The following is a 72,089-nucleotide window of genomic DNA, read 5'->3' as shown; positions in this document are numbered from 1 at the left end:
TGCAGACAGCAGAGCAGATCATTACAGTACCCCCCCCCCCCCCCTCTAGGGACGGCTTCCAGACGTCCCTCAAAACTGATATTTTCAACAAAACAGACTGAATGAACACTCATGAAGGTCGGGTCAGCCCGACAAGGCCCATATCCAGAGTCAATCCTCCCAAAACTGAACTTATCAGAAGCAGAAGCCACCGAAACATGCCCATCAGTACTACAAGCCTCAGTGTAACACCCATCAGAACTGCAAGTGCCAGAGAAGAACCCATCGAAACTCTCCGAGCAATACCCACCACCTTCCAGGGACCGTCCAAAAATACCAAACCTCCCACAATACCTATTCGAAGTGTCCTTATCAAGACAGAAGCCACTGTTGATCCCATCCAAAGTACCAAAAAAAATTTCTCCCAGAATCTCCCAGAACACTTTGAAGCTCCGTAGAGATCTCAAAAGGCCAGAATGCTCATTAGCCTCACATGGAGAACTATCAAGAACCCCTATGGAACCCATGACAATTCCGGATTCAAGATTACCTGGACAAACATCAAGATCAGGGCTTTCAGGGGCCACTTCTGGGCATGCAGGCAGGCACTATCAGAACATGTCTCCACCAAGGAAGCATCTGAGCATGCTGGTAACAGAGACACACTTGGGCATTCTGGCTCACAGAGCGCATCGGGGTACACTAGCACAAGAGAAACCTCAGGACATGTCGAGGAACTGCAAACGTCATAGTCCGTCACTACAAGACCAAAACCAGGACCGGGCAGAAGATCATCACGAGTAGTGGTCACAAGTACTGGTCTTTCAAAAGAAGACTTGGACTCACACTCAGAAGTCTCTGTGAATGTAATTGTATCTACCAAACACTCATCATTGACTACGCATGACTGAAGCTCCACAAGAGCTGCAAAGGTAGTCAGCACAACAGCAATACCCACTGAAGTGGGCAATACCCCAGAAAGACCTGGGGGGCAGTAGGCCTCTCCTAAAAGTTCTGCACCCTTTGGGAGGAACCTGAAAACCTCCAAAACATCAAACAAAACCTCAGGAGCATCATTTCCCAAGTTTTCCGACAAAGTCATCGAGGATTCTGAACTATCCATGTTACAGGGCAAAACTTCAAATACATCTTGCGAACAGGGCAAATGTCCTAGGGATGGTTCTATAATATGCTGAGACTGAATTTCATCTTCAAGAACAGGATGCACAGGAATATCTACTGGAACGAACACTGACTCCCTGGCTCTAATCTCACTGCACGCAGAATCCTGCATAGCAGTCAAACTAGACTGCAATTCCAAACTGGCAGAAGGACAGGTGAGAGTGGTTGCAATACCTGAACGAGCCTCTAGGTTTACTGCAGGCGATTTTATGCAAGGCAACATTAACTCATCCAGAGTACAGGGTGGAGAGTCCGTACTTTCTTCAGAGCAAGAAAGGGACTCACAAATGTCAGTGTGAGTGGACATCATTGTTTCATTCATGATACAGGGTGGACTCACAGAAAAATTCTCTGGGCTAGGCAAAGATCCTTCAGAATCAGAGTGAGACATAGATTTATTTGAAGACGAAGTTGTGACAACAACATGAGGAACTTTATTAGTCATGTTAACATTACTCTTGAGGTGGCATAGTTTAGGAATTTTCCCCAGAGCAGGATCATAGATGGAAGATCTTAAAGAATCACTGGGAGAAAAAATCTGTTTTTAAATGACAAGGGATCCCACACATTTTTGACAAACCTGACACATTCATGTTGATCATAATCTGCAGGAACACCTGAGAAACAGGCATTAGATCGCACAGTGTTTAAACTCACTTGCTTTACCCCAGAAAGGCAGGAACAATCATCCAATAATGGTGTCTCTTTATTGGAGTCAATTGGTTGGTGTGTGTGCAATTCATCCAAAATCGTCTGCCACACACAAATCACTGGATCCACAAAACACTCGTCACACACATCAGATTCAATCAAAGTGTACACAGAATCAACACAAGCATTAAGAATCTCTTCGCTTTCTGCGATGTAAAAATCGCAAAACGCCTTCCAATCAATCTCGATATTCTAGAACTCCTCAATCAAAGCCCCAATCTCCCATAGAGCAAATGGAGGCTCAAACAACCCTGTATCAAGGTAACACTCATACGGGTTGGGATCAGGAACATGCATAGATTTTCTTACTCCTTTAATATACTGAATGGCTTTGCATGAAAGGGAGAGAACAGCTGACTGATTAGCAGATACATACTCATCAAGAATGGGTGGTAAACAAGGAAGTTTAAACCAGTGGGAAAAAATCAATGTAAGAAACTGATAAGGATTATCATTCCAGGATTGTTTTTCAAAATCTCATAAGCCCACAAAAACAGATCTCCTTGCAATAGAGTATAAGCTAATTGGAGAGCCGACGTGGACGGATCAGTAATTTGAAAGGTAGGATTCAGAAAAAATCTTACACATTCAGAAAGGAAGTCCTCTTTGGTTTCAGAGTCTAGTCTTTTAAAGCTCTTAAAGGTATAAGAACCATATTTAACAAAAACGTACAAATCGGAAATTCCCTCTACACTGGGAATTTTGGTTTGGCTGGTCATACTTTAACGATTGGGGAATTATTTCCGTGGTCAGCGCACAAGATGCGCGCTGACACTGTGGAAATCCTCCACAAGCGTATAAAATAACAGAACCCAGCTATGGTGCTATGCACCTGTAGAGGGAAATTCCCACCAGCAGATGGAGCTGTGGAGTGCAGAGGAATAAACCCTCTGCCCTGCCACAGATGCCAGATGGGAATTGTACGAGGTGACGCAATATAGGGCAAGATAGCCCTTGGAGAGAGAGAGAGAGCACAGAGACAGAATGTATGTGTGTCCACCAATCTAGTCGCCACACGGCGATGGTGAGCACACAACAATGAAAACCAAGTGGAAATGCAATCGCAAGAATGGCGATTGCTAATAGCGACACCAGACTGAGTAATACAGAGCAAAGGAACAGAATAAAGACAGAACTGATAACAAACAGAAATCCAACACACAGGAGCAGACAGGACTAACTACAGGGTCACCACACGTTAGGCACAATAGCGACAAAGCGCGTGCGTGGCACGGTCGCCACACGAGAAGCGCAATAGCGACAAAGCGTACCAACCCTAACTAACCAAAGAAGCACGAAAACAAAAGAGAACGCGAACGCTTGCTAAACGGTTACCTCACCGAGATGACAGCAAGCGTTCGTTCCAGACAGACAGACAGATGGAGCAGCCAGTAGCAACCGCTGCTCTGGCTACACTCCTAAGGCAGAATACAGAAGGAACCACCGCCTCTACCACTAGGGCAACTGCGATCCAAACAGACAAACAGATGGAGCAACCAGTAGCAACCGCTGCTCTGGCTACACTCCCAGACAGAGTACAGAAGGAACCACCGCCTCTACCGCTAGGGCGAATGCGATCCCAACAGACAGAACGATTTCCTGTCGATGGCCGCTGGCGACAAGACAATCACAACAGATAGACAGTACAAAGCAATACAGGTAACAAACAACCTGACTAAGCTAACAGGAATGCTAGGGCACTTCCAAGGAACTACTCTAAGATAGCAATATTAGCAAACAGTAAGCAAAGGACTGGGACTCCAGGTAAGTAAGCAGGAACAAACCATCATGACCAGCAAGGAATTCTGGGAGGTAATGGTTTTTATACTGCAAGCCATCAGAGGAAGCAGCTAAGCAATTTGCATGACAAGTGGATGCAAATTCCTCCCCAGAACAGCAACTCTGCAGCTTGCAGATTGGAGACAGGTCTCTTTTCCAGGGACCTGCAGCACTCAGACCTAACAAATGGTCAAAAAGCTGTCTGCCTGTGCAGACAGCAGAGCAGATCATTACAATGGCACAGTGATCAGTGTAGTCTCACTCAGCTGCAACAGGCTCCACTGATGTGTCTCTCCATGCTTAGCTCCAGCCGTCTGCTCTCTGCCTGCCGACCTCCTGAACCTCAAATAAGGCAAGGTGCAGAAGAAACATAAGTAATGAGTAGGTAGCCAGCTGGTGTGGAGCATGGAGGAACCTGTTGCAAGAGGTGAGTGAGACTACGCTGGCCGCTGTGCATAATCTGTTTACGGGGAAGGTCAGGAGTGGGAGCAGAGAATGCAGAGAGCTGAGCCAGCACTATAGTAATGCACGGTTACCAGTGCCATTAAGATTCGGGGAAAACTGCTATGTGACTGGACATTTGGAGTAAAGTGGGAGGAGATTTGAGTCTCAAGAATATTCTGCCCTAAGTATGTTCCTGCTTTATAACATTTCTGATGTTCCTAAAACATTGTTCCAGTAGATATAATACTAACCAACTCAGATCTTTTCCAGAACAGAGAATTTATATGGCAAGTACATACTGTATGTACAGTAATTGCATGTCATGTGTACACATCCGTGGTTCATCATGCCAAGTAGTTGTTGTAGCATTACCTCTTAAAAAAATAATGCTTTTATGTGATTTTTTGTTAATTTATAGTATAATAGTAACATAATTAGTTTGGTTGAAAAAGACATCCAGAAGAAAACAAACAAACAAACCAACCATCCTGAATCCGTACATATCCCAGTTGATCTGAAAACCTTACAAGGCCTAGACCAACTAGCCTTAAAAGGGAAAAATTCCTCCCAACTTCAGATGGGATGGTGGTCAGATGAATCCCTGGATCAACCCTCCCAGGAATTGCCTAGTAATTATAGCTGTGGGTGCCCTTCAATACACCGAAAGTATCTAATCCTCTTTAAATTATTATTATTATTATTTAGTATTTATATAGCGCCGACATATTACGCAGCGCTGTACAGTGTATATTAATATATATCTTGTCACTAACTGTCCCTCAAAGGAGCTGACAATCTAATCCCTACCATTACCATATGTCTAGATTATGTAGTGTAAGTGCTGTAGTCTAGGGCCAATTTTTTTTAGGGAGAGCCAATTAACTTATCCATATGTTTTTGGAATGTGGGAGGAAACCGGAGTGCCCGGAGGAAACCCACACAGACACGGAGAGAACATACAAACTCTTTGCAGATAGTGCCCTGGCTGGGATTCGAACCAGGGACCCAGTGCTGCAAGGCGAGAGAGCTAACCACTACGCCACCGTGCTGCCCATGCAGATATAAATGCAGATATAGAGTTTGCCATACTATTCAAAAAAATGTTGATGGCATGATCTAAAGCAATTAATAGGAGGCTCTGTGAGCGGAGCTGTAGCTCTTTTTTAGATCTGCGTCATTATGCTTTCCACAAAGCAAAGAGATAGGGAACAGATCAAGCAGTCTAAGAAAAATTCAGCTCTGATAACTGAGCTAAAGTAAATGGTGGGGAAATACCTAAAAATGGACTTCAAGAATAAATCCATACAATGTATAGACTGGTTAATAGCAGTTCTAGGTACAGTGAGATATTTTATTAAGAACCCTTCACAATAGCCAATATTTCAGTGGAGCCTGCAAACCAAGGTCAGTATCCATAATCCAGGGAATGCATTTTAGCTGAGAGTCTGTTAAACTATTTAGATTGTTTTGGACTGTAAGTGGAATGTAGGCCACTGGGAGCAAACAAACAGTCCAGTCAAACATAAAAAAAAATGTAATCAAATGCATGCAGATGTTGCCTTAGTAAGAGCAGAACTGCAATCCCCAGAGAAATATTACTTACTACTGCAACCAAGCTGATCATTGATTTGGCTGGCTACCAGATTGAGTTCCTTCAACAAAAAATGAGAACATGTACAGCTGTATTGTGACAATAGTAAAAGTCTAACACTCTACGTGCCATGAGCGGTGAGTAGGAGCATGTGACACTCATGTCTCATTCATACTGAAATCTAAACTTACTTTTTTTGTTAATTTTAGATAATATGTCAGAAAATCAAAATCTGCTCCACATGTGCTTTCAAAATTAGACTTCTGCCAAGAATTAAGGATTTTGAACAAGGTAATTTGTTTACCAGCAGCATGTGTTTTATGGATTAAACTTTAAGCTGCCCCAATCATTAGCCAACTAGTTTTATATACAGAATGCTGACAAACATGTTTGTTGTGACCATATCCTGTTCAGAAAATGGGAAGTAACTCAATTGCAATTAGGGAGCTCCACTGGGATGCTGAGAGCAAATCAAACATGTGACGGGGCCAAAATGTCGGAAAGAAACAATATATTACAAACCAGAGGACTGGAAAAAGGAACTGAGCACACAAGGGCATGTGTATAACTGTATAGCTGAGGTGCTCATAAATTGGGCAGCATATTCATAGGGACCTAAGTATTATTAGTGAACATTCCTTCTGATACCTACTTACCGGTATATAATTTCCCATGATCATATGGACCCTATTCAGAAAAGTAATTAGAAAAAAAAGCAATAAAATATTTTAATAAAAAATAACCAAATGTATTATAAATTTAAGTCTAGTAAGACTAGTTCTACAGTAATTTCAGACTTTTTCTCCCTCTCCGAATAAGTACCCCTGTTATGCCCCTTAGTCTTGAAAATAAAAAATAAAAACTTTGGGGTGCTTAACCATTTCCATTTCAAGGCTTCTTACCCCTAAGATTACTGGCAATTTTAGCATATCAGCCTCATCACTTTTTATTACCTATGCCATCAAAGTTTTTTTAAAGACAATCTAGGCTTTCTCCGGGTAATATATTTTTTTTTCCTAATATTGCTTCCTTTCACAGGCATTTTGTCAAGGAAAATTAGGCGTAAACACAAACATTTTAATTTTGTGTATGTTTCACCCTTTCTAAACTTTACATTGACAAGTACCACAATTTTAACCACTTGAGGACCCACCCTTTACCCCCCCTTAAGGACCAGCGCTGTTTGTTGTGATCTGTGCTGGGTGGGCTCTGCAGCCCCCAGCACAGATCAGGGTGCACGCAGAGCGATCAGATCACCCCCCTTTTTTCCCCCCTATGGGGATGATGTGCAGGGGGGGGTCTGATCGCTCCTGCGTGCAGGCATGTTGCGGGGGGGGCACCTCAAAGCCCCCCTCCGCGGCGACATTCTCCCCCTCCCTCTCCTACCTTTCCCCCCCCCGGTGATCCGGGCTGCACAGGACGCTATCCGTCCTGTGCAGCCAGTGACAGGACGTCCCCTGTCACATGGCGGCGATCCCCGGCCGCTGATTGGCCGGGGATCGCCGATCTGCCTTACGGCGCTGCTGTGCAGCAGCGCCGTACAATGTAAACAAAGCGGATTATTTCCGCTTGTGTTTACATTTAGCCTGCGAGCCGCCATCGGCGGCCCGCAGGCTATTCACGGAGCCCCCCGCCGTGAATTGACAGGAAGCAGCCGCTCGCACAAGCGGCTGCTTCCTGATTAATCAGCCTGCAGCTGGCGACGCAGTACTGCGTCGCTGGTCCTGCAGCTGCCACTTTGCCGACGGTATAAGCGTGCGGTCGGCAAGTGGTTAATACACCTCAAAATACATAAATTGATTTGTCCCAGTTAAAACGATAACATATATGTCATATTTCATAACTAGTTAGGCCTGTAGTGTACCATTATGGATAAATATGAACAATGAATCAGCGCCAAAGTCAAACAGTACTAATAAGCCACGGCCAGAAACAAAACAAGTTCCTATATCCAGAATAACATACTGTATATGAACATATATTTCAGCACAGGCTTCTCACCCTCATTCTCAAAACAATTTGTTACTGCAGGTGAAACCGTAAGGTTGGAGTATGCACGGCACCATCATATTCTATGAAAAATGTTCAAGAAATCATAAATTCTGCCAGGTGAACACAACTGTATGTCATACTAAGCCCAACAGCTCTAGAGATTACACACTTTGGCTTTTTTTTAATTGCCTCAAAACCTCTTCTCTTGGTCTTATTATTCTGATTGTTCTGATCTTATTTTAGTTATTTTTAAGTAGTTTAACCACTTGAGGACCGCCCCCAGCCGATAGGCAGCGGCAAAGACTGGGCCTAAACGACCGCAATACGCCCATCGGCGGGGGCGGCGGCGGGCGTGGTTATGCGGCGATCGCGTCATTCGTGATGCTAGCACCCGGATCACCGCACGCAATGTGTATCATAGGCTTTGTAATGTATATGTTACGGCCAGAACCCGAAGTTTGGCCAGAACTAGAAGTGGCCGGCCACTTCGGGTTCTGGCCGGCCAATGTGCGAACTGGCCGCTGCGCTGCGGCCAATGTGAGAAATGCAACAATTCCTGTAAAGTTAATGGGATGTTGTGGCCGCAGCGCAGCGGGCAAATGTATCACACATCTTTACTTTATTCAATGACATTAAGCCGACCGGCTTTTTCCCCGCTTTCTCTCTTCCCCTCGCCTCTCTCTCCTCCCCTCGCCTCTCTCTCTTCCTTCTCTTATGGGCAGCCGGGCGGGGGACACGCGTGTCCAGGAGAGTCGTTCGTCGCGGCAGGAGAGCAGAGCGGGGAGGCTGCAGACATCGCTTCTGCCAGCACCCGCTCTGCAAGAACGGCAGGATTCCCCTGCCGCGACGAACGACTCCGGAGGGACACGCGTGTCCCCCGCCCGGCTGCCCATAAGAGAAGAGAGAGAGAGAGGCGGGGGGAGGAGGAGAGAGAGGCGGGGGGGGAGGAGAGAGGCAGAGAAAAAGCCGGGCGGCTTAATGTCATTGAATAAAGTAAAGATGTGTGATACATTTTGCCCGCTGCGCTGCGGCCACAACATCCCATTAACCTTACAGGAATTGTTGCATTTCTCACATTGGCCGCAGCGCAGCGGCCAGTTCGCACATTGGCCGGCCAGAACCCGAAGTGGCCGGCCACTTCTAGTTCTGGCCAAACTTCGGGTTCTGGCCGTAACATATACAAAGCCTATTATACAGGCTGCCTCCTGCCCTGACGGTCCCAGTGTCCGAGGGACCACCAGGGCAGGCTGCAGCCACCCTAGTCTGCACCCAAGCACACTGATTTCCCCACCCCTGCCCCCTGATCGCCCACAGCACCCCTCAGACCCCCCCCCCTGCCCACCCCCCATACCACTGTTTACACCCAGTCACCCCCCTAATCAACCATCAATCACTCCCTGTCACTATCTGTCAACGCTATTTTTTTTAACCCTAAACTGCCCCCTGCTCCCTCCTGATTACCCCCCCCCACCCCTCAGATTCTCCCCAGACCCATCCCCCCCCCCCAGACCTCCCCTCCTATGCACTGTATGCCTCTATCCCCCCTGTAATAACCCACTGATCACCTGTCAATCACCTGTCAATCACCTGTCAATCACCCATCAATCACCCCCTGTCTCTGCCACCCATCAATCAGCCCCTAACCTGCCCCTTGCGGGCAATCTGATCACCCACCCACACCAAAAGGTCGCCTGCAGATCCGACATCAGATCACCTCCCAAGTGCAGTGTTTACATCTGCTCTCTCCTTTAAACACCCACTAATTACCCATCAATCACCCATCAATCACCCCCTATCACCACCTGTCACTGTTACCCATCAGATTAGACCCTAATCTGTCCCTTGCGGGCACCCAATCACCCGCCCACAAGCTCAGATTGCCCTCAGACCCCCCCCCCCCCCTTATCAATTCATCAGTGCATTATTTACATCTGTTCTTCCCTGTAATAACCCACTGATCACCTGTCAATCACCTGTCAATCACCTGTCAATCACCCATCAATCACCCCCTGTCACTGCCACCCATCAATCAGCCCCTAACCTGCCCCTTGCGGGCAATCTGATCACCCACCCACACCAATAGATCGCCTGCAGATCCGACATCAGATTACCTCCCAAGTGCAGTGTTTACATCTGTTCTCTCCTCTAAACACCCACTAATTACCCATCAATCACCCATCAATCACCCCCTATCACCACCTGTCACTGTTACCCATCAGATTAGACCCTAATCTGTCCCTTGCGGGCACCCAATCATGCGCCCACACGCTCAGATTGCCCTCAGACCCCGCCCCCCTTATCAATTCATCAGTGCATTATTTACATCTGTTCTCCCCTGTAATAACCCACTGATCACCTGTCAATCACCTATCAATCACCCATCAATCACCCCCTGTCACTGCCACCCATCAATCACCCCCTCTCACTGCCACCCATCAATCAGCCCCTAACCTGCCCCTTGTGGGCAATCTGATCACCCACCTACACCAATAGATCGCCCGCAGATCCGACATCAGACCACCTCCCAAGTGCAGTGTTTACATCGGTTCTCTACCCTAAACACCCACTAATTACCCATCAATCACCCATCAATCATCCCCTATCACCACCTGTCACTGTTACCCATCAGATTAGACCCTAACCTGCCCCTTGCGGGCACCCAATCACCCACCCACACGCTCAGATTGCCCTCAGACCCCCCCTTATCAATTCGCCAGTGCATTATTTACATCTGTTCTTCCCTGTAATAACCCACTGATCACCTGTCAATCACCTATCAATCACCCATCAATCACCCCCTGTCACTGCCACCCATCAATCACCCCCTGTCACTGCCACCCATCAATCAGCCCCTAACCTGCCCCTTGTGGGCAATCTGATCACCCACCCACACCAATAGATCGCCCACAGATCCGACGTCAGATCACCTCCCGAGTGCAGTGTTTACATCTGTTCTCTGCCCTAAACACCCACTAATTACCCATCAATCACCCATCAATCATCCCCTATCACCACCTGTCACTGTTACCCATCAGATTAGACCCTAATCTGCCCCTAGGGCACCCAATCACCCGCCCACACCTTCAGAATGCCCTCAGACCCCAGCCTTGATCACCTCGCCAGTGCATTGCTTGCTTCTATTTCCCCCCTCTAATCACACCTTGAGACACCCATCAATCACCTCCTGTCACCACCTGTCACCCCCTAGCACACCTACCCATCAGATCAGGCCCTAATTTGCCCCATGTGGGCTCCTGATCACTCGGCCAAACCCTCAGATCCCCCTCAGACCCCCTTCCGATCACCTCCCCAGTGCATTGATTGCATCTATTTTCCCCTCTAACCACCCCCTGAGACACCCATCAATCACCTCCTGTCACCCCCCTAGCACTCCTATCCATCAGATCAGGCCCAACACAACCTGTCATCTAAGAGGCCTCCCTGCTTATGATCGGTTCCACAAAATTTGCCCCCTCATAGACCACCTGTCATCAAAATTTGCAGATGCTTATACCCCTGAACAGTCATTTTAAGAAATTTGGTTTCAAGACTACTCACGGTTTTGGGCCCGTAAAATGCCAGGGCAGTACAGGAACCCCACAAGTGACCCCATTTTAGAAAAAAGACACCCCAAGGTATTCTGTTAGGTGTATGACGAGTTCATAGAAGATTTTATTTTTTTGTCAAAAGTTAGCGGAAATTGATTTTTATTGTTTTTTTCACAAAGTGTCATTTTTCACTAACTACCTTGGGGTGTCTTCTTTCTAAAATGGAGTCACTTGTTGGGTTCCTATACTGCCCTGGCATTTTAGTGGCCCTAAACCGTGAGGAGTACTCTAGAAAACAAATGCCTCAAAATTACCTGTGAATAGGACTTTGGGCCCCTTAGCGCACCTAGGTTGCAAAAAAGTGTCACACATGTGGTATCGCCGTACTCAGAAGAAGTAGTGTAATTTGTTTTGGGGTGTATTTTTATACATACCCATGCTGGGTGGGAGAAATCTCTCTGTAAATGGACAATTGTGTGTAAAAAAATCAAATAATTGTCATTTACTGAGATATTTCTCCCACCCAGCATCTGTATGTGTAAAAATACACCACAAAACACATTATACTACTTCTCCTGAGTACGGTGGTACCACATGTGTGGCACTGTTTTGCACCCTAAGTGCACTAAGGGGCCCAAAGTCCAATGACTACCTTTAGGATTTCACAGGTCATTTTGCGACATTTGGTTTCAAGACTACTCCTCACGGTTTAGGGCCCCTAAAATGCCAGGGCAGTATAGGAACCCCACAAATGACCCCATTTTAGAAAGAAGACATCCAAAGGTATTCCGTTAGGAGTATGGCGAGTTCATAGAAGATTTTATTTTTTGTCACAAGTTAGCGAAAAATGACACTTTGTGAAAAAAAACAATTAAAATCAATTTCCGCTAACTTGTGACAAAAAAAATCTTCTATGAACTCACCATACTCCTAACAGAATACCTTGGGGTGTCTTCTTTCTAAAATGGGGTCATTAGTGGGGTTCCTATACTGCCCTGGCATTTTAGGAGCCCTAAACCGTGAGGAGTAGTCTTGAAACCAAATGTCGCAAAATGACCTGTGAAATCCTAAAGGTACTCATTGGACTTTGGGCCCCTTAGCGCAGTTAGGGTGCAAAAAAGTGCAACACATGTGGTATCGCCGTACTCAGGTGAAGTAGTACAATGTGTTTTTGGGTGTATTTTTACACATACCCATGCTGAGTGGGAGAAATCTCTCTGTAAATGGACAATTGTGTGTAAAAAAATCAAATAATTGTCATTTACTGAGATATTTCTCCCACCCAGCATCTGTATGTGTAAAAATACACCACAAAACACATTATACTACTTCTCCTGAGTACGGTGGTACCACATGTGTGGCACTTTTTTGCACCCTAAGTGCACTAAGGGGCCCAAAGTCCAATGACTACCTTTAGGATTTCACAGGTCATTTTGCGACATTTGGTTTCAAGACTACTCCTCACGGTTTAGGGCCCCTAAAATGCCAGGGCAGTATAGGAACCCCACAAATGACCCCATTTTAGAAAGAAGACATCCAAAGGTATTCCGTTAGGAGTATGGCAAGTTCATAGAAGATTTTATTTTTTGTCACAAGTTAGCGAAAAATGACACTTTGTGAAGAAAAAAAAACAATTAAAATCAATTTCCGCTAACTTGTGACAAAAAAAATCTTCTATGAACTCACCATACTCCTAACAGAATACCTTGGGGTGTCTTCTTTCTAAAATGGGGTCATTAGTGGGGTTCCTATACTGCCCTGGCATTTTAGGAGCCCTAAACCGTGAGGAGTAGTCTTGAAACCAAATGTCGCAAAATGACCTGTGAAATCCTAAAGGTACTCATTGGACTTTGGGCCCCTTAGCGCAGTTAGGGTGCAAAAAAGTGCAACACAAGTGGTATCGCCGTACTCAGGAGAAGTAGTACAATGTGTTTTTGGGTGTATTTTTACACATACCCATGCTGAGTGGGAGAAATATCTCTGTAAATGGACAATTGTGTGTAAAAAAAATCAAAAAATTGTCATTTACGGAGATATTTCTCCCACCCAGCATGGGTATGTGTAAAAATACACCACAAAACACATTATACTACTTCTCCTGAGTACGGTGGTACCACATGTGTGGCACTTTTTTGCACCCTAAGTGCACTAAGGGGCCCAAAGTCCAATGACTACCTTTAGGATTTCACAGGTCATTTTGCGACATTTGGTTTCAAGACTACTCCTCACGGTTTAGGGCCCCTAAAATGCCAGGGCAGTATAGGAACCCCACAAATGACCCCATTTTAGAAAGAAGACATCCAAAGGTATTCCGTTAGGAGTATGGCGAGTTCATAGAAGATTTTATTTTTTGTCACAAGTTAGCGAAAAATGACACTTTGTGAAGAAAAAAAAACAATTAAAATCAATTTCCGCTAACTTGTGACAAAAAAAATCTTCTATGAACTCACCATACTCCTAACAGAATACCTTGGGGTGTCTTCTTTCTAAAATGGGGTCATTAGTGGGGTTCCTATACTGCCCTGGCATTTTAGGAGCCCTAAACCGTGAGGAGTAGTCTTGAAACCAAATGTCGCAAAATGACCTGTGAAATCCTAAAGGTACTCATTGGACTTTGGGCCCCTTAGCGCAGTTAGGGTGCAAAAAAGTGCAACACATGTGGTATCGCCGTACTCAGGAGAAGTAGTACAATGTGTTTTTGGGTGTATTTTTACACATACCCATGCTGAGTGGGAGAAATATCTCTGTAAATGGACAATTGTGTGTAAAAAAAATCAAAAAATTGTCATTTACGGAGATATTTCTCCCACCCAGCATGGGTATGTGTAAAAATACACCCCAAAACACATTATACTACTTCTCCTGAGTACGGCAATACCACATGTGTGGCACTTTTTTGCAGCCTAACTGCACTAAGGGGCCCAAAGTCCAATGAGCATCTTTAGGCTTTACAGGGGTGCTTACAATTAGGCACCCCCCAAAATGCCAGGACAGTGAACACACCCCACAAATGACCCCATTTTGGAAAGTAGACACTTCAAGGTATTCAGAGAGGAGCATAGTGAGTCTGTGGCAGATTTCACTTTTTTGGTCGCAAGTTAGAAGAAATGGAAACTTTTTTTTTTTGTCACAAAGTGTCATTTTCCGCTAACTTGTGACAAAAAATTAAATCTTCTATGAACTCACCATGCCTCTCACTGAATACTTTGGGTGTCTTCTTTCCAAAATGGGGTCATTTGGGGGGTATTTATATTATCCTGGAATTTTAGCACCTCAAGAACATGACAGGTGGTCAGAAAAGTCATGCTTCAAAATGGGAAAATTCACTTTTGGCACCATAGTTTGTAAACGCTATAACTTTTACTCAATCCAATAAATATACACTGAATGTTTTTGTTTTTTTAATCAAAGACATGTAGCGGAATAACTTTCGCGCTCAAATGTATAGGAAATTTTACTTTATTTGAAAAATGTCAGCACAGAATGTTAAAAAAGTCATTTTTTTTACAAAATTCATGTCTTTTTTGATGAATATAATAAAAACTAAAACTCACAACAGCAATCAAATAGCACCAAAAGAAAGCTGTATTAGTGACAAGAAAAGGAGGTAAAATTCATTTAGGTGGTAGGTTGTATGACCGAGCAATAAACCGTGAAAGCTGCAGTGGTCTGAATGGAAAAAAAGGCTCTGGTCCTCAACCTCCTTGCCGGTCTAAAAAATCCGGCAAGGAGGCAGCGCCGCACTTTTTCTTTCTTTCTTTTTTTTTTAAATCATGTAGCGAGCCCAGGGCTCGCTACATGATAGCCGCTAAGCGGCGGCATCCCCCCACCCACTCTGATCGCCTTCGGCGATCAAAGTATGCAGGAAATCCCGTTGAGAACGGGATTTCTTGCAGGGCTTCCCCACTCGCCATGGCAACGGGGCGGGATGACGTCACCGACGTCATGGATGTCGGGACGTCACAGGGAATCCCGAACCACCCCTCAGCGCTGCCTGGCACTGATTGGCCAGGCTGCGCAGGGGTCTGGGACGGGGGGGGCGGCTTGGCGCGGCGGGTAGCGGCGAATCAGCGGCGAGCGGCGGCGATCGCGTACTACACGCAGCTAGCAAAGTGTAGGAAAAAAATTATGCAAATTGGCCCAGCGGGGCCTGAGATATCCTCGTGCGCAGGTTACCCCGAGCTGAGCTCAGGATAACCGGCAAGGAGGTTAAGGGGCGAAAAGACTGTGGTCCTCAAGTGGTTAAAATATCTTGTACTACAGTTTTTATTTTGTATACATTCTGACATATTTCTATTTTTTCTATAGTTTCCCTGTAACGAGTGGCAGGGATACAACGGTCACGGAGAGCAGCGTAACCGCCGTTACCCTCCCCGCCGCTCAGACTTCCGGGATGCCGCACGCAGGTCTCTCTGGCACGCATAAACTTCAGGCTACGCGTGCGCGCGCCCAGCGGCAGGACCTTTATGAATTGCGGAGGCGCGTCAGCTAACCTGCAGGTCGGCTGATGTCACGGAGCGCGCTCCTCATTCCCGATTGGTCAGGCTGGCTGGGGCGTTCTGAGGGATTGCCTGCCAGCTTAAAAGGCATGGGCTGTCAGTAGCTCATTGTCTGTTGTTGCAGATACTTTGTGTTAGCGCTCAGACATTTGATAGCTGTAATAATAACTTCATTGTTGTGTTGTTTGTCTGTGTATGGCTCTTTGCCTGCTCTGACTATCCTTTCTGCCTTGTGATTCTGTACCTCTGTCCATCTGATCTTGTTGCCGACTTTTGCTTGAACTTCACTCTGATTCTGCTTTTTGATTCTGTACCTTATCTGACCGTCTGTTGCCTACCTGATCTGTCTGACTATTCTCTCTCACCAGTGGCCCAGTGGCCCCTCGCCACTGGTGAGGTTACCGCTGTGGTTCTATCTGTAACCTCCATCACCACTGGTGAGGCTATCTCTGTATCCTCCCCATTGCGCAGGATGAACCGATGCAGTTCGGCCAGTCCAGATTGTCAGAGCTAGAGAAGAATAGGAGAAGAAAAGAGGGTCTATGTCTATACTGTGCTGAAAAGGGTCATATGGTGCAAAGTTGTCCAAAGAAGGCGAAAAACTCCTCCGCCTAGGTGTAGTTAAAGGTATTAACCTAGGCAAGCCAGTTGTACCTCTACCTGATAAAAGATTATTATTGCCTTGTTCTATAACTTGGGGAGATCAAGTTATATCTACCCAAGAATTTATAGATTCTGGCTCCACAGCTAATTTTATGGATCTTGATTTCACCCGTGAATGGGATATTCCCAACCTTCCATTGGACAGGCAAATTTTTGTCACCACAGTGGACGATTCTCCTTTACAGGGTAGACGACCCCTCTCTCAGACTCCTCTTTTGTCATTCCATGAGGGGGTGTTCCACAAGGAAGAAATTCAGTTTTTTTGTGCTTAAAATGGCCACTTCTACAGTGATTCTGGGAATGCCTTGGTGAAGAAAACACTCTCCTCAGATAGACTGGAGTTCCGGCCAACTGTTAAGCTGGTCTTCATTTTGTCATCATCATTGCATGGAGAGAGTTTCTGTTTGTGCTACCAAGATTTATGTAGAAGGGGTACCACCTCAGTTCTCTGACTTTTCAGATGTCTTCTGTTCCAAATCAGCGGATAAACTCCCTCCACATCGGAGTTTTGATTGCCCTATTGAACTGAGGCCGGGTACCATGCCCCCCAGAGGTCAAATATATAACCTCTCTGGTCCAGAGAAAACTGCAATGAAAGAATATAGTAAAGAGAACCTGGCTAAAGTCTTTATCCGTCCTTCTAAGTCCCCTGCAGGGGCAGGATTCTTTTTGTTCAGAAGAAGGATGGTGGATTATGGCCCTGTATTGATTACAGGGGACTCAATAAAATCACCATAAAAAATCGCTATCCTCTTCCTTTGATTGACAACTTGTTTTCACAAATCACTAATGCCAGTGTAATTGGATCTACGGGGGGCATACAACCTTGTTCGCATCCGAAAGGGTGACGAGTGGAAGACGGCATTCAACACACCCGATGGGCATTACAAATACCTCGTTATGCCCTTCGGGTTGTGTAATGCTCCAGCCGTCTTTCAAGAACTTGTCAATGAAATTTTCAGAGAAGTTTTGGGCCATTTTGTGTTAGTCTATTTAGACGACATTCTGATCTATTCTAAGAATTTGTCGGAACATCGAGAACATGTTAGATTTGTGTTATTAAAGCTCAGGCAGAAAAATCTATATGCTAAACTCGAAAAATGCCTTTTCGAAGTAACTGAGGTACCTTTTCTGAGGTACATAATTTCTACCTCAGGTTTTATCATGGATCCCAAGAAGGTCTCGGCTGTGCTGGAGTGGCCTCAGCCTATCGGGTTGAAGGCACTTCAGAGATTTCTGGGATTCGCCAATTATTACAGAAAATGTTTTAAAGGCTTTTCCTCAGTAGAGATGGGCCGAACGGTTCGCCGGTGAACGGTTCCAGGCGAACTTCGGGTGGTTCGCCTTCGCCGGCAAAGGCGAACTTTCCCGGAAGTTCGATTCGCCCCATAATGCTCTATGAGGGCCAACTTTGACCCTCTGCATCACAGGCAGCAGGCGCATTGTAGCCAATCCGGCTATACTAAGCCCTGGAGCCCCACCCCCCCTTATATAGGGCAGGCTCCGGTGGCCATTAGCCTCACTTGTGAGCCTGCTAGAGACAGAATAGGGACAGCTGCTGCAGACTTGTTCTCCTAGGGACAGATTAGTCAGGCTCTTGCCTTCTTAGCTTGCTTAGCTGAATCTTATTGCTATAATAGCGCCCCAGAAAAGCTCTTTTCAGAGCTCATCCTGCTCGTGTGATCAATTTTTTTTTTCTGTGTTTGAAACTGACACTTATGTTGTTTAGACAGCATTGCTAATTCATACTGTGTGTCCCACTGCCAGCAGCAGCAGCACATTCAGTGACTACTACCTGTGTGTGTGAGACACTTGTGTTACTTAGACAGCATTGCTAATTCATAATGTGTGTGTCCCACTGCCAGCAGCCCACCAGCATTCAGCAACACATTCAGTGACACCTGTGTGTGTGACAGGGAGCTGCACATTGTACTACCTACCCATTACTGCATTTACCTACTACTAGTACCTGTTGTGTTTAGTTAACCCACCTCATCACTGCATACACCTACGTTTGTGTTGGGTGAACCCACCTCTGCTGCGCATAACTACCTTTTGTGTTGAGTGAACTCACCTCACTGCATATAACTACCTTTTAAGTTGAGTGAACTCACCTCACTGCATATCTACCTTTTCTGTAGAGTGAACTCACCTCACTGCATATAACTACCTTTGTGTTGAGTGAACTCAGCTGACTGCATCTAACTACCTGCTGTGTTCAGTGAACTCACCTCACTGCATATAGCTACTTTTTGCATTCAGTGAACTCACCTCATTGCATATCTACCTTTTCTGTTGAGTGAACTCACCTCACTGCATATAACTACGTTTGTGTTGAGTGAACTCAGCTGACTGCATCTAACTACCTGTTGTGTTCAGTGAACTCGCCTCACTGCATATATAACTACCTTTGGGTTTAGTGAACTCACCTCACTGCACATAGCTACCTTTTGTGTTCAGTGAACTCACCTCACTGCATATATAAATACGTTTGTGTTGAGTGAACTCAGCTGACTGCATCTAACTACCTGTTGTGTTCAGTGAACTCACCTCACTGCATATATAACTACCTTTGGGTTGAGTGAACTCACCTCACTGCACATAGCTACCTGTTGTGTTCAGTGAACTCACCTCACTGCATATATAACTACCTTTGTGTTGAGTGAACTCAACTAACTGCATCTAACTACCTGTTGTGTTCAGTGAACTCACCTCACTGCATATATAACTACCTTTGGGTTGAGTCAACTCACCTCACTGCACATAGCTACCTTTTGTGTTCAGTGAACTCACCTCACTGCATATATAACTACCTTTGGGTTGAGTGAACTCACCTCACTGCACATAGCTACCTGTTGTGTTCAGTGAACTCACCTCACTGCATATATAACTACCTTTGGGTTGAGTGAACTCACCTCACTGCATATCTACCTTTTCTGTTGAGTGAACTCACCTCACTGCATATAACTACGTTTGTGTTGAGTGAACTCAGCTGACTGCATCTAACTACCTGTTGTGTTCAGTGAACTCACCTCACTGCATATATAACTACCTTTGGGCTGAGTGATCTCACTTCACTGCATATATAACTACCTTTGGGTTGAGTGAACTCACCTCACTGCATGTCTACCTTTTCTGTTGAGTGAAATCACCTCACTGCATATAACTACGTTTGTGTTGAGTGGACTCAGCTGACTGCATCAAACTACCTGTTGTGTTCAGTGAACTCACCTCACTGCATATATAACTACCTTTGGGCTGAGTGATCTCACTTCACTGCATATATAACTACCTTTGGGTTGAATGAACTCACCTCACTGCATATCTACCTTTTCTGTTGAGTGAAATCACCTCACTGCATATAACAACGTTTGTGTTGAGTGGACTCAGCTGACTGCATCAAACTACCTGTTGTGTTCAGTGAACTCACCTCACTGCATATATAACTACCTTTGGGTTGAGTGAACTCACCTCACTGCACTTAGCTACCTTTTGTGTTTAGTGAACTCACCTCACTGCATATATAACTACGTTTGTGTTGAGTGAACTCAGCTGACTGCATCTAACTACCTGTTGTGTTCAGTGAACTCACCTCACTGCATATATAACTACCTTTGGGTTGAGTGAACTCACCTCACTGCACATAGCTACCTTTTGTGTTCAGTGAACTCACCTCACTGCATATATAACTACCTTTGGGTTGAGTGAACTCACCTCACTGCGCATAGCTGCCTGTTGTGTTCAGTGAACTCACCTCACTGCATATATAACTACTTTTGGGTTGAGTGAACTCACCTCACTGCATATAACTACGTTTGTGTTGAGTGAACTCAGCTGACTGCATCTAACTACCTGTTGTGTTCAGTGAACTCACCTCACTGCATATATAATTACCTTTGGGTTGAGTGAACTCACCTCACTGCATATATAATTACTTTTGGGTTGAATGAACTCACCTCACTGCATATCTAGCTTTTCTGTTGAGTGAACTCACCTCACTTTATATAACTACGTTTGTGTTGAGTGAACTCAGCTGACTGCATCTAACTACCTGTTGTGTTCAGTGAACTCACCTCACTGCATATATAACTACCTTTGGGTTAAATGAACTCACCTCACTGCATATCTACCATTTCTGTTGAGTGAACTCACCTCACTGCATATAACTACATTTGTGTTGAGTGAACTCAGCTGACTGCATCTAACTACCTGTTGTGTTCAGTGAACTCACCTCACTGCATATATAACTACCTTTGGGTTGAGTGAACTCACCTCACTGCACATAGCTACCTTTTGTGTTCAGTGAACTTACCTCACTGCATATATAACTACCTTTGTGTTGAGTGAACTCAGCTAACTGCATCTAACTACCTGTTGTGTTCAGTGAACTCACAACACTGCATATATAACTACCTTTGGGTTGAGTGAACTCACCTCACTGCACATAGCTACCTTTTGTGTTCAGTGAACTCACCTCACTGCATATATAACTACCTTTGGGTTGAGTGAACTCACCTCACTGCATATATAACTACCTTTGGGTTGAGTGAACTCACCTAACTGCACATAGCTACCTTTTGTGTTCAGTGAACTTACCTCACTGCATATATAAATACCTTTGTGTTGAGTGAACTCAGCTAACTGCATCTAACTACCTGTTGTGTTCAGTGAACTCACCTCACTGCATATATAACTACCTTTGGGTTGAGTGAACTCACCTCACTGCATATCTACCTTTTCTGTTGAGTGAACTCACCTCACTGCATATACCTAGCTTCCCCCGAGATGGACAAAATGGACAAACCAGGTAGACGAAGAGGTAGAGGCAGACCCAGAGGAAGGCCACCTGGCACTGGCAGGTCTGTGCGAGGTGGTGTTGCTGTGATTTCGTGCGGACCTGGACCAAAGTACAGTGCTCAGAAGAAGGCACGTGCCATCACTTCCCAAAATTGTGAGGACATGCTTGAGTATTTAACACAGAACACCTCATCTCCCGCAGCCACCAGCGCTACGACAAGCACCACATCCGCTGCATTTGACACTTCGCAGGAGTTATTTGGTGGTGGTGGTGGTGGTGAAATCACTGATTCACAGCCACTACTTCAACAACAAGAAGAAGGCGCAGGTACACCACCTCATACATCTGAGTTAGGTGGCGATAGTATGGACGTAATGTGTGAGGAGGGGCATGATGAACCACCTGAAGTTGGTGCAGTTGTGGAGTTGTCTGAGGAAAGCGAAGCTGGGCAGGAGGATTATGATGACGATTATACGGATGTCACGTATGTTCCCAATAGAGGAGATGACCAGGGGGACAGTTCAGAGGGGGAGCCAGAGAGGAGTAGGAGGAGACGACTCCATGATAGAAGCAGAAGGAGCTCGTCCTCAGAAACAGCTGGGGACAGTGTCCGGCGCCATGTATCGCCAGCTATGGCCAGCCAGCCAACATGCCCTTCAAGGTCAGCTGTTGATGCCAGCTGGGGAGCTCAGCGGTTTGGAAACATTTTACGGTGTGTGCCTCAGATAGGAGCAAAGCCATCTGTTCTCTCTGCCTCCAAAAATTGAGCCGTGGAAAGGCCAACACTCACGTAGGGACAAGTGCCTTACGAAGGCACCTGGAGAAAAGGCACAAACAGCTATGGGAAGAACACCTGAGGAAAAGCAGCACCCCTCAAAAGACAAGCCACCCTCCTTCTCCTCTTCCTCCTTAAGGTGCATCGTCTTCATCCGCTTTCTCCCTTGAACCTTCACAGCCACCCTCCTTCACACCGCCTCTGCCCTTGAGCGGTTCCTGCTCCTCTGCCCACAGCAGTAGCCAGGTGTCCGTGAAGGAAGTCTTTGAGCGGAAGAAGCCAATTTCGGCCAGTCACCCTCTTGCCCGGCGCCTGACAGCTGGTGTGGCAGAACTATTAGCTCACCAGCTATTACCATACAAGCTGTTGAAGCTGGTGGAGTCAGAGGCTTTCTTTAAATTTGTGGCCATTGGGACACCGCAGTGGAAGATACCAGGCCGCACTTTTTTTTCACGAAAGGCCATACCCAAACTGTACCGTGCAGTTCAGAGGCAAGTGGTGTCATCTATTGCGAAGAGCGTTGGGTCAAGTGTCCACCTGACCACGGAGGCCTGGTCTGCCAAGCACGGGCAGGGCCGCTACATTACGTACACAGCCCATTGGGTCAACCTGGTGACCGATGGCAGCAAGCAGGGAGTACTTGGCTGTTCAGCGGACCGACTTGTCACACCTCCACGGCTTGCAGGCAGGCCTCCTGCCACCTACTCTCCTTCTCCTCCAGCTACATCCTCTTCGTTGTCAACCTCCTCCTCCTCAGCTGAGTGTCAGTTGAACTCTAGCGGTGCTGCCATCTCCTCTTCCTCTCCAGCTACACAGCCCCATCTCCCCAGAGCCTACGCTGCATGCCAGGTACGACGGTATCACGCAATTTTAGACATGTCTTGCCTCAAAGCGGAGAGTCACACTGGAGCAGCTCTCCTGGCTGCTCTTAACAAACAGGTGGAGCAATGGTTTACCCCGCACCAGCTGGAGATCGGCAACGTGGTGTGCGACATCGGCAGCAATATCCTTTCCGCTTTGAATTTGGGAAAGCTGACACATGTACCCTGCATGGCACATGTGCTGAATCTGGTCGTGCAAAGATTTGTCTCAAAGTACCCAGGCTTAGAGGACGTCCTGAAGCAGACCAGGAAGTTGTGTGGGCATTTCAGGCGGTCTTATACGGCCATGGCACGCTTTGCGGACATTCAGCGGAAAAACAACTTGCCGGTGAGACGGTTGATATGCGATAGCCCGACTCACTGGAATTCCACCCTGCTCATGTTCTCTCGCCTGCTAGACCTGGAGAAAGCTGTCACCCAGTACCTGTACAACTACAGTAGAAGGACACAATCTGGGAAGATGGGGATGTTGTGGCCCAACAGCTGGACACTGATGCGAAATGCATGCAGGACCATGCGGCCATTTGAGGAGGTGACCAACCTGGTGAGTCGTGCTGAAGGCACCATCAGCGACTTGATCCCCTACGCTTACTTCCTGGAGCGTGCCGTGTGTAGAGTGGTGGATGAAGCTGTGGAGGAGCGGAAACAGGAACAGCTACGGCAGGAGGAGTCGTAAGACCAATTTTCAGCTGAACCACAGGTTTCCTCAACATCTGCGGCACCACAGAGGGGGGAGGAGGAGGAAGAAGAGGAGTTGTGTGGGGAAGGAGAGGAGTCAGACTCGGATGATTATGAGGAAAGTGTTTCTGTGGAGGAGGAAGAGGTGGCAGCGGCAGAAGAACAACCGCAGCAGCCGTCACAGGGGGCTTCTGCTGCTCCACGTTCCCGTGGTATTGTTCGTGGCTGGGGGGCGGAAGAGGAGTTGCGTGACATCACTGTGGAAGAGCAAGAGGAGATGGAGAGTACGTCTGGATCTGACTTTGTGCAGATGGCCTCATTCATGTTGTCCAGCCTGTTGAAACCCCCGTATCAAAAGACTCAAGGGGAATGACCTGTTCTGGGTGGCCACGCTACTAGACCCTCGGTACAGGCACAAAGTGGCAGACCTGTTACCAACTCAACACAAGGCGGAAAGGATGCAGCACTTGCAGAACAAGCTGTCAATGATGCTTTACAATGCATTTAAGGGTGATGTTACAGTACAACGCAATAAAGGTACCACTGGCAGTATTCCTCCTCCTCCTCACCAGTCCACGCAGGCAAGGACAGGACGCTCCAGCAATCTTGAGGTGATGTCGGACATGGGGACATTCTTTAGTCCAACGCCTTGCAGTAGCCCATCGGGATCCACCCTCCACCAACGCCTGGACCGACAGGTAGCCGACTACCTGGCCTTAACCACTTGAGGACCCTGGGCTTTAACCCCCTTAAGGACCAGGCACTTTTTTCCATTCAGACCACTGAAGCTTTCACGGTTTATTGCTCGCTCATACAACCTACCACCTAAATAAATTTTGGCTCCTTTTCTTGTCACTAATAAAGCTTTCTTTTGGTGCTATTTGATTGCTGCTGCGATTTTTACTTTTTATTATATTCATCAAAAAAGACATGAATTTTGGCAAAAAAATGATTTTTTTAACTTTCTGTGCTGACATTTTTCAAATAAAGTAACATTTCTGTATACATGCAGCACGAAAAAATGTGGACAAACATGTTTTTGATGAAAAAAAACCCATTCAGCCTATATTTATTGGTTTGGGCAAAAGTTATAGCATTTACAAACTATGGTGCAAAAAGTGAATTTTCCCATTTTCAAGCATCTATGACTTTTCTGACCCCCTGTCATGTTTCATGAGGGGCTAGAATTCCAGGATAGTATAAATACCCCCCAAATGACCCCATTTTGGAAAGAAGACATCCCAAAGTATTCACTGAGAGGCATAGTGAGTTCATAGAAGATATTATTTTTTGTCACAAGTAAGCGGAAAATGACACTTTGTGACAAAAAAAAAAAGTTTCCATTTCTTCTAACTTGCGACAAAAAAAAAATGAAATCTGCCACGGACTCACCATGCCCCTCTCTGAATACCTTGAAGTGTCTACTTTCCAAAATGGGGTCATTTGTGGGGTGTGTTTACTGTCCTGGCATTTTGGGGGGTGCCTAATTGTAAGCACCCCTGTAAAGCCTAAAGGTGCTCATTGGACTTTGGACCCCTTAGCGCAGTTAGGCTGCAAAAAAGTGCCACACATGTGGTATGGCCATACTCAGGAGAAGTAGTACAATGTGTTTTGAGGTGTATTGTAAATAAACCAGGAGCCAGCGGCAGGCGGCTCTTTCCGCACGCAGTGTTGCTGCACACGGAGAGGCAGCCGCCTCCTCTCAGCACGAGGCGGCCTTCTCCGTGCAGGGACCCAATGAGAGCGGAGAAACCGCCGCGTTGGACGCGGCGGTTAGTGCGCATACCCCCGCTGCGGAGACACCGCAGAGCGGGGCTGCTGTGGCTGGGACTCGTAGTCCCTCTGGATTAAGAATGACGCGCGCGCGCGCATTGAGGCAGAACATTTATGCCAGCCAGAGATGAGTCAGCTGACCAGGTTGGTCAGCTGACCCTGGCTCCCCTCCTGATTGGTCCAGCACTTAGGGAGGTGCTGGGGAAGCCTCTGTGTATATATACTGCGGGCTGTTCACTTGCTCTTTGTCTGGCGTTGCGATCACATACGTGGAAGCACCCAGATCCGTAGTCAGATCCGCAAGTGTGCCGGGACCAGCTGGAGCTGTAATCCTACACTTAGTTAGATTCTTTTGATAGTTAAAGTACTAGTTTGATTGTGATTATCTGTTATGACCTATTTGCCTGCCTGACTATCCTCTTGAAACTTTGATCCTGTACCTCGATATTTCTGATACTCTGTTGCCGAACCCCGGCTCGTCCTTAGACTCTGTTTTGGCCTCCTGATCTTGTACCTCGATATTTCTGATATCCTGTTGCCGAACCCTGCCTGTACCTTGACTCCGCCTTTGCTTTACGATATTGTACCTTATCTGTCCGTGTGTGTATGACCTGGCTTGTCCGACCTCGAGAACCGACCTCACTGTTGGAGGCGGTTTCCCGTCCTGTCAGTGACACCTCCTCCAGAGTGTCACTTTCAGTTCTGCCTTCCTACTGTCAGTCTGACTCCTCCCGTCTTGGAGAGCTCAGGTCTGCGGAAGGAATCTGTGCAGTACTCCTTGCTGCACTGAGGCTTAGTCCTCTGTGTTACTGTTACACCAACTCTACTCAGGTGAACAGAGGTTAGCTAGTATATCGGATTATCGGTGATACTGCAGATCACATATAATTTGGTATACATCTGTATTCCCCGTGATACTGCAGATCACCGGTAATCAGATCCTCTCTGTGCTCACCGATCGTTACAGAACGCCAGACCACAATACTGATGGACGCACGCGCTGACCCTCTGACTGTGCTTGCCACTTCGGTGGATACCATCCATCAAGCACTGGGCCAGCACAAAGCCTTAATTGATGCATTAAAAGGCTCTGTGCAAACTCTTCAGACGTCAGTTGATTCAGTGCGATCCTCTCCTAGTGATGACATACGTATGCCTGTACCTGATAAATTTTCCGGCCACAAGTCTGACTTCCGGAATTTTAGGAGTAGAGTGTTGTCATACTTCGAGCTGAGACCCCGATCCTCGGGGACTGAGACCCAACGGGTCATTTTTATTAAAACATTGTTAACCGGTGACTCCCAGACCTGGGCATACAATCTGCCTCCCACTGATACTGCTCTAACTTCGGTAGAGGAATTTTTTAAGGCCATGTCCGTGATATACGACGACCCTGACCTTGCGGCTACCTCTGAGCGCAAGCTCAAACTTTTGCGGCAAGGCAGAGGCTCAGTCGAGGATTACGCGGCAGAATTCCGCAGATTGTCAGTCACTGCCAGATTTGATAATTTTGCCCTGATGGATTACTTTTTGTCTGGGTTGTCGGAGGAGGTCTCCGATTTAATGTTAACTTTGCCCGAACCCAGGACAGTCGATGAGGCCATCACATCGGCCATCCGAGTCGACCGTCGATTACGCCATCAGAGGCAAATTCGAGGCAGTCACCGTGTAAGGGCGACATCCTATGCGGCACCCTCTGCTGCACCCTTAGTAACACCGTCTCCCTCTGTCTCATCCCCTCCGGCCTTGCCTCCACCCGAACCAATGCAGATTGGTCGATCGAAATTGACCCAGGTGGAGCGAAGGCGGAGGATGACGGAACAGCTGTGCCTGTATTGTGCAGCAGCAGGGCATAGGGTGCGAAACTGCCCTAACAGGTCGGGAAACGAGTTTGCCTAGGAGTAGTGGGGGGTGACACCCTGGGCACACAAATTTTACCCCTTAAAGAGAAAAAATTGCTTCTCCCTTGTACAGTTACATGGGAGGATAAATCTGTATCCACTGAAGCTTTTATTGACTCTGGCTCAGCGGCTAATTTTATGAATTTTGAATTTGCTCAGGAGTTGGGTCTTCCACTCACTCCCATGAGACCCCCCATTCAGGTCACAGCAGTGGACGATTCCCCTCTGCAACGGAATCGTGCTCTGTCGCAGACTCCGGTGGTGAAGCTCACCATAGGGGTATTGCATGGGGAACAGTTAAAATTTTTTGTGTTACACATGTCAACCTCCACTATTATCCTAGGCATGCCGTGGTTGCAGATCCATTCACCACAAATAGACTGGGCCACGGGTCAGTTAACCTCCTGGTCTCCTCATTGTTTTCAGCAGTGTTTGAGGAAGTTAACATTGGGGCAAACCAGAGTTCAGGTGGGAGGTGTACCAGACCAGTATGCTGAATATTCGGATGTATTCTGCCCCAAAGCAGCCGATAAATTACCTCCACATCGCCCTTTCGATTGTCCCATTGATCTCCGTTCTGGTTGTGTACCCCCCCCCCCCCCCCGGGGTCATTTGTACAATGTGTCGGGACCTGAAAAAGTGGCTATGCAAGAGTACATCAGGGAGAATCTGGCCAAAGGTTTCATTCGCCCGTCCCGGTCACCTGCTGGGGCAGGCTTCTTTTTCATAAAAAAGAAAGACGGAGGCCTGCGGCCTTGCATCGATTACCGCGGTCTCAACAAAATTACAGTAAAGAATCGCTATCCGCTACCCCTGATAGACAATTTGTTCACTCAGATCACGGGCGCCCAGATCTTTTCTAAGCTGGATTTACGGGGTGCGTACAACCTGGTACGCATAAGAAAGGGCGATGAGTGGAAAACGGCCTTTAATACACCGGACGGGCATTACGAGTACCTGGTGATGCCCTTTGGGTTATGTAATGCCCCGGCCGTTTTCCAGGAACTCATCAACGAGGTCTTCAGAGAGGTGTTGGGGAAATTTGTTCTAGTCTACCTAGACGATATTCTTATTTTCTCCAACAATCTCTCTGAACATAGGACCCATGTGAGGTTCGTTTTGAACAAGCTAAGGCAGAACCTATTGTACGCAAAAATAGAAAAGTGTATCTTCGAAGTAACATCTGTCGCCTTCCTGGGGTACATAATTTCCACCACAGGCCTGTCTATGGATCCTGCCAAGGTCTCCGCTGTTCTGGAATGGCCTCAGCCGGTAGGCTTGAAATCTCTTCAGCGGTTTCTTGGCTTCGCCAACTATTATAGGAGGTTCATAAAGGTGTACTCTACGGTCATTTCGCCACTTACCAGTCTCACCAAGAAAGGGGCAGATACCACTCACTGGTCTCCTGAGGCGTTACAGGCTTTTGCCACCCTGAAGGGCCTATTTTGTTCTGCACTTGAGAAGAAAAAAGTCACTTGGCACTCTGCTGAATGAACAGGGGGTAGAGCGAGCTCCTATAAATCTGCAAAAGCTTCACCCCATATGTTTGCACCTGCGCTCCTGGAGTAATGGTCCCAGCAAAGAGAAGTGCAGCGAGCTATGGTTAGTGCAGGGCACAAACTGAAGCACATTGGTACATGGAAGAAATGCTGTGCACCTTGCTCTTGTATTGCTTTTATTGGAATCTTCTACCAACAGCCAGCGTACATGACATGGAAAACAAAGATTGTCAAACCTGGGTTCACGGAGGTGCGGAGGTGAGTAGGGGAGAGGTGACCAGGGGATGTATGGACGGCACTACAGCCGTTTCACGCCGTCTGGCGCTTGCTCACGTGCATACGTCCTGAACGGAGCAGCGCTGAACGGCTTCCTTCATAGGATCTTTAAGCCGCGCCCCCAGCGCTGCCCCATTGGTGTAGAGTGTCTGGGAGTGGAGGTCGGGGGTGAAGGGGCGGAGACTCGCCGCACAGCGGCGAGAAACAAGCGCCTGGCTTGCATTGTGATGCTTGGGTAAGCTATATAGTCAATTGTGTGTAAATAGTGCATTCAAATCTACTTGTGCATCCATCATCAAGTGTGACATTTAGCCACGTGAAACATCTATTTGTGCAACATACAAAAATGCAAAAAATTGTGTTACATATTTCTTTTTTTTTCCATGAAAATTTCTTTATTAGTTTTAAACATATAACCGCAGTGTCTACATTTAACAAATTATTTATGCGCAAGATAACAATTTGCAACTTTGTTACTTTTTTACATGGGTATTGAGACACTTATACAATAAGAAAGGCATCACATCTTAGGTAATATTTGTAGACAGGGATCTTTAATTGTTATAGTACATCACACACTTTTGCTCTTGGTAGAGGTTTCCTTTAAGAGGATAAAGCCAACTAAACCAAACATGGTACCCTTAACTGGGCCAACTAGGGTGGTACCATGGACGTTTGGTTATACAATGTGGTGGTCGATATCAGGTGGCCTAAGGCCAATCGACAACTTGTCCTGAGATTGGTGTATGGGAAGGGTGGGGCCTAGTAGTGTTGAGACATACTAGCCTAAAATGAAACATAGCGTTCAATACTTTATTTATAGATTCTCAGTAAATACGCCTGTGTGGAAATGTCTCTAGCTTGGACAAGGATTGGAAACGCACATTAATGAAAAGGAAAACAAAGGGTAGACAAGTAGACAACTAAACCATCATAGTCTAAAGTAAAAACTAAAATTAAACTAAAATTAAACTAAAACTAAAAACTAAGAACTAAGAACTAATCCACTGTGTTCTTTATATGTGAGTATATGACCTTCTGCATCTGTTATACTGGGTTATGAGTTAATAAGCACCCATTTTTTCGGGAGTGTGAAGTTAAGTTGTGCATTGGAAATTCTGTTCCTAATTTTTTCTTCCATTGCGCAATTTCTATTGATTAGGGATGTAAGCAATTGGGGCGATATCTGGTCAGCTGATTTCCAATTAGATAGAATGAGTGATAAAGTTGCCAATATGGTGTGGCAGATTAGGGGTTGGACTTGTTTTGGAAAGGACTCTATGCCTACTAAAAGTATTGCTAATGCCGGAGAGATTTTGAAGTTTTGGAGGAAATTTTTTCTAATCAGATTTTCAGTATTATTCCAGACTCTTTGAATTAATGGGCATTCCCATAGCATGTGAATAAGGGTTCCTACGTTTACATTGCAGTGCCAGCATATGGGGGAGCGATCCGGAGAGAATGCGGCAATCTTTCGGGGGGTGTAGTGCCACTTAAATAGAAGCTTGCGTGACATTTCCCAATGGGAGTTGCATTTGGAGTACTTATTAATTAAATTAGTGGTTTTGATTAGGAGTTCAGGTGTGATATTGGTGTTGAGGTCATAGGACCAGGTTGCGGCATATTTCTGGAGGGGGGAAAGGTGACTTCTTATCAATTCTTTGTACCAAAGGGAAATGCCACCTGAAAAAACTCCTTTAAAGCTGAGCATAGATAAAATCTTGCTGGGAAGCTGTGGTATCTTAATGTGGCGGGTTTTTAATATGTTATAGATTCTATGGTAGGTGAATAATTGTGATTCTGGCAATTTAAAAGTTGTCTGCAGTGATTTGAAAGTCCTAAGCTTGTGATTTTCATATAGATCATTTATTGAGTTAATATTGGCCTGGATCCAACTTGAGAGGTCTAAATTAGAGGTGAAAAGTTTTAAGGTCTCTATATGGATGCGAGGGGTGTGGGTGGCTTTCGGGTCTGGGGGGTGTTTGAGAAAAGACTCCCAAGCCTTTAACGCAGCTTGAATGGAAGGGTATGGAGAGACAGGTGTAGGGGCTCCTAATAGGATTGCCATTAAAATCTGTTTCGGCGGTGAGTTGAGCAGGGTTTTTTCTAGGGATACCCAGGGTTTGGGGGATTCATGTGACCACCAGTGTCTGAGCATGTCTAGAATTGCAGCGTAGTAATATGAGAGAATGCACGGCAGTCCTAAGCCGCCTTTGTTTTTTGGGAGTATCATTATTTCATAGGGAACACGAATCTTTTTGCCTTGCCAAATAAAATGGTTAATACATTTTTTAATATCTAGAAGAAAGGATTTACTTAATGGGATTTGTACGGTCCTGAAAAGGTACATTATCTTGGGGAGGATAAACATTTTCAGCGCTGCTATTCTGCCCGACCATGACAGCCAGTGTTTTGATATTTCTGATGTTTCTTTTTTAATATTAGCTAGTAATGGAATATAGTTATGCTGGAATAATTCTACTGGGTTCTTTGTTATTTTAATTCCTAGGTAGGATACTTCTGAGGTAGCCCAAGGGAATTTATAGGACTTTGATATGTTAGATGCAACCTGCGCAGGCAAGTGGAACCCCATTAGGAAGGACTTATGCTGGTTTAATTTATAATAAGAGGCTTTCGAAAAAGAGAGGAGATCTTCTAAAAGCGCAGGTAACGAGTGTTCGGGGCTAGATAGGGTTAAAGCTACATCATCCGCAAACATATTGATTAAGTGCTGGGTCTCGCCTATCTTAATGCCGGAGATAAGAGGGTTTGTACGAATTTTTTGCGCGATAGTTTCCATTAATAATACAAAAATTATAGGAGAGAGGGGGCAACCCTGTCGGGTACCATTTGAGATAGAGAACGGTTTGGAGACAAAACCTGCTGCGTTGACTTTAGCTGAGGGCACTGAATATAGCGCCATAATAGCAGTGTTAATTCCTCCTGAGAAGCCAAATTTGTGTAATGTTGCTTCTAGAAATTTCCAATGAACTCTGTCGAATGCCTTCTCCGCATCTAATGTAAGCATCACTGAAGGCATCCGACAGAGATCAATGAACTTGACTATGTTCAGCATTCGTCTAGTTCCGTCCGAGGCTTGCCTTCCTCTTGTAAAGCCCACTTGATCCTGTGAAAGTAGACAGGGGGTATATAACATTAGCCGGTTGGCAATAAGTTTGGCATAGAATTTTGTGTCAGCGTTTAGTAAAGATATTGGTCTGAAGTTGGCCGGGTCAGATTGGTCTTTTCCAGGCTTTGGTATTACCGTGATTATTGCTTCTAAATATTCTTGTGGTACTTTTACGCCGGCTGCAAAGGCATTAAAAAGGGAAGTGATATGTGGTGCTAATTGTTGTGCAAAGGTTAGTAGGTATTCGTTGGTGAAACCGTCAGGTCCCGGGGTTTTGTTTCTTTTCAAAGATTTTATCGTTCCCAGTACTTCTGCTATGGTAAAGGGCCTGTTTAAAGCCTCTAGCTGTTCGGAAGAAAGCTGGGGGAGGTTAATATCACATAGGAAGTTTTCTATGATTTCACCGGTCGGTTGTGGGGTATTAGGGTCTTCTTTAAGATTGTATAATTTTGCGTAATATTCACTAAAAAGATCTGCTATGTGTTTAGGGTTAGTAACTTTAGCCTTGGAGGTAGGATCGATTATCGTGTGAATTCTGGTTTTGGCCTGTTTATGGTGTATTAATTTCGCTAAATATTTGCCCGCTTTATTATGCTGTGAATAAGCTTGGAGGTTTGATTTTTGGAGTAGATAGTCATATTGTTGCGTTAGGTGAACTCGTAAGGCCTCTCTCAGTTGGAACAGAGACTTGGTTAATTCTGGGGAGGGATTTTGTTTGTGGAGCTTCTCTTTGTCTCGAATACCAGCTAGAATATCTTCATAAGTCTTGGACCTTTGTTTTTTGATAAAGGTACCTCTGCGAATGAGTAGGCCTCTAGTATAAGCCTTGTGGGCGGACCAGATCGTAGCCAGGTCAACCCCAGGTGTTGTGTTTATGTCAAAAAAAGAGGTGATATTTTGGGAAAGTTCCTCTTTAAAGGATGGGTCAGTTAATAAGGAATTGTTTAATTTCCAGTAGAAAGGTTTAGACTCCTGGGGTCCCACTTTGATTGAAAGCTCAATGGGGGCATGGTCAGACCACGTTTTTGTGCCTATGGAGGCCGTCAGCACATCTTGTAGAAGAATTTTGTCAACCAGGAACATGTCAATTCTGGAGAATGTTTTATGTACCCCTGAGAAGAATGTATAATCTTTCTCATTTGTGTGACAGATCCTCCATGGGTCAAAAAGTGAGTTCCATCTGAGTTGTTTATCAATTAGGATCAATTTACTAGGGTCTTTTGTGGAGGAATCTATTGCAGCAGCGCACGCATTAAAATCTCCTCCAATCAGGAGACGTCCTTTTTTTATGGTTTGAAGACGGGAGCAAATTTTTTGCAAAAAGGCTCTTTGTCCTTGGTTGGGGCTATAAAGGTTTACTATAGTAAAGAGTTGGTTATTTATAAAACCGATAAATATTATGTACCTTCCTTGGGGGTCTTGAATGATTGAAAGGGGTTCTGTTTTTAGGTCTTTGTGGAAGGCTAATAGAACTCCCCTTTTTTTTTTGTGAAGGTGCTGTGATAGATAGATGGATATAGGGGGTTATGACATCTTGTGGTGTCAGCTGGTATTAAATGTGTTTCCTGTGCGAACACCACTTGGGGCATTTTAGATTTAATTTCCTTCCAAAACATAAAGCGTTTGGCTGCTGAATTGAGACCTCTTACATTTATTGATAAGAATTTTAAAGGCATATTGGATTGGTGTTTTGCTGTAGAGTAAGCTTAGATTCTTTAGGATATACAAAACAATTATGACCTGGTGAATTATTAGGAACATACATTTCAGAAGTAATACAGATACAGAAGTGAATAACGTTTCTAGTGGATTTTGATAACCAGACATTAACATTAAAAACAAACCATATTAATAGTAGACTTGTAACTGGGATAAGCCCAGTCATCCATATTACATAGGTAACTGTGTGGTACAGTTCAGCATGCCACACTAATGACTTTGGGGGTGAAAATGACAACATCTTAGTGTTGTCAGGTGTTAGACTGTGCTAGCGGTGTTCAGCTAGTAGGAAAAATGGGCCATCTTCAGACAGGCCATCAACGGTTAGACTGAGATCGCCAGTCATGAGAAATCTTGGAGGGGCCCAGCTGGTCAGGTGTGGGGTATGCGTTCTCCGGGATCTGGATCTTTAGTTGGCGAAACAGTTTGTTGCCGTTTTCTGATGAAGTTATAACGTATTGTCTGTTGTTGTGCGAAAAGATTAATTTGGTGGGGAAACCCCATTTGTAGGGCATTTGTATCGCTTGTAATGCTTTGGTATAAGGCTGGAGACTTCTCCGCAGTTGTAGTGTCATCGCAGAAAGATCCGAGTATAAATGGATATGGGAGTACTGGTCAGGAAACGCGCCTTTTTTCCGCATAAACAACATTAGTTCATCCTTAGTAGTAAAGAATAAGAATCTGGCAATCACATCCCTAGGGGTGGATTTCGGTAAGTGTGCCGGTTTAGGAAGACGGTGGGCACGATCGATTGTTAGCTCTATTTCAGCTATATTTGGTAGGGCCGCTTTTACTAAGCCTTTTAAGTAAGCAGAAAGATCTTCTGGAGCAATCTGTTCATTAATTCCTCTGAATTTTAGGTTGTTACGCCTGCTTCTATCTTCAAAATCTGCAGCTTTCGATTTAAGCCAAGATATATCAGAAGATTGCGTATCTGATGTGTCCACCATAGTATTATGCGCTGTAGTGAGCTCAGCAATCTTATTCTCTGCTTTGTGCATTCTATTACCCAGCAAGGAGAGGTCTTGGCGCAGATCTTTTGTCATATCTGCAATATCTGCTAAGAGTGCTGTTTTAAAAGTTAGAAGTATCTCCTTAATGTAGGTTTGTGTGGCTGGAGTCTCAGTGGCAGGGAAAGCCTCTATTGGGAATGCTGCTGGGGCATGTCTGTGAGCTGCACGTGTAGGGTCTCCTGGGCCTACCTGGGCGCTTGACTCCGGGTCCTCCTCTCTGCGGGCCCTCGATTTGGCCGGACTGTTGGAGGGAGAGGTTGACTCTGGGGAGGAGAAGGATCCGTGCTCCGCAGTAGTAGCCGTGTCCTGCTGTGATTCATTGCCGGGGTCTGCCGGGGGACTGTTGCGCAGTGAGGTCGCAGTGTGTCCGGCGCCATCTTGGAGTGGCGGATCTGAGCGCGGAGGAAAGAAGTCGGTCAGTTTTTGCGGTTTCTGACCGAGCTTCTTCCTCTTCTTTGATGCCTCCAGGTCCATGGGGCTCTCCTCCGTCATTATGGGCTAAAGGGTGAAGGCTGGACGGTCGCTTCGGGTCGCTTCAGGCCTGTTGGAACGGAGCTCAGTTAGGGCACGTCCGTCCTGGTCTCCGCGCTAGCCACGCCCCCCCGTGTTACATATTTCAAAAGTGCAACAGTGCATAAAACGTGTCTGCTAAACGCTGACATTATGGCATAGCCCAACCACATCCTGTCGCCCTATGTTAAAAAATATACATATTTAATTGATAACATATTCCATAAAAGGGATCACCCCACTAGACCTAACCTGGAGGGGCTCCCATTAAAAAAGACTAGGAGGTAACATTATGAGAAACGAGACTTAATGGGGCGTATTCGCTTCCAGAATTGCATATGCCCATTCCCCTGATTTATTCGCATTAAGTCCGCAAACTGCGGAATCAGGGAAAGGGGGGTTCAAGGCGATCCACACCATGAACAGGAGCCCAACTGTTGGGCCGTGCAATAGAGGAAGGAGAAGGGGGAGGAAAACAGGAACAGGGAGCACCCGTGGTCCTGCCTATCAAGAAGGACCAGTTAAACCCAGAGCAGCTGAAGAATGGAAAAAGCCAGGTAAGCAGAAAAGACCCAGAGTCCCCCGATGGGGGTGGCCCCTGCAGACCCAAGAAAAGCTTCCGAAAGGGACCCATATAACCTTAATCAGGTGGTAGGAAAAGGCCCGGTCCACCATTGGGAGCCCGGCTGTGCATATTGCATCTAATAATCCCTACCTGGGGTCAGTTTCTTGGAAGCCAGTCCATACGGGGTACAGGGACAGAGACACGCCCCGCCGTGCCCAAACGTGGGGGGAAAAGGATGGTGACAATAAGTCCAAAGCGGTGGAGTTGGGGGTTCACATGACAATGTGGGAGAGAGGGGGGGCAGACAAAAGGGCCACATTGGCCGGCCCAGTTATCAGGGGTCCAAGAAGCTTGCCAACTCTAGTCTGTCATTTAGACCCAGTGGCCCCATAGCCTCCGCCCGTAATATAACTCGTGATTCCCGTCTAGTGAGTTCTCGATCACGGTCACCACCCCTACGTGATGGAGCAACATGCAAAAGGCCTGCAAATCTCAAACACCTGGCTCTACCTCCATGTGCCTCCTTTACATGTTCTATCAATCTTGGGCAACCTTTGCCCGACTTGATTGATTTGAAATGTTCCCCCACCCTTTCCCTCAGGGGGCGGGTGGTTTTGCCCACGTAGTAGAAGAGGCAAGGACAATAAATCACATAGGAAACGAACTTAGTTTGACACGTGATGAAGGCTCTCTCCTCCCACTGTAAACCACCCAATCTGTAACTGGTACCTTCCCACATGTTCCCACAGTAATTACAATTGCCACATCTGTAGTTCCCTTTGGGACGTCTACTTGACAACCAGTTGTGAACAGGGGGGGAGTGGAATTCACTCCGAATTAAAGTGTCACCCAATGTTGGGGCTCTCCTAAAAGCTACTCTGGGGGGGTTGGGGAAAACCCTCTGGAGGGTGGGGTCCCTCATTACTATCCCCCAGTTTTTCTTAATGATTTTGGTCAGATCCCTGGACATTGGAGTGTAGTCGAAGGTAAAGGGGAAAGTATCTCTCTCTCGGCTATCAGAGCTTCTGGTAAGGAGTGAATTCCTATCTGCTCTTCTCGCCCTGTCATGGGCCATAGCAAGGGAGCGTTTGTCATACTTTCTGGCCTCCAAACGTGCGGTCATGTCCTGTGCCTGTAGTTCAAAGGTATCAAGGCTGGAGTTGTTCCGTCTTAGACGTAAATACTGGCCGTATGGCAGGGAGGCTTAAACATGCTTAGGGTGGAAACTATTCCTGTGTAACAGGGAATTCACAGCTGTGGCTTTCCTAAATCCCTCGCACACCAGGTTCTCTCCATCTGGCCTTATCCTGAGGTCTAGGAAACTGATAGACTCCTCACCCACCTCAGAGGTGAAGCGCATATTGACTCGATTGTCATTAAGGTAGCTCATGAAGGCTTCAAACCTCTCCGTGTTTCCCTGCCACACGACCAGCACATCGTCCACATATCGAACCCAGACCTTGATATTGCAGTTGTATGGGTTCCCGGAGTTCGCCACATAGTCCTCCTCCCATGCTCCTAGAAAGAGACCCGCATAGGTACATGCCACAGAGGTCCCCATGGCCATCCCGGAGGTCTGATGGTACCACCTTCCATCGAACAAGAACGCATTATGTGTTAGAATGAACCTCAAACATTCACAGATGAAGTCTTTGTAGCCTTCATCCTTATTGGTCCTGTCCAAGAACCTCCGGACCGCCCTTAGTCCCTCCTCGTGGGGTATTTTGTTCTGCACCCATCCTCAGACATGTGGATACATCTTTTCCATTTATTGTTGAGGGGGATGCCTCGGAGGTCGGGGTGGGGGCTGTGCTGTCTCAGCGATCTGGCTTGCAGGGTAGAATGCACCCCTGTGCTTACTTCTCCCGTAGGTTCTCCCCTGCGGAAAGGAACTACGATATTGGCAATAGAGAGCTTTTAGCCATTAAGTTAGCTTTTGAGGAATGGCGACATTGGTTAGAGGGAGCGGAGCATACGGTCACGGTCTACACTGACCACAAGAACCTAGAGTACATTGAGGGGGCTAAGAGGTTGAGCCCTCGTCAGGCTCGTTGGTCATTATTTTTCTCCAGGTTCTCTTTCATTATTACGTACACCCCGGGTAGCAAAAATGTCAAGGCGGATGCTTTATCCCGGTGCTTCGAGTCAGAGACAGCACAGCCCTCCATTCTAGAGACTATTATTCCCCAGAGGTTGGTACTAGCCGCAACTGAGACTTGGGAGGATTGGAAGGGGACTTTAATTCCCTTTCAACAAGACATCCCGGAAGGGAAGCCCGCAGGGGTGCTGTTCATTCCGCTACTGTTCCGTCTCCAGGTTCTAGAGATGTTCCATGCACATAAAAATGCTGGGCATCCTGGGGCATCTAGAACACAGGATCTGGTAGCCAGATGCGCCTGGTGGCCGTCCTTGGCAGCAGATTGCAAGGAATACGTGAGGGAATGTGCGATTTGTGCCAAGAGTAAACCCTCCCGGCTGGCACCTGTGGGTACCTTGCAGCCTTTACCCACCCCGAGTGAGCCATGGACTCATTTGTCCATGGATTTTGTGGGTGAACTTCCCAAGTCAGAAGGTATGTCGGTCATTTGGGTGGTATTCGACCGCTTCAGCAAAATGGCCCATTTCGTGCCCTTGAAAGGACTCCCTTCGGCCCAGGAGTTGGCTGACCTGTTTATTACACATGTGTTCCGGCTGCACGGCATTCCGGAAAACATAGTGTCGGATCGGGGAGTCCAGTTCGTTTCTAGATTCTGGAGGGCATTCTGCCAACAAATGGGCATGAAGCTGTCATTTTCATCGGGCTACCACCCACAGACCAATGGGCAGACGGAGAGAATCAACCAGTCAACCAGTCATTGGAGCAATTTTTGAGGTGCTATGTTGCGGAGACACAGAGACACGGAGACACAGAGCGACTGGGTCAAATTTCTGCCCTTCGCGGAGTTCGCACAAAACAATTTGAAAAGCTCTTCCACCGGATTCTCTCCATTCCAAGTTGTGTCTGGTAGATTGCCCAAGTTCTCACCGTTGCCAGTGGCCTCCACCCCGTTTCAAGCTCTGGAGGCCTGGCAGAGGTCTTTTAAAGACATTTGGCGTACGGTGAGAGATAGTTTACAAAAGGCGTTTCTTACTCAAAAGGGTCAAGCTGACAAGAAACGTTCAGTAGAGTGGAGCTTCCAGCCAGGAGACTTGGTTTGGGTGTCCACACGTCATTTGGCCCTGAAACAGCTCTCAGATAAATTGGGCCCCAGGTTTGTCGGTCCATTTCCAGTAGTAAAAAAGATTAATAATGTTACTTATACCGTTGACCTTCCCACCAGCATGCGTGGGGTAAGGTACTTCCACGTGTCCCTTCCTAAACCAGCAGTCCAGGTGGGTCCCACTCCTCCTCCTCCCGTGTTGGTAGATGCCCAACCTGAGTATGAAGTGGAAAAGATATTAGATTCACGCATGGTACAAAACGCGCAATATCTCATACATTGGAAAGGGTATGGCATTGAGGAGAGGCAATGGGTACCTGGGAACCGTATGCATGCGGATGAGTTAGTGAGGGAGTTTTATGCCTTACATCCAGAAAAGCCCAGAAGGAGCTGTCCGGAGTCCACTCCTCAGGGGGGGGGGGGGGGTACTGTAAATAAACGCGGAAGAGCCGCCGCCAGGAGCCAGCGGCAGGCGGCTCTTTCCGCACGCAGTGTTGCTGCACACGGAGAGGCAGCCGCCTCCTCTCAGCACGAGGCGGCTGTCTCCGTGCAGGGACCCAATGAGAGCGGAGAAACCGCCGCGTTGGACGCGGCGGTTAGTGCGCATACCCCAGCTGCGGAGACACCGCAGAGCGGGGCTGCTGTGGCTGGGACTTGTAGTCCCTCTGGATTAAGAATGACGCGCGCACGCGCATTGAGGCAGAACATTTATGCCAGCCAGAGATGAGTCAGCTGACCAGGTTGGTCAGCTGACCCTGGCTCCCCTACTGATTGGTCCAGCACTTAGGGAGGTGCTGGGGAAGCCTCCGTGTATATATACTGCGGGCTGTTCACTTGCTCTTTGTCTGGCGTTGCGATCACATACGTGGAAGCACCCAGATCCGTAGTCAGATCCGCAAGTGTGCCGGGACCAGCTGGAGCTGTAATCCTACACTTAGTTAGATTCTTTTGATAGTTAAAGTACTAGTTTGATTGTGATTATCTGTTATGACCTATTTGCCTGCCTGACTATCCTCTTGAAACTTTGATCCTGTACCTCGATATTTCTGATACTCTGTTGCCGAACCCCGGCTCGTCCTTCGACTCGGTTTCGGCCTCCTGATCTTGTACCTCGATATTTCTGATATCCTGTTGCCGAACCCTGCCTGTACCTTGACTCCGCCTTTGCTTTACGATACTGTACCTTATCTGTCCGTGTGTGTATGACCTGGCTTGTCCGACCTCGAGAACCGACCTCACTGTTGGAGGCGGTTCCCCGTCCTGTCAGTGACACCTCCTCCAGAGTGTCACTTTCAGTTCTGCCTTCCTACTGTCAGTCTGACTCCTCCCGTCTTGGAGAGCTCAGGTCTGCGGAAGGAATCTGTGCAGTACTCCTTGCTGCACTGAGGCTTAGTCCTCTGTGTTACTGTTACACCAACTCTACTCAGGTGAACAAAGGTTAGCTAGTATATCGGATTATCGGTGATACTGCAGATCACATATAATCTGGTATACATCTGTATTCCCCGTGATACTGCAGATCACCGGTAATCAGATCCTCTCTGTGCTCACCGATCGTTACATGTATTTTTACACATACCCATGCTGGGTGGGAGAAATATCTCTGTAAATGACAATTTTTTGATTTTTTTTACACACAATTGTCAGTTTACAGAGAGATTTCTCCCACCCAGCATGGGTATGTGTAAAAATACACCCCAAAACACATTGTACTACTTCTCCCGAGTACGGCGATACCACATGTGTGGCACTTTTTTGCACCCTAACTGTGCTAAGGGGCCCAAAGTCCAATGAGTACCTTTAGGATTTCACAGGTCATCTTGCGGAATTTGATTTCCAGACTACTCCTCACGGTTTAGGGCCCCTAAAATGCCAGGGCAGTATAGGAACCCCACTAATGACCCTATTTTAGAAAGAAGACACCCCAAGGTATTCCGTTAGGAGTATGGTGAGTTCATAGAAGATTTTATTTTTGTCACAAGTTAGCGGAAATTGATTTTAATTGGCTTTTTTTCACAAAGTGTCATTTTCCGCTAACTTGTGACAAAAAATAAAATCTTCTATGAACTCACCATACTCCTAACGGAATACCTTTGGGTGTCTTATTTCTAGAATGGGGTCATTTGTGGGGTTCCTATACTGCCCTGGCATTTTAGGGGCCCTAAACCGTGAGGAGTAGTCTTGAAACCAACAATGTCGCAAAATGACCTGTGAAATCCTAAAGGTACTCATTGGACTTTGGGCCCCTTAGCGCACTTAGGGTGTAGAAAAATGCCACACATGTGGTACCGCCATACTCAGGAGAAGTAGTATAATGTGTTTTGTGGTGTATTTTTACACATACCCATGCTGGGTGGGAGAAATATCTCTGTAAATGACAATCTTTTGATTTTTTTTACACACAATTGTCCATTTACAGAGAGATTTCTCCCACCCAGCATGGGTATGTGTAAAAATACACCCCAAAACACATTATACTACTTCTCCTGAGTACGGCGATACCACATGTGTGACACTTTTTTGCAGCCTAGGTGCGCTAAGGGGCCCAACGTCCTATTCACAGGTCATTTTGAGGCATTTGTTTTGTAGACTACTCCTCACGGTTTAGGGCCCCTAAAATGCCAGGGCAGTATAGGAACCCCACAAGTGACCCCATTTTAGAAAGAAGACACCCCAAGGTATTCCGTTAGGAGTATGGTGAGTTCATAGAAGATTTTATTTTTTGTCACAAGTTAGTGAAAAATGACACTTTGTGAAAGAGAACAATAAAAATCAATTTCCGCTAACTTTTGACAAGAAATAAAATCTTCTATGAACTCGTCATACACCTAACAGAATACCTTGGGGTGTCTTTTTTTCTAAAATTGGGTCACTTGTGGGGCTCCTATACCGCCCTGGCATTTTACGGGCCCAAAACCGTGAGTAGTCTGGAAACCAAATGTCTCAAAATGACTGTTCAGGGGTATAAGCATCTGAAAATTTTGATGACAGGTGGTCTATGAGGGGGCGAATTTTGTGGAACCGGTCATAAGCAGGGTGGCCTTTTAGATGACAGGTTGTATTGGGCCTGATCTGATGAATAGGAGTGCTAGGGGGTGACAGGAGGTGATTGATGGGTGTCTCAGGGGGTGGTTAGAGGGGAAAATAGATGCAATCAATGCATTGGGGAGGTGATCAGAAGGGGGTCTGAGGGGGATCTGAGGGTTTGGTCGAGTGATCAGGAGCCCACACGGGGCAAATTAGGGCCTGATCTGATGGGTAGGTGTGCTAGGGTGTGACAGGAGGTGATTGATGGGTGTCACAAGGTGTGATTAGAGGGGGGAATAGATGCAAGCAATGCACTGGCGAGGTGATCAGGGCTGGGGTCTGAGGGCGTTCTGAGGGTATGGGCGGGTGATTGAGTGCCCTAGGGGCAGATAGGGGTCTAATCTGATGGGTAGCAGTGACAGGGGGTGATTGATGGGTAATTAGTGGGTGTTTGGAGGAGAGAACAGATGTAAACACTGCACTTGGGAGGTGATCTGATGTCGGATCTGCGGGCGATCTATTGGTGTGGGTGGGTGATCAGATTGCCCGCAAGGGGCAGGTTAGGGGCTGATTGATGGGTGGCAGTGACAGGGGGTGATTGATGGGTGGCAGTGACAGGGGGTGATTGACAGGTGATCAGTGGGTTATTACAGGGAAGGACAGATGTAAATAATGCCCTGGCGAATTGATAAGGGGGGGGGTCTGAGGGCAATCTGAGCATGTAGGCGGGTGATTGGGGGCCTGCAAGGGGCAGATTAGGGTCTGATCTGATGGGTAACAGTGACAGGTGGTGATAGGGGGTGATTGATGGGTGATTGATGGGTAATTATTAGTGGATGTTTAGAGGAGAGAATAGATGTAAACACTGTGTTTGGGTGGTGATCTGATGTCGGATCTGCGGGCGATCTATTGGTGTGGGTGGGTGATCAGATTGCCCGTAAGGGGCAGGTTAGGGGCTGATTGACGGGTGGCAGTGACAGGGGGTGATTGATGGGTGATTGACAGGTGATTGACAGGTGATTGACAGGTGATTGACAGGTGATCAGGGGGGATAGATGCATACAGTACACAGGGGGGGGGGGGGGTCTGGGGAGAATCTGAGGGGTGGGGGTGATCAGGAGGGGGCAGGGGGGGATAAAAAAATAGTGTTGACAGATAGTGACAGGGAGTGATTGATGGGTGATTAGGGGGGTGATTGGGTGCAAACAGGGGTCTGGGGGTGGGCAGGAGGGGGGTCTGAGGGGTGCTGTGGGCGATCTGGGGCAGGGGGGGAAGAAATCAGTGTGCTTGGGTGCGACATAGGGTGGCTGCAGCCTGCCCTGGTGGTCCCTCGGACACTGGGACCACCAGGGCAGGAGGCAGCCTGTATAATACACTTTGTAAACATTACAAAGTGTATTATACACTTTGTATGCGGCGATCATCGGGTTAACATCCCGCCAGCGCTTCCGTATGGCCAGCGGGATGTTGCGGCGGGTGAGCGGAGACAGGCGCCGGCGGAGGATCGCGTCACGTATGACGCGATCGCTCCGCCCATGCTCTTACAAGGACCGCCGCCTCTGTGGGTGAGCTGGTCCTTGCGGGCTCCACTTCCCGGCCACCCCTGTGCGTTAGGTGGTCGGGAAGTGGTTAAGTGTGAACGTACACACTGCGACTGCGAGCAGCGACGATGAACCCTTGCTCTACTGGTTTCGCATGCTTGACCTGTGGCCAGAGCTGTCCCAATTTGCCATACAACTTCTCTCTTGCCCTGCCGCAAGCGTCCTGTCAGAAAGGACCTTCAGTGCAGCTGGAGGCATTGTCACTGAGATGAGAAGTCGCCTAAGTCATGACAGTGTTCAGTACCTGACCTTTATCAAAATGAACGAGGCATGGATCCCTGAGGGCTATTGCACGACCGAAGACTAAGTCAGTCCCCACACACAGCAACTCTGCCTGCAGGCCGCTTGACTGCCTTCTCCGCCACCACCACCAGGGTCCAGGACTCTAGGCGGATTCCAGAATTTTTAAAGCCGCTGCTAGCAGCGGCCGCTATACTAATTTTTATGGGGCGTGCACATGTCTGCCTAATTTTTCTGGCTGAACTGCAGGCGGCTGCAACAAAAAAACAAAAGGCATGTACATGTACCCATCCCCCTTCGTGATCATTACCTTGCCGCGGTGAAGGGGCTTGCGTATCACAATGAAGCAATGACTGCCGTCTATATGAGTGTCTCGGGTGGGGGTGGCACACCAAAGATAATAAGGTTGTTGTTTCATTGTGGTCAGACCAAATTTGATCAGCTGGACAGTCACTGTTCTGTCATTCAGCTACATCAGCCGGGCGACCATATGAGCTGAAAAGCCACCATCACCTGCACTCTCGTCATGGTGCGCACCAGTCCAGCACGCCCGTCGCTACACAAACGGCTGTTTGCAGTCACTGCATACCTTTCACTGCATCTGTGACTGCACATTATACCTGGCAGTCAGTGCATAACTTGCACTTGAATGGATACAGTTTTAAACAATTTAAAAATACAACCATCTACATTTTCAAACAATTTAAAAATACAACCATCTACATTTTCAAACAATTTAAAAATACAAACATCTACATTTTCAAACAATTTAAAAATACAACCATCTACATTTTCAAACAATTTAAAAATACAACCATCTACATTTTCAAACAATTTAAAAATACAACCATCTACAGTTTCAAACAATTGAAAAAAAAAAGGCAAAAAACTTGCCCTCCGTAAAACATTCTTGGCAAATGCTTTCGACTTGGTTTGTCTTCCGCTGGGTCAAGGGTCCATCTGATCACAGATGTCTGGTCTGCAAAGCACGGTCAGGGCAGCTACAGCATGGGTCTCAGCAGGCTCCCACTTCGGGACGGAATCCAACCTTCATTCCCCGCCCATTACCCGTGGTGACAATGTCAGACTTGCCCGCCTCCATATGATTCTCGTGAAAGGAATGTGGTGTCATCTTTGCCCACCATAACTGGTTCTCGTTAAAGGATTTAAAGTACATTCATTTCAAATACAGCAAGCCCTCGATAGTCCTCCTGTATTGCCTGGATGTGTGGTGGGAGCCGTTTGTTAGGCTACAACTCCGGACCGGAATCACACCAGGAAGGGTTCCCCCGCCATTAGCCATGGTCAGTGGTCACGATGGCAGACTTGACCTCCATAACAGATTCTCGCCGGAGACCAACCTGGTGAATCTCAGTGAAGGCACCATCAGACTTGCCCTCCATAACGGATTCCCGTTAAAGGATTTAAAGTTGATTCATTACAATTAGGGCCTCAAAAGGTCCCAAACATCTACAGTTTCAAACGATTGAAAAAAAAGGAAAAAAACTTGTCCTCCGTAAAACATTCTTGGCAAATGCATTCGACTTGGTTTGTCTTCCACTGGGTTAAGGGTCCATCTGATCACAGATGCCTGGTCTGCAAAGCACGGTCAGGGCAGCTACAGCATGGGTCTCAGCAGGCTCCCACTTCGGGCCGGAATCCAACCTTTATTCCCTGCCCATTACCCGTGGTGACAAACAATGGCAGACTTGCCCTCCATAACGGATTCCCGTTAAAGGATTTAAAGTTGATTCATTACAATTAGGGCCTCAAAAGTCCTCCTGAGTCCTGTATTGTTATTTTTGGTCCCTACCTCGGGACGGGCGTGCATGCCTGCCTGCTGCCCTCCTTGCCTGTGTAGTGGTAGTCGTTGCTCAGGCTCCAAACCGGATTCCATCCCTCATTCCCCGGCCATTACCCGGGGTCACAAATGGCAGACTTGCCCGCCTCCATATGATTCTCGTGAAAGGAATGTGGTGTCATCTTTGCCCGCCATAACTGGTTCTAGTTAAAGGATTTAAAGTACATTCATTTCAAATACAGCAAGCCCTCAATAGTCCTCCTGTATTGTTATTTTTGGTCACTACCTCGGGGCGGGCGTGCATGCCTGCCTGCTGCCCTCCTTGCCTGTGTAGTGGTAGTCGTTGCTCAGGCTCCAAACCGGATTCCATCCCTCATTCCCCGGCCATTACCCAGGGTCACAAATGGCAGACTTGCCCGCCTCCATATGATTCTCGTGAAAGGAATGTGGTGTCATCTTTGCCCGCCATAACTGGTTCTAGTTAAAGGATTTAAAGTACATTCATTTCAAATACAGCAAGCCCTCAATAGTCCTCCTGTATTGTTATTTTTGGTCACTACCTCGGGGCGGGCGTGCATGCCTGCCTGCTGCCCTCCTTGCCTGTGTAGTGGTAGCCGTTGCTCAGGCTCCACACTGGATTCCATCCCTCATTCCCCGGTCATTACCCGGGGTCACAAATGGCAGAGTTTCCCGCCTCCATATGATTCTCGTGAAAGGAATGTGGTGTCATCTTTGCCCGCCATAACTGGTTCTCGTTAAAGGATTTAAAGTACATTCATTTCAAATACAGCAAGCCCTCGATAGTCCTCCTGTATTTTTATTTTTGGTCACTACCTCGGGGCGGGGGCGTGCATGCCTGACTGCTGCCCTCCTTGGATGTGTAGTGGTAGCCGTTGCTCAGGCTCCACACCGGATTCCATCCCTCATTCCCCGGCTATTACCCGGGGTCACAATGCCAGACTTGCCCGCCTCTATAGGATTCTCATTGTAGCGGTACTGAACAAGTACGCAGCAAGTAGAAAATGTAATTTAAAAAAAAAAACATAAGCTTTTTAACAATGCCATGGAAAGTTGAGAAGGCAGTCACACATTACCTGACATCACTGAGTGAGGAAGAGCAATCTCGCCATGTTGCGCAGTAGTCCAGCATGGCCGTCACTACACAAACAGCTGGTAACTTGCGGTGCGTTACACAGTTAGTTTGGTGCGTCAGTGTGAAGCAGTACTCTAATTACACTACCTGATTGATGTATACACATGCAAGATGTTTTAAAGCACGTTAGGCCTGCAATTTAGCATTCAATGTGATTTCTGCCCTTAAAATGCTGTTTTGCGTCACATCCAGATTTTTCCCCGGGACTTTTGGTGTGTATCCCACTCCGCCATGCCCCCCTCCAGGTGTTAGACCCCTTGAAACATCTTTTCCATCACTTTTGGGGCCAGCATAATTTTTTCTATTGTTCAAAGTTCGCCTAACCATTGAAGTCTATTGCGGTTCGCGAACTTTTCCGCGAACCAAACCTTCCGCGGAAGTTCACGAACCTAAAATCGGAGGTTCGGCCCATCACTATTCTTCAGTGGTGTCTTCTCTTACTGACCTCACTAAGAAGGGGGCTGACACTTACAACTGGTCTGAAGAGGCTCAGTCTGCCTTTTCTTTGTTGAAGAAATTGTTTTGTTTTCTATTCTTCGTCATGTTGATGTTAGCTGTCCATTTATTGTTGAGGTGGATGCATCTGAGATAGGGGTGGGGGCAGTGCTATCTCAGCATTCGGGCTATCAAGACCGTTTACACCCGTGTGTGCATTCTTTTCCCGCAAGTTTTCTCCTGCGGAAAAAAATTATGATATCGGGAATAGAGAGCTCTTGGCCATTAAGCTGGCCTTTGAAGAGTGGCATCACTGGTTAGAGGGAGCTGAGCATGTCATTACTGTATATACAGATCATAAGAACCTAGAGTATATTGAGGGGGCTAAGAGGCTCAGCCCCAGACAAGCTCGTTGGTCGTTGTTCTTCTCTAGGTTCAGATTCATAATCACATATAAACCTGAGAACAAAAACGCTAAGGCTGATGCCTTGTCCAGGTGTTTTGAACCCGAGACTGCTCAACCCTAAGATCCAGTGAATATCCTGCCAGACAATGTGGTGCTGGCTGCCACTGAAACTAGAGAAAACTTGATGGCCACTCTGGAATCATTTCACTTCAGGTTTTACAGATGTTTCATGACCATAAAAATTCAGGACATCCGGGTGTTGCAAGAACACAAGAGTTACTGTTAAGGTGTGTTTGGTGGCCATCAAGGATCTGGATTGTAAGGAGTTTGTAAAGGCATGCACTGTCTGTGCTAAAAACAAACCTTCCAGAGAGGCTCCTGCTGGAGCCTTGCACCCATTACCCACACCTGATGAACCTTGGACCCACATATCCATGGATTTTGTGGGTGAACTTCCCAGGTCCGAAGGGAAAACTGTCATCTGGGTGGTTGTTGATAGGTTCAGTAAGATGGCCCACTTTATTCCCTTGGAGGGACTTCCGTCTGCTCAAGAGTTGGCAGACCTGTTTGTCCACCACATTTTCCGTTTGCACGGTATTCCAGAGGATGTGGTGTCAGACAGAGGAGTCCAATTTGTGTCTAAATACTGGAGGGCATTCTGTCAGCATGTGGGCATGAATTTATCATTTTCGTCTGGTTACCATCCCCAGACTAATGGGCAAACTGAAAGAGTCAATGAGTCCCTAGAACAGTTACTGTGGTGTTATGTGTCAGATGTCCAGCATGAATGGGTAAAATTCCTTCCTTTTGCGGAATTTGCACAAAACAACCATAAAAGTGGGTCCTCTGGCATTTCACCTTTTCAGGTGGTCACAGGGAGATCACCAAAATTTTCTCCTCTGCCGGTGGTGACCTCCCCGTTCCCAGCTTTGGAGGCCTGGCAGGGGTCTTTGAAGAGAATATGGGCATTAGTAAAAATCAATCTGGAGAGAGCTTTTGGAGTTTAAAAGAGATAGGCAGATAGGAGACGCTCTTTGGAATGGAAGTTTGAACCTGGTGATTTGGTCTGGGTCTCTACACGCCATATTGCTTTAAGACAGCCCTCAGCTAAGTTGGGACCTAGATTTATTGGCCCTCACCCCATGTCAAAAAAGATCAATGATGTGACGTATACAGTGGCTCTACCATCTAGTATGAGAGGTGTAAAGTCATTCCATGTGTCTTTGTTGAAGCCTGCTGTGCATGTGGATTCCTCTCCCCCCCCTGTTCCCCCCTGTGGTGATTGATGGAGAGCCTGAGTACGAAATTGAAGAAATTCTGGATTCTCTTTGGGTACAGAGTTCAGTACAGTATCTTGTTCACTGGAAGGGGTATGGGCCTGAGGAGAGATCATGGGTACCGAGTCATCGACTTCATGCTGAGGAATGGAGACAGAAGTTCCATGAGTTACATCCTGAGAAACCGTGTAAAACATGTCCGGAGTCCACGCCTCAAGGGAGGGGTACTGTAATGAGCAGCGGGGATACGACGCTCACGGAGAGCAGCGTGACCGCCGATAACCTCCTTGCCGCTCAGACTTCCGGGACTCGGCGCACAGGTCTTTCTGCCGTGCATAAACTTTGGGCTACGCGTGCGCGTGCCCAGCGGCAGGACCTTTATGAATTACGGAGGCGCGTCAGCTAACCTGCAGGTCGGCTGACGTCACGGAGCACGCTCCTCATTCCCGATTGGTCAGGCTGGCTGGGGCGGTCTGAGGGATTGCCTGCCAGCTTAAAAGGCATGGGCTGTCAATAGCTCGTTGTCTGTTGTTGCGAATACTTTGTGTTAGCGCTCAGACCTTTGATAGCTGTAATAATAACTTCATTGTTGTGTTGTTTGTCTGTGTATGACTCTTTGCCTGCTCTGACTATCCTTTCTGCCTTGTGATTCTGTACATCTGCCTATCTGATCTTGTTGCCGACATTTGCTTGAACTTCACTCTGATTCTGCTTTTCGATTCTGTACCTTATCTGCCCGTCTGTTGCCTACCTGATCTGTCTGACTATTCTCTCTCACCAGTGGGCCCTCACCACTGGTGAGGTTACCGCTGTGGTTCTATCTATATAACCTCCATCACCACTTGTGAGGTTACCGCAGAGAATCTATTAGAAACTTACTGTTTGCACCAATCACTACACTTGTGCAATAAAGCGAGTGACTTTTGTCACGTCTTTCATGCCATTTGCTTACTATATCTGAATTATTGGTGGAATCTGCAGATCATCATATAATCAGATATAGTATCTGTATTATAGGTGATATTGCAGATCACCACATAATCAGAGATCTGTTATCCTGCTGCTATTATTGTTACATTCCCATAATATTATGTTAAAACCACTGAAGTATTATCTGTTTTATAATTTATAAGTTCTTTGACATATTTAATACATAAAATGTGGTGTTGTCCTTTTCATATTTGTATAGCTCATATATTTTTCCTTAGTTATCTTCAAATCCATAAAAATTCTTCCTACCTTTTTAATACCCCTTTGGGTTTATGCAATATTGCACATCGAAGTTCTTTCCAAAGCCTTTCTAAAACCAACTGAACACCTTTTCTTTGGGACTGTTGAATTCATTCCAATCTACAATTTTTCTATTAAATCTAAGATATTTCTCCTCATCCAAATTCCTTTTTTAATAATTATACCTCTCAGCACTGCTTTATGAGTCTGCCACACAGTAATTGGGGATGCATCCTCCATTGTATTAATCTAAAAAAAAATTAAACATTTTTTGCTCAAATATCTATCATCCTCCTTATTTCTGAAGGTGCCCATAAACATTACAATTTTTTTGTGAGTGATCATATTTTGTATCAGATAATTCAGATTGTATTGTATGAAAATAACAAAGCTGGTGGGCCTAATTGATCCTGAATGATTGAATTATCTTTTCCTTAAAGACCTGATTGATCGCCTTCAGTGATGCTCGGATACCCCCGATCACGGATTCGACTTATGTGGCCGTGATTTAAAAAAAGTCTGACTGAGTCGTGATTTTTTTCCGGATTTGAAACTGACTTACGACTTTGACTCCGATTTTTTCCATGATTGCCTCTCACGGATTAGCTACAGTCCCCATACATGCTACAGTCCCCAAAATTTTCATGGATTATGAAGGTGATCAGTGGCTACAACTTAAAAAAAATTCAAAAAGACCTTATAGTTTTTGAGAAAATCGAATTTAAAAGTTCCCAATGAAAAAGTATTGGTGATTAAATCCCGCCGACTTTAGCGGTTAATTGCAAAGCCCCCTTCCATGCTATAAACACCAAATTTGCAGGATATATTGAGTAGAACAGTGGGAATAAGCGGAAAAAATAGCAAAAAGACCTTATAGTTTTTGAGATAATCAATTTTAAAGGTTCAAAGGAAAATAGTAAACATTTAAATACGGTAATGACAGTTAATATATTTAGCGCATTTACATGTATTTTTTTTTTTCTTTGAACCTTCAAAATCAATTATCTCAAAAACAAAAAGGTCTTTTTGGAAAAAAATGTTTCCCTTGTTCCCACTGTTCTACATAACATATCCTGCAAATTTGGTGATTATAGCATGTAAGGGGGCTTTGCTATTGACCTTTAAAGTCGGCTGGTTTAATCACGATTTAATGACAGCTATTTTTCCACGGTCACAATCGTGATCGCATTCTAAATATTAGTAATCACGGAAAATGCATGATTGAATTCCGTGATCCAGAATCAATCCCGGTTTCAGATCCGGACGTTGAATAGTGGAAAAATGCTTGTGAATCACGACTATGTCGTGATCATAAGGTCGTGATGAGCACCACTGATTGCCTTTGCGGATTCTGTCATAGATACAATAGCAAGGGGTTTTGATACAGGGAATAGTTAGGATTGTTTAATGTTTCAGATCAATTACTGTATTTTTCGGACCATAAGAAGCTCCTGACCATAAGGTGCAACTAGATTTAGAGGGCAAAATTGGGGGATTTTTTTATTTTTTTTTACTAAACCTGGTGCATCAATGGAGCAGGGGTGTCTTGTGGAGCTTTTCCATCCAAGCGGCCTCGGTCTAAACTACAATGCCCAACTATACTAACCCCTGCTGCCCTACCAGATACACAAGTTTGTATGCCCTCACCTATCCAACCGGCGCGCTCGCAATCTTCCAGCTCCTCCTCCGTCTCCAGCTGGCACGGTCCGTCCTTGTCCCTTTTTACTTGTATCCTTGCTGGGCACAGGTTACACATGGCAGCATAGAGGTGGGGAGCTCACGGTTACCCTAAAAAGGGTCTCAGCAAATAAAGTCCAGCTGGGTGCAGGGTGTCCAGTGCAGAGAAAGCAGAATACACTGGTGCAGGCATGCACCGCATGGGAGCCCACAGCACTGATCCCAGGTACTCACTGGTGAGGTGTAGGCAGCCTGTCTGCCCGATGCAGCAAAAATACCCAGTACACTGTGGAAGAACATCATCCAACAAGATGAATGCACTTATAAAACCATAACACTGATGGGAAAGAGACCAGGCCAGGATTGGCGTATGAAGAATTCTCAAAAACCTTGATAGGTGTGGTAAAGCGTGACATGCAGCATTTCCCCGACATGGTGAGATGATTAGGAGAATTAAAATATGTAGGCCAGGCCTGCATTGTCTGCATAAGTAATCTATGGGTCCCAGATCTTCAAGTGGTCAAATCTATCATAAGAGATGTCCAGCATTCTTTTGCAAATCCTCAGTATATGAACTCTGGCAATAACACATAACAGGCTCAAGGACCAGGATGGGTTTCAGCCACCCTGATGCTAAATAAGATTTGGCTGCCATGGCTATGAATTGGGTAACACGATGGGCTGGGAATTTAGTGCTATGGTTTTTTATGGCCTATGAGAAGAACTCGGAATTTAGAACAATATTTAAACAATCACTCACACCACCACAGAACCTTCTCTAAAATTTTACAATTCTTTTAAGAAATCTTTAAAAAAAAGTAATGTCTTCTGTGAGGAACATAGATAGAAGCCAGTGTAAGAATATATTACCTAATCTTACATTTTATCATAGTACTTCTTCCAGCTCCATCTATTTCCCTATCTAATATCTGTAATGGTAGTGATTATTATTGTCCTTTCCTTTGAGCTAGAATAATTGGAGCTGCCTAAGCATAAATGGGTAAAATCTGTCTTCAAATTTAGGCACTTCCTCTACTTTAAAATGAGCTTCTTGTATCAAGGGAAAAATTAATATCTTGCCTTTTCAGCTCTCTTAATAAAGATTTCCTTTTTCTGGGGATTTTAGTCCATCCATGCATATTACTTGACATCATTTTTAGATTATTCATATAGTGACATACATAACTCCTTGAGTTCCTGTTTTTTTCTGCTTCTGGGCATACCTTCTACAATCACTATACCCCAAATATACTTTTTTTTTCTCCAGAACTACCCTCATGGGGGTATTGGCTAAGATGTCATATCTCTCCTGAACAATTAATACCTTGGGGTTAAGCAACACATGCATCAAATACTTTCCCTCCTTCCCACCACACCACGAAGAGATCTCTCAATAAACTACAGTATGAATAGAGATTAAAGCCCACCTGAACTGTAATAAAAAGTTGTTTTTTGCTTACCTGCGTCTTCTTCCAGCCCCTCATTGTCTTTCAGTCCCTTGGTGTCCCCCGAGTCCCCTCCATTCTGCTGCTGTTCCCCTCAAAATGAACTTCGACAAGGCTTAGTAGTGGGCTACTGCACATGCGTGGTCCCATCCGTGGGCCTCCTCAACCACGTTCCAGTTGCAGGGAGTATTCTGCACATGAGCAGCACAATTTTTTTGCAAATACTTTGCATACGTGGAACACTCTCAGCGATGGTAGCGTCATCGAGGAAGTGCATGCATGGAACCTTCTATGAGCAAAAGCCTGTGACTAAGTCTTGTTAACAAAGGGGACTCAAATTACATTAAGAGATCTGAACAATTATGGGGGAGGGGGGGCTGGAAGAAAGCCCAGGTAGGAAAAAATCAACTTTTTTGTCACAGTTCGGGTGTGCTTTAACAGTTAAACCTATTTTCCTTTCGTACCTTAAATCTTAGTTTTAAGTTAGACTATATAGTCAAAAAAAATGTTATGCTGTTAGAAAATTGCCATACTACTAGGATAATTTTTAGAGACAAAGATACTGAGAGGGTTATCATAGGGCTTTTTCACTTTAGTTTAATTTTGTAGGGAGCAGTGAGAGGGTTAACAGACTGTTTTCTTATCAGATAACTTGCTGAAGTTAACAGTACAATCCATAAACAGCATCATTGTGAATATGGGAAGGGTAAGATTTACATATTGAGAGCCTACTTGCACAGAAGTTTGGACTCACTAAACTCCACCTTACTTTGAACCAGAAAATCCTGATGCAAACATGGGTGCACCGCAAGTGTGTTGACTGCCTGTCAAGCCCGCTCATCCAGCTCTCTATGCTTCTTTATTGGTGAACTGCCCCACTCTGTGCATGTAGCATCGAGAGCTGGATGAGTAGAAACTTCCCATGTCCGCCTCGACCCCACCGTTGTCACACACTGTCCCTCTGAAGGGATGGTCGGAAATGCCAATTTCCAATTCCGCGGTAAATCCGCATTCCGCCATTGCCAATTACCGATTCCACTTTCCGCTACCAATTTCCGCATTCCAATGCGTAATTTCCTCCGAAAATAACGGAAATTCCGTCCAACTTTAAAGAGAATCTGTATTGTTAAAATCGCTCAAAAGTAAACATACCAGTGCGTTAGGGGACATCTCCTATTACCCTCTGTCACAATTTCGCCGCTCCTCGCCGCATTAAAAGTGGTTAAAAACAGTTTTAAAAAGTTTGTTTGTAAACAAACAAAATGGCCACCAAAACAGGAAGTAGGTTGATGTACAGTATGTCCACACATAGAAAATACATCCATACATAAGCAGGCTGTATACAGCATTCCTTTTGAATCTCAAGAGATCATTTGTGTGTTTCTTTCCCCCATGCACTGAAGTTTCAGGCTGCTCTTTTCTTCTTGCAAACAGCTTTGCCCTTGTTTGTAATTCCTCAGTATGTGAAAGCCCAGCCAGCTCAGAGGACGATTTATCCAGCTGATTAGAGCAGCTTCTCTCTTCTCTCTTATCTAAATAACACACAGGCACTCAGGCAGTGTGCATAGAGGGGCCAGAAAGGGTGAGTTCATAGCAGAACCACAACACTGAAGAACTTGGCAGCCTTCCAGACACAGGCCGACAAGTCTGACATGGGAAAGATACATTGATTTATTACAGAGACTGTCATAGTAGAAAGTGCTGCAGTTAGCCAGAACACATTAGAATAGCTTTTGGAACATGTAGGATGATAAAAAACAGGATGCAATTTTTGTTACGGAGTCTCTTTAACATTGATTTTCTCAAAAACTATAAGGTCTTTTTAAAAACTCTTTTTTGCATCTTGTTCAGAAGATTCTGTTTAATAAACATTGAAAATTTGGTGTTTCTAGGACTGACGGGGGCTTTGCTTCTAACCACTAAAGTCGGTGGATTTTTACTGTAATGTAAAATGCAGAAAATAGGCAGATGCAGGTTTTCTGCATTTTACATTACAGTAAAAATCCGCCGAATTTAGAAGTTAATAGCAAAGCCCTCGTAAGTCCTAGAAACCCCAACTTTTCAGGGTTTATTAAACTGAATCTTGTGAACAAGATGCAAAAAAAGTTTTCAAAAAGACCTTATAGTTTTTGAGAAAATCAATGTTAAAATCGGGTGGAATTTCCGCGATTTCCGGCGGAAATTTCCGCGATTTCCGGCGGAAATCCGCCCACCGCTCTTGCATTACCGATTTCCACATTTCGATGCGGAAATGCAATTTCTGAACGGAATTTCAGAAATTGCATTTCCGCGGAATCCGAATGAGCATCCCTACTCTGAACATATACAAAAAGAGCTTGTCAGGTATGTTCTTGTAGCTGTGCTCCCCATCATGTTTAAGTGTGGCTGTACTGCACCTGTGCGTGTATGGCCATGTCTGCACAGTAAGTTGAAGCCTATTGTCCAGGCGTAGCCAGCCATACTCATGCAGGTGCAGTATTGCCACACTTATGCCCGAAGAGGAGTGCGGATGCCAATTAAAACAGGGTTAAGCAGGACTTGGGAAGCCTCTAGAGCACAGGTGTTTAATTTCATGCCAGAAATGAAGAAATGTGTTCTACTTGATGAACCACACGTTTCCTGATTCAGTCCCATCAATTATTGTAAGCTATACCAAAAATGTGTGAGGTCCTCAGCCCTTGATGACTACAGTTCAACATCCCTGCTCTAGAGGATCACAAGACTTCTCTCTTATTAGGTAAATAACTAACTTTTAGGCTTTTTAGCTTCATTGGGTTTTGCTTTAAGATTGACATAGGCTTTGCTAAGGTGGCACAAAGGTTTTGGGGAAGGGTGCAGTTGGACACCATTATCCCAACTCAAGTAGCTGCGAGAATTGTAGCTGCTCATCTGGATGGTTGATCCCAAAGCTGGGGATCCCTGTGGATAAGTATGGGGATAGGGGGAAGCTTGTGGGAACAGTATTTTTTTTTTATTTTTTTTAGGGCAGTTGGAGGGGGAGAGGTCGGAGGAACTAGTTAGAGAAAACAAATTCCTAAGAAATGTGACTTTAAGACTAGACAAGTTCTAAAACACAACTATAATACTTAACCACTTCACCACTGAGGATTTTTACCCCCTTTAAGACCAGAGCAATTTTCACCTCTCAGCGCGCCTCCCATTGTTTTGCCAATAACTTAATCATAACTAATCACAACGGCATGATCTACACTTTGTTTTTTTCTCCACCAATTAGGCTTTCTTTTGGAGGTACATTATGCTAAGAATTATTTTATTCTAAACACATTTTAATTGGAATAATAAGAAAATAATGGAGAAATTCATTCTTTCTCAGTTTTCGGCCATTATAGTGTTAAAATAAAACATTCTACTGTGTATAAAACCCACACATTTTATTTGCCCATTTGTCCCAGTTATTGCAATGTTTAACATTTTTCCCTAGTACAATGCATGGCTCCAATATTTTATTTGGAAATAAAGGTGCATTTTTTCAGTTTTACATCCATCACTATGTATAAGCCCACAAATTAAAAAATAACAGTTATATACCCCCTTGACATAAATAATAAAAAAAAGTTCAGTCCCTAAGGCAACTATTTCTGTATTGTTTTATGATATATATATATATATAGATAGATAGATAGATAGATAGATAGATAGATAGATAGATAGATAGAGATATATATACAGTGGTGTGAAAAACTATTTGCCCCCTTCCTGATTTCTTATTTCTTTTGCATGTTTGTCACACTTAAATGTTTCTGCTCATCAAAAACCGTTAACTATTAGTCAAAGATAACATAATTGAACACAAAATGCAGTTTTAAATGATGGTTTTTATTATTTAGTGAGAAAAAAACTCAAAACCTACATGGCCTTGTGTGAAAAAGAAATTGCCCCCTGAACCTAATAACTGGTTGGACCACCCTTAGCAGCAATAACTGCAATCAAGCGTTTGCGATAACTTGCAACGAGTCTTTTACAGCGCTCTGGAGGAATTTTGGCCCACTTATCTTTGCAGAATTGTTGTAATTCAGGTTTATTTGAGGGTTTTCTAGCATGAACCGCCTTTTTAAGGTCATGCCACAACATCTCACTAGGATTCAGGTCAGGACTTTAACTAGGCCACTCCAAAGTCTTCATTTTGTTTTTCTTCAGCCATTCAGAGGTGGATTTGCTGGTGTGTTTTGGGTCATTGTCCTGCTGCAGCACCCAAGATCGCTTCAGCTTGAGTTGACGAACAGATGGCCGGACATTCTCCTTCAGGATTTTTTGGTAGACAGTAGAATTCATGGTTCCATCTATCACAGCAAGCCTTCCAGGTCCTGAAGCAGCAAAACAACCCCAGACCATCACACTACCACCACCATATTTTACTGTTGGTATGATGTTCTTTTGCTGAAATGCTGTGTTACTTCTACGCCAGATGTAACGGGACACGCACCTTCCAAAAAGTTCAACTTTTGTCTCGTCGGTCCACAAGGTATTTTCCCACAAGTCTTGGCAATCATTGAGATGTTTTTTAGCAAAATTGAGACGAGCCTTAATGTTCTTTTTGCTTAAAAGTGGTTTGAGCCTTGGATATCTGACATGCAGGCCATTTTTGCCCAGTCTCTTTCTTATGGTGGAGTCGTGAACACTGACCTTAATTGAGGCAAGTGAGGCCTGCAGTTCTTTAGATGTTGTCCTGGGGTCTTTTGTGGCCTCTCGGATGAGTTTTCTCTGCGCTCTTGGGGTAATTTTGGTCGGCCGGCCACTCCTGGGAAGGTTCATCACTGTTCCATGTTTTTGCCATTTGTGGATAATGGCTCTCACTGTGGTTCGCTGGAGTCCCAAAGCTTTAGAAATGGCTTTATAACCTTTACCAGAATGATAGATCTCAATTACAGTACTTTTGTTCTCATTTGTTCCTGAATTTCTTTGGATCTTGGCATGATGTCTAGCTTTTGAGATCCTTTTGGTCTACTTCTCTGTGTCAGATAGCTCCTATTTAAGTGATTTCTTGATTGAAACAGGTGTGGCAGTAATCAGGCCTGGGGGGTGACTACAGAAATTTAACTCAGGTGTGATAAACCACAGTTAAGTTATTTTTTAACAAGGGGGGGCAATCACTTTTTCACACAGGGCCATTTAGATTTGGAGTTTGTTTTCTCACTAAATAATAAAAACCATAATTTAAAACTGCATTTTGTGTTCAATTATGTTATCTTTGACTAATAGTTAACGGTTTTTGACGAGCAGAAACATTTAAGTGTGACAAACATGCAAAAGAATAAGAAATCAGGAAGGGGGCAAATAGTTTTTCACACCACTGTATATATTACAGTATATATCAAGAAAATTTTTGAGTACTATGGGGTGTGTGGGAGGGAAATTGTTAATTTTAAATATAAGTGTAGGAATTTTTATTAAATAAAATATATTGGGATGTAGTTTTACTATTTGGCCACAAGATGTCCTTGGTCATACTTTCTGATTCGCTTACATAAGGACGTGAATCCGAAATAATGTGTGGCAGTGTAACAGCCGGAAGATACAATGATGCAGTCATCTAATAGATGCCAGTGTTCATTGACTCGGGGACTCCGATTTATGAATGAGAACTGCGTTCCCATTCATTAATGTCCCCGCTAACGGGCATGATTATACTGCACCTGGTGCAGTAAGTAGTTAAAGGATGACTGAAGTGAGAGGTATATGGAGGCTGCCATATTGATTTCCTTTTAAGCAATACCAGTAGAGATGGCCCAAACCTCCGATTTTCGGTTCGTGAACCCAGTTCACGAACCTGCGCCAAACGTTTCATTTGCACAAACTTTTGCAAATCACAATAGACTTCAATGGGGAGGCGAACTTTGAAAACTAAAAACATTTATGCTGGTCACAAAAGTGATGGAAAGGATGTTTCAAGGGGTCTAACACCTGGAGGGGGGCATGGCATACACACCAATACACACGAAAAGTCCCGGGAAAAAAATCTGGATCGTTTTAGGGGCCGAAATCACATTGAATGCTAAATTGCAGGCCTAAAGTGCTTTAAAACATCTTGCATGTGTATACATCAATCAGGGAGTGTAATTAGAGTACTGCTTCACACTGACACACCAAACTCACTGTGTAACGCACCACAAACAGCTGTTTGCGTAGTGACGGCCGTGCTGGACTGGTGCGCACAGTGGCGAGATTGCTCTTCCTCACTCAGTCATGTCAGGTAATGTCTGACTGCCTTATCAACTTTCAATGGTTCTTTCTTTACCATTGTTTTTTAAATACTTGTTCTGCTTGCTGTTCAGTACCTGTAACGAGAATCTTTTATGGAGGGCAAGTCTGCCATTGTGAGTGACCACGGGTAATGGCCGGGGAATCCTGGTTTGATTCCGGTCCTGAGTGGGAGCCTAAGAAACGGCTACTACCACCACACATCCAAGGAAGGCAGTAGGCATGGCATGCACGTCCCTAGGTAGTGACCAAAAGGAGGACTTTTGAGGCCCTGCTGTAGATGACACTGATAGACTGTACTACCCGTAACGAGAATCTGTTATGGAGGGCAAGTCTGTCATCCATCCAAGTGAAAGGTATGCACTGATTGTCAGGTATAATACAATGTGCAGTCAAAGATGCAGTGAAAGGTATGCAGTGACTGCAAACAGCTCTGGGACTGGACACCCCAAACCTCTGCAATGGCTTGTCAGAAATTGGATGTAGCCGTGCTCCAATGAATGGACGCACGGCATAGGACACTTTTCACCTGTGCAGTAGCACAAGCCACTCAGGTTCGCCTTTTTCTGCGGAGCATGAGGGGCTCTTGCTACAGCGTGGGGGATCCTGCCATGAACTTCCAGTGGATCCTAGCACTGAAACCAGGATATTTAAAGTGAAAGTTGGTATCCTGAATAATTTTACTGAATTCTGCTATAGGTCACTATGGTTTCTCTTTTTAAAGTGTTTCAAAGCGAAATATTTGCCTCCAGGTAACTACAATCTGTATCTTGGTGTAAGTAGAACATAGTTTCGAATTTATTATATGACACATTCTGCTGGCCTCGAAGTCTTTGGAACAGTAATAAGTTACTACATCAAAATACAATGTATAAAAAGAAATTAAAAGTTACACATTCGGAATATTATTTGGAATCTTATTTAAACACAATGATGAAAATTAGAAACTCCTTGTGAATATATGGGTATATATCCAGGGGTCGAGTCCTGCGTGGACGCGGGTGAACGGCGTTCACCCACTTTTTCTTTAGGGTGAACGCCGTTCACCCTGGCTTGTGTGGAGGGGGGCAGAGCAGGGAAGGCGAGCTATGGGGACAGCGGGGATGGGCGGACATCTCCCCCCCCATCCCTCACCTTTGTGCTCACCTTTCTGCCTCTCTCCCCCCCAGCGTTGTTAAGTGTCGGGCCGGCGGCGAAAGTGGGCGGAGACTTTCCGCCTTCTTCCAGCCGCAAGGGACGCTCCGCTCTGTGTGCGGCTAGAAGACCAGACTAGCCGCACACAGAGCGGAGCGTCCCTTGCGTCTGGAACGAGGTAAGTCTCCGCCCACTTTCTCCGCCGGCCCGACACTTAACAACGCTGGAGGGGAGAGAGGCAGGAAGGTGAGCACAAAGGTGAGGGATGGGGGGGGGGGGAGATGTCCGCCCATCCCCGCTGTCCCCATAGCTCGCCTTCTCTGCTCTGCCCCCTCCGGGTGGGGGCACACCTGGCTACCTGGGCACATATACCCCTGGCTACATATACTGGGGACATATACACCTGCCTACATATACTGGGGACATATACACCTGCCTACATATACTGGGGACATACCCCTGCCTACATATACTGGGGACATATACCCCTGCCTACATATACTGGGGACATATACCCCTGCCTACATATACTGGGGACATATACCCCTGCCCAGAGCCGGGACAAGGTCCTCCAGCACCCAAGGCTGAGACACCAAAGTGCGCCCCTCCATCCCTCCCACCCCAGCCATCACACACTGATTGCTATTAGACTAAGAGGCGCCACAGGGCCCACAACCTCCCCAACACCTTAGTATCTAGTTATCTGGCTTGCAGTCACTGCCATGTATCCCCTTTTCTTATTTCTTTCTGTTTAAACACAATTAGGAATGACAGCTGAATGAATTCTGCGCCCCCTCCTGCACTGCGCCCTGAGGCTGGAGCCTCTCCAGCCTATGCCCCGGCCCGGCCCTGCCCCTGCCTACATATACTGGGGACATATACACCTGCCTACATATACTGGGGACATATACCCCTGCCTACATATACTGGGGACATATACACCTGCCTACATATACTGGGGACATATACCCCTGCCTACATATACTGGGGACATATACACCTGCCTACATATACTGGGGACATATACCCCTGCCTACATATACTGGGGACATATACCCCTGGCTACCTGGGCACATATACCCCTGCCTACATATACTGGGGACATATACCCCTGGCTACATTTACTGGGCACATATACCCCTGCCTACATATACTGGGCATATATACCCCTGGCAACATATACTGGGCATATATACCCCTGGCAACATATACTGCGCATATATACCCCTGGCAACATATACTGGGCATATATACCCCTGGCGACATATACTGGGCATATATACCCCTGGTGACATATACTGGGCACATATACCCCTGGCTATATATACTGGGCACATATACCCCTGACTACATATACTGGGGACATATCCCACTGGCTACATATACTGGGCACATATACCCCTGGCTACATATACTAGGCAACTATACCTCTGGCTACATATACTGGGGACTACTATACTCATGGCTACTTATACTGGGGACACCTATAGACCTGGCTACCTGGGGGTACCTATTTTGGGGGAACTGCTGTCAGATTATCTGCATGTTTGTGGAACCGCTGTTATGTATTTTGGGGAACAGCTGCCAGATTATGTGTATGTTAGGGGAACGGCTGCTGCCAGATTACGTGTATTTTGGGGAACTGCTGCCAGATTGTGTATGTTTGGGGGACCACTACTGCCAGATTATATGTTCTTTGGGTGTTACGTGTATTTTGGGTGATCTGCTGCCAGGTTTCGCGTATTTTGGGGAACTGCTTCCAAATTATGTGTATGTTGGTGGAACTGCTGCTGCCACATTGTCTATTTTGGGGGAACCACTTCCATATTATCTGTATTTTGGAGGAACTTCTACCAGATTATGTGTCTTTTTGGTGAAATGCTGTCAGATTACATCTATTTTTGGGGGATACACTACGGCAGAGCTCAAACTTCCTCGGCAGACCTTTTACATCACTGCTAAGGTCATGTATATTTGGCCCCACCCATGACCACGCCCGTTTTTTGGCGCGAATTCTCTGGGTGCGTCCACTCACTTCTTTTCCCAGGACTAGACCCCTGTATATATATTAATATCACTAAAAGATATTCTGATTTCATGCAATATAGTAGCATCCATGCATTAATTCAAATTTCATGTCAAAGACAAATGATTAAGCCTATGTAACCAGTGATACAAATAGGAACTCTATAGACCTTAAACTTGTGACCTCTACTGTCCTTGGCATGTAGGCCTGGGCCTTTGCCTAGTTTGACCCCATGGAAGCTCCGCCTCAGTTTATATCTGATAATCAAACCTGAGTAATGTCTAATTTCAATATCTTTAAAGTGCTGCCGATGATAAAGTGCAGTGCAATCAAATTGTTAGTGTTACTGTATTGTTGTGACCATCAAGGTTGTACAGATTGAATGAGAAGCATGCCTTACCGTTTTTCCACTGACAGATTTCCTCTCGGAAGTGATGAAGCAAAGCACTGTAACCTAATGGTGGAAGTGACGTGACGCATGCTTTGAGTACAGTTTATTGGTTAGCACTATTTAGGTTTAGGTGGAATATCTCTTGTGGCTGTTGGAAAAGCGATTTCCATTTTAGCATAGGGATAAAAAAAAGACTGTAAGGTCTCACACTATGAACTTATTTTTGGCATTCTTGACTTTTAGGGTTTCAAAGGCAGTCAGGGGGACAGTGGTATCGATCTGAGTGCCAAATCTCGGGAGTCGTCCGCCACTTCTTCACAGCGTAGTTCCCCCTATGGGACCATGAAGCCTGAGGAGATGAACGGGACTGTCATGGTGGAGCCTAAAGCATATTGCCCAAAAGAGCAGGGGCAGAAGCAATCTGACAAGAAGGTGAGATTGGAGCCTCTGTATTCAGAACTGAAGGGTTGACTCCATTTTTTTATTGGACTTTTTTTTTAATTTAATAAAGAGCTGTTCTGGCATCCATGTGTGTTTCTACCAGTCTTTTTCTTTTTGTGTAGTGTAGTGATGGCCGTGCTGGACTGGTGCGCATCATGACGAGAGTGCAGGTGATGGAAGCTTTCCAGCCCATATGGTCGCCGGGCTGAGGTAGCTGTATGACAGAACAGTGACTGTCCAGCTGATCAAATTTGGTCTGTCCACAATGAAGCAACAACCTTATTATCTTTGGTGTGCCACACCCTGAGACACTCATATAGCTGGCGGTCATTGTTTCACTGTGATACGCAAGCCCCTTCACTGCGACAAGGTAATGTTCACAAAGGGGAATGGGCACATGTACATGCCTTTTGTTTTGTTGTTACAGCTGCAGTGCAGCCAGAAAAATTAGGCAGGCATATACACGCACCAGAAAAATTATTATAGCGGCCGCTGCTAGCAGCGTGTGTGGGGTGCGACTTAGTCTTGGGGCAGGCAGTAGCCTTCTGGGATCCATGCCTCATTCATTTTGATAAAAGTGAGGTACTGAACACTTTTGTGACTTAGGCAACTTCTCTTTTCAGTCACAATATCTCCAGCTGAGTTGAAGGCCAGGTAGTCGGCTACCTGCCGGTCCAGGCATTGGTGGAGGGTGGATCCAGAAGTGCTAAGTCGAGGGGTTGGACTAAAGAATGTCCGCATGTCCGACATCTCCATGAGATCGCTGGAGCGCCCTGTCCTTGCCTGCGTGGACATGGGACAAGGATTACTGGCAGTGGTACCTTTGTTGCATTGTGCTGTGACATCACCCTTAAACGCATTGTTAAGCATAGTTGCCAGCTTGTTCTGCATGTGCTGCATCCTTTCTGCCTTCAGGTGAGTTGGTAACATGTCCGCCACTTTGTGCCTATACCGAGGGTCTAGTAGCTTGGCCACCCAGTACAGCTCATTTCCCTTGAGTTTTTTTAAATGGGGGTCCCTCAACAGGCTGGACAGCATGAAAGATGCCATCTGCACAAAGTTGGATACAGATGTACTATCCATCTCCTCTTGATCTTCCTCAGTGATGTCAGGTAAGTCCTCCTCCTCCCCCCAGCCATGAACAATACCACGGGAACGTTAAGCAGCACAAGCCCCCTGCGATGCCTGCTGCGATTGTTCTTCAGCCGCCGCCTCCTCTTCCTCCTCCAAAGAAACACCTTCCTCATCATTCCTCATCATCTTCCCCACACGACTCTTCCTCCTCCTCCTCCCTCTGTTCTGCCACAGGTGTTGAGGAAACATCTGGTTCTGATGAAAATTGCTCCCACAACTGTTTGTCCCATAACTGTTCCTGTTCCCGCTCCTCCACAGCTTGATCCACCACTCTATACATGGCACGCTCCAGGAGGTAAGCATACGGGATCAAGTCGCTGATGGTGCCTTCACTGCGACTCACCAGGTTTGTCACCTCCTCAAACGGCTGCATGAGCCTGCATGCATTTCGCATCAGTGTCCAGTTGTTGGGCCAGAACATCCCCATCTCCCCAGATTGTGTCCTTTTACTGTAATTGTACAGGTACTGGGTGACGGTTTTCTCCTGTTCTAGCAGGTGAGAGAACATGACCAGGGTCGAAATTCCAGCGAGTTGGGCTATCACATATCAAGCGTCTCACCGGCAAGTTGTTTCTCCACTGAATGTCCACAAAGTGTGCCATGGCCATGTAAGACCGCCTGAAATGCCCGCACAACTTCCTGGCCTGCTTCAGGACGTACTCTAAGCCTGGGTACTTTGACACAAATCTTTGAATGACTAGATTCAGCACATGTGCCATGCAGGGTACATGTGTCAGCTTTCCCAAATTCAAAGCAGAAAGGAGATTGCTGCCGTTGTCACACACCGCGTTGCCGATCTCCAACTGGTGCGGGGTCAGCCACTGATCCACTTGTCTGTTAAGAGCAGCCAGAAGAGCTGTGTGTGACTCTCCGCTTTGAGGCAAGACATGTGTAAGATGGCGTGACTCCATCGTACCTGGCATGCAGCATAGGCCTTGGAGAGATAGGGCTGTGTAGCTGGAGAGGAGATTGCAGCATCAGTAGTGTTTAACTGCTATTCAGCCAAGGAGGAGGAGGATGATAGCAAAGAGGATGTAGCAGCAGAAGAAGGAGAGGAGGTGGCAGGAGGCCTGCCTGTAAGCCGTGGAGGTGTCACAAGTTGATCCGCTGCACAGCCACGTACTCCCTGCTTGCCATCGGTCACCAGGTTGACCCAATGGGCTGTGTAAGTAATGTAGCGGCCCTGACCGTGCTTGGCAAACTAGGCATCCGTGGTCAGGTGGACCCTTGACCCAACGCTGTGTGCCAGAGATGACACCACTTGCCTCTCCACTTCACGGTACAGTTTGGGTATTGCCTTTTTAGAGAAATAATTGCTGCCTGGTAGCTTCCACTGCGGTGTCCCAATGGCCACAAATTTACGGAAAGCCTCAGAGTCCATCAGCTGGTATGGTAACAGCTGGCGAGCTAACAGTTCCACCAAGCCAGCTGTCAGACGCCAGGCAAGGGGGTGACTGGCAGAAATTGGCTTCTTCCGCTCAAAGATTTCCTTCACAGACACCTGGCTGCTGTGGGCAGAGGAGCAGGAACCGCTCAAGGCCAGAGGCGTAGTGGAGGAGGGTGGCTGTGAAGGTGCAAGGAAGAAAGCGGCTGAAGATGCTGCACCTGAAGGAGGAAGAGGAGAAGGAGGGTGGATTTGCTTTTGTGTGCTGCTTTTGTTCAGGTGCTCTTCCCAATGCAGTTTGTGCCTTTTCTCCATGTGCTTTCATAAGGCACGTGTCCCTACGTGGGTGTTGGCCTTTCCACGGCTCAATTTTTGGAGGCAGAGAGAACAGATGGCATTGCTCCGACCTGAGGCACACATATTAAAAAATTTCCAAACCGCTGAGCCTCCCTGGGGTGATGGCACTATGGTGGCATCAGCAGCTGACGTTGAAGGGCATGTTGGCTGGCTGTACATAGGTGGCGATACATGGTGCCAGATACTGCCACCAGCTGTTTCTGATGCCGAGCTCCCCCTGCTTCTTTCAGGAACTCGTCTCCTCCTACTCCTCTCTGACTCCCCCTCTGAACTGTCCCCTTGGTCATCTCTTCTCTTAGAAACCCCTGTGGGATCCGTATCATCATAATCATCATAATCATCCTGCCCAGCTTCGCTTGCCACAAACACCTCCAAAACTGCACCAACAGCAGGTACTTCATCATCCTCCTCCTCACACGTTACGTCCATAGTGTCGCCGCCTAACTCAGACATATGAGGTGGTGTAACTTGCTTAGCGCCTTCATCTGATTGTAACAATAATGGCTGTGCCTCAGTGATTTCCCCACCAAATAACTCCTGCGAACTGTCAAATGTATTGTAAGTGGTACTTGGAGTAACGCTGGTGGCTGCGGAAGATGAGGTGTTCTGTGTTAAATAGTCAACCACGTCCTGACAATCTTGGGAGTTGATGGCACGTGCCTTCTTCTGAGCACTGTAATTTGGTCCAGGGCCGCACAAAATCACATCACCACGACCTCGCACAGACCTGCCGGGTGGCCTTCCTCTGGGTCTGCCTTTACCTCTACCTCTACCTGTTTCGTCAGTTTTGTCCATATCGGGGGGGGGGATGAAGTGAAAGGTATGCACTGACTTGAGTAATACAATGTGCAGTCACACAGGTGCAGTTAACAGGTATGCACGAAGTGGTATATCACACTGCGTGCACTCACGTAGGTATGTGGGTGCACTGAACACAACAGGTAGGTATATGCAGTGATGAGGTGGGTGCACTGAACACAACAGGTAGGTATATGCAGTGATGGGTATTACAATGTGCACCTGTCACACAAAGACAGGTAGCGGACAGGCACAGTGACACTGCGTGCGCTCACGTAGGTATGTGGATGCACTGTGATCAAGGGCAGAGGTGGAGTGGAGGAGGGTGACTGTGAAGGTGCAAGGGAGAAAGCGGCTGAAGATGCTGCACCTGAAGGAGCCTTGACCGGCAGGTAGCCAACTACCTGGCCTTAAGTGTGGATATAGACACTGTGAGCAGTGTCTGCAGGCACACGAGTGAGTAATATGGCCTGCCTTTTATAAGGCGGGGTGTGGCTCCAGGAGGGAGTGTAGCCTAATTGGCTACAATGTGCCTGCTGACTGTGATGTAGAGGGTCAAAGTTGACCCTAATGGTGCACTATGGGGGAGAATCGAACTTCCGGTAAAGTGTGCTGTTCTCCACGATCACGAACCCCCGGAAATTCGCCTGGAACCGTTCGACGGCGAACCGTTCGGGCCATCTCTAAATACCAGTCAGCCTGGTTGGTGTATTTGATTGCAGTAGTGTCTAAATCACACCAGAAACAAGCATGCAGCTAATCCTGCCAGAGCAGCTGACAATAATATCAGAAACACCTGATCTGCTGCATGGTTGTTCAGGGTCTGTGGCTAAAAGCAGAGGATAGGCAGGACTGCCAGGCAACTGATATTATTTATGATAGCATATTAGACATGACAGCATCCACATACCACTTACTTCAGTTGACCTTTAATGACATGTGAAGCGAGAGGGATATGATGACAGTCATATTTATTTCCTTTGAAGAAATACCAGTTGCCTGGCAGGCCTTCTGGTCTATTTTGCTGCAGCACAGTTTGAATTCACCAGAAACAAGCATGTAGCTAATATTTTCAAACCTGACAATAATATCAGAACACTAGAGATAGCCCGAACGGTTCGCCGATGAACGGTTCCTGGTGAACTTCCGGTGGTTCGCGTTCGTGGAGAACCGCAAACTTTTGCGGAAGTTCGGTTTGCCCCCATAATGCACCATTAGGGTCAACTTTGACCCTATACATCACAGTCAGCAGGCACATTGTAGCCAATCAGGCTACACTCTCTCCTGGAGCCACCCCCCCCTTATAAAAGGCAGGCAGCGTCAGGCTTTGGACTCACTCATGTGGCTGCAGTAATTAGAGAAGGGACAGCTGCAGTAGACTCTCTCATAGGGAAAGATTAGTTAGACTCTTGTATTCTTGTTAGCTTGCTCCTTGCTGATTCTTATTGCTAAAATAGCACCCCACAACAACTCTTTTGAGAGCTAATCTTGTTCTTGTGATCTTTTTTTTTTGTTGTGTTGCCCACTGACACTGCATTATACAGCCCTATCTGTTGCAGCTGGACCTTGGTAATCACTATACTGTGCCAGGCCCTGTCTAACTATCTATACTGGGACACCTACCTATGCCTAGCTAACTACTGGGGCACCCACCTACCTAGACGGGAACACCTACCTATGCCTAGCTAACTACTGGGGCACCCACCTACCTATACGGGAACACCTGCCTATGCCTAGCTAACTACTGGGGCACCCACCTACCTATACGGGAACACCTGCCTATGCCTAGCTAACTACTGGGGCACCTACCTACCTATACGGGAACACCTTCCTATGCCTAGCTAACTACTGGGGCACCTACCTACCTATACGGGAACACCTACCTATGCCTAGCTAACTACTGGGGTGCCTACCTACCTATACGGGAACACCTACCTATGCCTAGCTAACTACTGGGGCACCCACCTACCTATACGGGAACACCTACCTATGCCTAGCTAACTACTGGGGCACCTACCTACCTATACAGGAACGCCTACCTAGGCCTAGCTAACTACTGGGGCACCTACCTATGACTAGCTAACTACTGGGACACCTACCTATGCCTAACTACCATATGGGCTTGAAAACCACCACGGCCTGCACTCTGGCCATGGTGTGCACCAGTCCAGCATGGCCGCCACTACACAAACAGCTGTTTGCGGTGCATTACACAGTGAGTTTGGTGTGTCAGTGTGAAGCAGTACTCTAATTACACTCCCTGATTGATGTATACACATACAAGATGTTTTAAAGCACTTTAGGCTTGCAATTTAGCATTCAATGTGATTTCGGCCCTTAAAACGCTGCTTTGCGTCCAATCCTGATTTTTGCCCGGGACTTTTGACGTGTATCCCACTCCGCCATGCCCCCCTCCAGGTGTTAGACCCCTTGAAACATCTTTCCATCACTTTTCTGGCCAGCATAATTTTTTCTATTTTTCAAAGTTCGCCTCCCCATTGGAGTCTATTGCGGTTCGCGAAAGTTCACGCTAACCGAACTTTCGCGGGAGGTTCGAGAACCGAAAGTTGGAGGTTCGGGCCATCGCTACAGAACACCTAATCTGCTGCATGCTTGTTTGGGGTCTATGGCTAAAAGTATTACAGGCAGAGGATCAGCAGGACAGCCAAGCAACTGATATTGCTTAAAAGGAAATACAAATGAAAGCCTCTATATACCTTTCACTTCAGTTGTCCTTTAACCTCTCCTGCGGACATTAAACATGACAACTCCTGTAACTGTACCCCACTGATTCTTGTGTAATAAAAATAAAAGTAAAGATTCACTTTAATTTATGGTGAGTTAGCATATCTTTGAGGAAATCTTTCAGTTTGAATTATTCATATCTTCTATAACCTCATTTATGAATGTGAAAAACTGATCATTCACCTTGAAGCAGCTGTTAATTAAGCCATTATTCAGATAAATCAGTGTTCTATAGCTTTGTTACCCTGCACTATTAATCTCTAGTTGTTGTTACTGCTGCTGAAGTGTTACACAGCCCCTTAAGTCTGTCACCAAGTAATTCATCTCCTCTGAGAGTTTGTCAGTGTACATAAGTTTTGTTTTCCTTGAAACCAATATACCTGTTCCCTATGAAAAGCCCTCCAGCCCTGCAGGGAATGTGCTGATACACAGCCAGCGAAGGTTCATTTAGTGCTTGCTGAGAGATGAGTGTGCATAAAGAATTGTGCTAATGTCACATTTCATACAGAGAAGGTAATGAGGCATTAGAATGCCTTCTAAACTCAATATTTTCAGCACAATATGCATACATTACATTTGTTGGAACAGCTACCAACTTTTCCACTGAAGACTAGTGCTACATATGCACTTGGTAATTTAACTACGGTAAATTAGTTATGCATGTCATATAAAATAAATTTTATTGGTTGTAAAATGTGCTAAAAGAAAAAAAAAGAGAGTAACAAGTAGTTCTACAGACAATGTTAACTTACCCAAATAGTAAATAAATGAATAAATATATACAAATTTAATTGGAAAAACATTTAAAACATGTGAGTTGGCATGCATAAAATCCCTCTAAACACCTATGATCTCATTAAACAGACAACAATATTCAAATTATCACAATAAGCATAGACATGTAAGCTACATATTTTACATAATAATAAATGACTCAACTAATCGAAATTAACATAGTTCCTTCCCGACTCCAGATGTGGAGTCGGGAAGGAATTATTTTCCTTTTGGGGCTAATTGGACCATGCCTTGTAAGGGTTTTTCGCCTTCCTTTGGATCAGTAGTGATATGTGAGTGAGGGAGCAGGCTGGTGTTGTACTATATTTTGTGGTTGAACTTGATAGACGTATGTCTTTTTTCAACCCAAATAACTATGTAACTATGTAACTATAGCTTAGGCAGTTGATTTACTGAGTTGTAATCCATCCTAACATACTTGTTAAAGTTGATGAGGCTTAAAGTGAACCGAGCACCATTTTTAGCACCCAGAGCCACTCAATAGCGCATTAAAAATACATGCCAACAATGGCCTCAATTCAATAAGCTTTATCAAACACTTTACCAAACGTTTGATAATTTACTTCATGGGTAAAATTTAATTTTTAATTCACTAAGGTGTTATATATTTGTTGAATGTTTTATCGATAGAACGTTTAATACATTTATTACACCTTATTGAATTCAAAATTAGATTTTACCCGTGAAGTAAATTGTCAAACGTTTAATAAAGTGTTTAATAAAGCTTAGTGAATTGAGGCCAATGTGTCTCATTATTAAAAAAAAAAAACCTTCCATTTTACTTTTTTTAATTTTTACATTTAAAGGTTTAGGAGAGGTTTTATTAGCAGACTTCCACGGCCTGCCTGAAAGCTGTGGCCTGCACAAATTTAAGGCAGATAAGGACTAATGCAAATGTTTTATTGCACACATTAGCAGAGAGTAAACAACAAATTTCATGAACAGAGCGGGATGGGTAATTAGGACAACTGCTTCAAAGAGTTTACAGAAGTCACAGATGTTATCTTCACACCTTCCTTCTGGGTAAATAAGGGCAGCTAAAAGGGGAGGGGGGACCATGGCAGCTCCTATAGCTATTAGAAACCAGAAGAAATGACAGGGAAAAAAGGGGTGCCGAGTTCCCTTTAGGATACCAGATGTCAAAAAATTCTAATATGCAGTGGGTAGGGGAGTAAGAGCTTATACTTACTGCTTCTTCCGTTGCACTCAGTCAGCCGCCATTCTCCTGCAATCCTTCCCGGTCTTCTCCACCAATCACCGCAAGTCA

The sequence above is a fragment of the Hyperolius riggenbachi genome, chromosome 9 (genome assembly GCF_040937935.1).
Source record: "Hyperolius riggenbachi isolate aHypRig1 chromosome 9, aHypRig1.pri, whole genome shotgun sequence".
Classification (NCBI taxonomy): Eukaryota; Metazoa; Chordata; class Amphibia; order Anura; family Hyperoliidae; genus Hyperolius; species Hyperolius riggenbachi.
Note: the sequence above shows the minus strand (reverse complement) of the source record.